The sequence below is a fragment of the Pinus tabuliformis genome, chromosome 5_1 (assembly GCF_031772625.1).
Source record: "Pinus tabuliformis cultivar Carrire ecotype Pingquan chromosome 5_1, CPIR1, whole genome shotgun sequence".
Classification (NCBI taxonomy): domain Eukaryota; kingdom Viridiplantae; phylum Streptophyta; class Pinopsida; order Pinales; family Pinaceae; genus Pinus; species Pinus tabuliformis.
The window spans coordinates 679,554,280-679,626,368 of record NC_142305.1 but is presented as its reverse complement, the minus strand read 5'-3'; positions in this window follow the sequence as shown (position 1 = coordinate 679,626,368).

Sequence of the window (72,089 nt, the reverse complement as noted above, 5' to 3'; positions counted from 1 at the left end):
GAACATTTCATGTATTTATTGGTAGCCTTTCTGCAGTAAGTACTTTTTGATTTTGCAGGATGCTATGAATACAAATTGAAAACCCAGTTCAGATAACAACAGGGAGGAGGACATCCTAAATATTTTTCTATAGGTTATGCTTTTGTTAACTCCTCTGTATTTGACAGCTCCACAAACATTTGTGGTTGAAACAAACGAGCGTCTTTATCAAGGTAAGGTTTTGGCCCATGTTTTCTTATTAAGTAAATTGTCCATTTGTTATTTGCACCAGCTTTTACTAGTTTTCTATAATCTAATCTACTTCAAATATATGGGAAGGATTTATGACTATATTTTTAAATATTTTAATTTTTATTAAATTACAAATAATTCAATATATTATATATTTCTTTAAATCTAAATTAATAACTATTACAAAATAACTCAATGGCAATGTATTCTAAATAAAAGAAATGAATTTATTCAATTATAAATTATAAATAAATTTACATATTTTTTTTAAATTTTTTTAAAAATAAGTAAATTTACAAAAATTAAAGTTATTTTTAAAGTTAGCCTCAAACATAATCGTATTGGCAAAGTTGAATGTGTTGTTTTAATTGCTTAACATAGTTTTGTTTAAATAAAATTTATTAAAAATTACTAAAGTTCCTTTGGATATTTTGATGACATGGTTGTTGAAGACCTCTTCTACCCATGTACTAGGAAGTATTATATACCAATTACTAAGGCAAATTTTGAATAACTCACAATTGTTTATTTTACTTTATGATAATTTGAAATTGAGCTTTTAGGCTTGATTGATAATTTCTATCTCACCATTAGCATGTGGGCGACATGATATCCTCAAGCTATTAATGAATTTATAATCAATAGATTTGTGTAGCACACCAATAGGAGGAAACCAATGCAATTGAGCTTTTAGGCGTTATTAATAATTTTTGTCTCACCATTAACATGTGAGTGGCATGATATGTTCAGGTTACTAATGAATTTATAGTCAATAGATTTGTGTAGCACACCAATAGGAGGAAACTAATGCACATAACACTAGGCACATGGAAAGGATCTATAAATAACATTATATTTATTCATAGTCCACCACTCTTATCTTCTTCTTATTTAGAATTATAAATATTTCATAATACAAATATAAGTGTACAACTTTTAATGTATATTTAGAAAATATACCATTAATGTATGGGTATTTCTTTTACATATTGTTATCACTAAAAAAAAAAAAAAATATTGGACAACTTGTACGGTTTCAAAGTTGTAAGTCAATCTTGGTCAAGTCATTTCTATTGTTTTGTTTAAGGAGTCTAAAACATAGGATAGAGTCTTGTTCCCATTGTTAAATAAGGTCAACAATCTTGTTTTAACTATCATTAGTCCCACATTGGTTCATAGGTGTCATGTGTTAATATTGTTGTAAAGTTCGCATGTGCTACAAAATCAACTAGGAGTTTACGTAGCGCAAACTCATAAAAATACACTATGTGCACTACAAAAACAGGGATTCGTAACTAGGAGATTTCATAGTGCAAAACCCATAATTTTCACTAGTTGCGCTACGAAATCAGGGATTCGTGCCGGATCTTGTCTAGTTGTCTTTTCCATCAAAATCCGTTAATGTTTCATCACGATGTGTCAGTGCTTGAACCATGCCTATCACATGCAACCATTCATTCTCATCATTAGATTCGTTAGATGTCTTGTACACATTCTTTCAAATTTCAAAAAAGTAAGGTGAGGAGAGTTAGTCTTGGTTTTTCCCATGTTCCTTTCATGCATAAGAAGACAATTGGAAAGGTTAAGGACAACACTCATCAGAACTTTTTGAAAGCTCAAGCGAGGCAGTTCTCAGTTTCAAATTCAAGCGAGGCAGTGTTCAAACCAATATAGTGCAGGTTTATCTTCAAATTTACTTGCAGGGATTTCATAGACATGTTTGAAGAAAGGAAAAATCATAGATCAGGCCAATGTCTTAGAGCTGAGCCTGAAGGTTTAGATGCATTCATGAGAAGTAGAGAGGTTGAACATGCATTCAAATAGGTGGGTTGTTGGAGATTCTGAAAAAAACTTCAAGGTGGTGATGTTCAACTAACCAAAGATTTTGCTTTCAATTTCACTAGTTTGAATTCAAGAGTTGGAGTGCTAGAAATTCCAATTTCTCCTGAGGTCATATCTGCAGTCACTGAGATACCGAGAGGCTAGGAAATATGGTTCAAGAATTTTAAATTCGAAATGGCACCCTGCCAAGAATTTTTGAAGCCAGAATTCATAGGCTCGGACTTAACCAAATAAGTGCCCAAAAGCTATGTAAAGGATTGATATGCCAACTTGCTAACATGCATCCAAAGATATTTTACCTGTGAGGGAAGATATCATAAAGTGTACTCTTACAATTTTAAGCTCCTCTTACATTTCACTGGAAAGATATCTCTTGATTTACCTTTTTATCTGTTTTGTAGCTTAGGCAAAATGTCTGATAAGGTTCAATTGAAGAAAGAAGCTTGTGAAACCTCCATATTCCATCATTGGTTGATCAAGTTGATTGTTTTACATGAGCTTTAGAAGATTGGAAGAGAATGGTCTGCTTTCTTGTTTATGATGGACTTTAAAACTGAAACAGGACTTAGCCCTAAGGCTAAGGATATTTCTTCACTAGTAGTAAGTCATCAGGAGGAAACAAGATCAATAAGATTTGTGAAATTGAAAGCCAGAAAGCAGGTGAAGGAGCCTATGACACCACTAGTAGTTCAAGACACACGCCAACAGTCACAAAGAAAGAAGGTTCATATTAATGAGGTGGTACAAGAGCAGTCCGTTGATAAAACTGTCCAAAGAAGAGTAACAAGAAGTAAATTAGCCAAGGAGAATATTTTGATTGCTGATGAAATACTAGCTTCAAAGGGCAGTTTGAACAATCTCCTCCAGGCCATTGACATAGAACAAACTCCCCTGGTCCAAGCAAAGCTACTTGAAGCCAACAAGAACAAAACCAAAAGAGTTAAATCTTCCAAAGAGCTTCAATTTGATGACCAGGTCTCAGAGTTTGTGTTCAAGCGAAGAAGACCTCTGACAAGGCATTCAAGAAGGATACAAGAGGCACAGCCAAAAGCAAGTGAGACAGGGGAGGTAGCAAAATTACATAAAGAACCTATGGTTCTATCAGAAACATCATCACAACTGTACAAAGATGACAGAGGTAAGACAATTATCACTCATAAGGAAGAATGTAGCTTCGAGGAGGTTAAGAAGAAATTGAAGCTTGCCAATCTTGAGATTTCCAAACTTAGACAAAAATCAAGGAAACATGTAGTTAAGGAAGCCAATTTCAACAGAATGGAGGCTCTGTGGGAAGATAAAAATGCTTCAATACCTGAAGTAGTTAGCTGTCATGCTCAATATTTCACTTGGACGGTCCCTGCAATAAAGGAGGCAAGATATATCAAAAAGGTCAATGAAAAATTAAGAACTGGAATCTAAATGATGAAAAGACAGATCAAAGATTTGAAGATTCAACTGAATGAACCAGAAGAATAGCCTCAATATAAATGAAGCAGACAGTAAGTGAAGCAATTTTGAGACAATTTTGATGTGAAGTTTACTTATTGAAGATTAAAGATTATTTTTGGATGGAAAATGTTAGTTTTGGTTGGCTCATTAGCATGTATATAAGCCATCAAAAAATCCCCAAAAATGACAAAAACTGTGTTCTTGAATCACACAGCAGTTTTGTAGCGCACTACGAAACTGTTAAAAATGACATATAATGCACAACAGTTTTGTAGCACGCTATGAAACTGTTGAAGCTTCCAGTTTTGTTTCTTGAATCAATTTTGAAATGAAAGGGGGGAACCATTATGAAAGAATGTTGTTGCAGAAGATACAAAAGGGCCACCTCAAAAGTTTTGAATACTAGGCAAAGGAAAGTTCAAAGAATGAGAGGGATTTAATAACTCCAAACTCTGCGCTACGAAAACAACAGTCATTTTGTAGCTCAGAAAGTTGTCATGCTTCAACCAGCATCTAAGGGGTTTTGTATTAGCACAAGTATATGAGCAGGACCTTTAGTCTAATTCAAGGCATCACATGTTATTAAAAGAAATAAAATGGTTAGCAGAATTCGAGGAACCACTTTGGAGACCAAAGCAAAAAAAACAGGGGCAGTTTTCCTAGTATCCAGGGATAGTTAAAGGACAAGCAATAAAAGGCGAGTGTGAAGTTTAAATTCATCACTCAAGCCAAAGATGAAGAGGGACAGATGTCAAAGAACGAGTTTGTTTTCATAGCTAAGGTTGTTGCCAGCATAGATAAGGAGTTACACTCCTAGTCAAATTAGGTCTCTAAGATTTGAAACTGTTGAAGCTTCCAGTTTTGTTTCTTGAATCAATTTTGAAATGAAAGGGGGGAACCATTATGAAAGAATGTTGTTGCAGAAGATACAAAAGGGCCACCTCAAAAGTTTTGAATACTAGGCAAAGGAAAGTTCAAAGAATGAGAGGGATTTAATAACTCCAAACTCTGCGCTGCGAAAACAACAGTCATTTTGTAGCTCAGAAAGTTGTCATGCTTCAACCAGCATCTAAGGGGTTTTGTATTAGCACAAGTATATGAGCAGGACCTTTAGTCTAATTTGAGGCATCACATGTTATTAAAAGAAATAAAATGGTTAGCAGAATTCGAGGAACCACTTTGGAGACCAAAGCAAAAAAAACAGGGGCAGTTTTCCTAGTATCCAGGGATAGTTAAAGGACAAGCAATAAAAGGCCAGTGTGAAGTTTAAATTCATCACTCAAGCCAAAGATGAAGAGGGGCAGATGTCAAAGAACGAGTTTGTTTTCATAGCTAAGGTTGTTGCCAGCATAGATAAGGAGTTACACTCCTAGTCAAATTAGGTCTCTAAGATTATTAGTTTACAGTCAGTTGTAATTAATAGTTTGTTTAAAGTTCAATAGGTGTTAGGTCTAGAGAAATTCGAATTCCCCTATTGCTAGAGGAAGGAATTCAAGCTTGTAAGGAAACTCTATATATGACAAGAGTTGTAATGGACCAAGGGTTGGAAATTTTCAGAGAAAACATTCATTTTGTGTCATTGTAGAAGATTATGTTTTTATGAATATAGACTTTGGCTTTACTTCTCAGGATTCAGAAAGAGTTCAATGGCAGCTTGTTTTGTGTTTGTCCTCATCTGCTTATTTGCAGTAGTATGAATGTATGATACTTAGAACTCATTGTCTATGCTATAACTTCCTTCATTCATTTGTAGACTATGTTTCCTACATGTTTCTATGTGTTAACTGATATATTGAACTTTTGAAGTCCTAACTTCCATGTTCAGCTGATATCATTGTCATACTAAGCATTTTCTGACTCCATAAGCCCAATGGATGTTTATTGACTATGTTTCAACCATTTACACTCCTTCATTTGTTTCATAGAGTTAGCCATCTAATCCATTACCAAAATCTTTAACCTAGTGAGAGAGCCCTCTCAGGTTGAGGAGGCTAAGCCTCAGCCAAAAGTTGGTTTGAAATGGTTACTCAAGGTTTACCTGATCAACAGCTTGTCAGGGTTAGGTTTTGTGATAACATATACCTAGAATGTTGTTTACTAAGAAAAAAATTCACAGCATCACACATATATAAATTGAAATTTAAAAATCACTTCAATCTTTTCTTTTCCATTTCAAGTTTCAACATTCTCCAATACTAGTACTATCTCCTTCCTTTGGATATCAATATAGCTTTGAGAATCCCTAACTACATCATAGATCATGCTTCCCCGTGCTTCTAATTGTGTTTCTTTCTATTCTTATTGATCTAGATTTAAGGATCCTTAACCACATCCCTAGATCACATTGTTTCACAATCGCACTTTTCCATTTTCATAGATAGAGTCATGATATATCTACTACTTATGATTGAGATATATATTACTATTTGATCATGTCACACCACACAAATGCTAGGAATGTAGCTATATGTTTGCCTCACCCTTCCCAAATTTACTACGATCATGAATGACAAATCATTTCACTCTTACATTAGGATTATGAAAGACATAAATCATGCACAAATCATTTACACATGATTTAGCCTAGAAAAACCTTGTGGGGAAAAAATAATCCAAAAATATCTTTGTTCCCTTTACCAAATCCATCCAAATCAGCTAAGTACTCCTTCATCCATAACCTATAGGCCCATTAAAATGGAGTATCCCAAGACTTTTTAAGAACATCATTAGATCACAATATATGTGTAGAAAAAAATGGCCTACAAAAATAATGGGATTAAATACCACCACTATTGAACTTAACACAATGAGTTATTCATCAAGACAAGGTTAACCTAACATTCACAATTTTAAACTTGATTTGAGATAATTATACAAGTCCTACCCTTGTCAAATTTTATGATTACATCTATCTAGGAATATGACATGCTGCCCCTATCGCCTAGGCTTATGTCTAGACTTTAGCAATAATTCTCCAATGATACACATACCTAACTAGGTCATACAATTGTATACCTATTGACATCTAATTTAGAAAGGTTCAACTTCATAATCTATATCTATATATATATATATATATATATATATATATATATATATATATATATATATAGATATAGATATATAGATATCCTTGAAGACTCCAATAAAATGCACTCACCATGTACATTTTTCTTTTACCAACACTTCTCTGACTATTGATTCATAAATCCTTAGCCTCTTGTCACAAACATATTATATCAATACCCTAAAATCATAACTATCCTTGATACATTATCTCATTGAGGAATTCCATCAAATGCTTTGCATGTATATTTCAAGTTGTTGAAGTTCTCATACATATTGACAATGAAACTCTCCATATTCCTCCAATCCTTAATTGTAACAACCTGGGCATTAAACTTATTATTTATCATCCATATGCAATAGCATATCCATTTCTAGTTCTTAATATATTCCATAACCATAGCTACAATACTAGTTTTTAGGAATAAGTAACAGAACAAAAATAATTAATCAACAATAATAATATGCAAATATCATTCACTTATGATTTACCTTAAAAAATCCTTAAGGGGAAATCAGCTAAAGACATATTTGTTCCCTTGAACATATCTAGCCAAGTCAAGCAAGTCATCCTCCATTACTCACATTTGGGCTTGTTACAATGGTGTATCCCTATCCTAATTAACGACTTCATTCCATCAAACTCCATTAGCTCAATAACATGTTCCTAAAAAATCACCACCACTATTTACCTTAACACAATGACTCACTCAATAACTCAAGGTTAATCTAATAGTCCTTGGTCATTGTCACATTTAAGTATTTTTTTCATCCATGTATTGCCAAGGAAGATTGGTAAACGAGATACAATTGCAAAAAAGTGTTTTATCCAGGTCATATAGTACTTCATCAAAATCTTTATGAAGGTCTAGGTCCAATCCACATTATTAACACTCAACATGAATTTATTATTGAATATTTAATTTATATCTATTACATTTACAAAGTAGTTTTATCTAAAAACATCATCCCTAATTAATATTTTCAACATACCCTAACCATCAAGCAAATGAATGATTATGAGAAGGTATTTTAGTTTTCATTTCCTAGACATCCTAGTTTATAACCCTCGTCCATTATTCCCAACATTGCAAGGAATTTTTCATCTTTCCATCATAAATATAACAATTAAACCATTGAATAATGTGCATTGTAGTCCCTATAATAGTTTAAATCCATCCTTATAATACCAATCTTGTATCCAAATTCTTATTAATAGATTATTATTTTGATTGGAAACCCTACTACTCCTAATTCTCATATAGTTTTACTAAGTAGTCCTTCCTTGATGGGTTATGAGTAGATTTAGTTGGAAACCTTGAATAATACTCAAAGGGGGGTGAATCAGTATTGTTTCCTATGATCAATTTTCACTATTTTTTCCCTTCCTTATCACAAACCCTAATTCATTCATTCATTAGCAGTATACAACATAAGAATATCTATGCATAACCATGAACCATAAGCAGTAGATCTAAGCACATAACCATGAGGAAATCAAATTAGATAAACATAGGAGCAAACAAAAATAAAATCATCACACATAGAGACACCAGATGTAAGGTGGAAAACGAAAGAGAGAAAACCTTCATTGGATGATCTACTTCTCTCTCTTCTACTGTTATAAAAAAAATTATTTTACATATGCACTAGCCACCACCAGTGTGTAAGCCACAAATTTCCAATCATGCGAGTTGTTAATTGCTCTAGGCCACTACATGTATGAACTTTATAGGACACCATCTCCAAGAAGACACCACTCCCTTGACTTTGCATGCCACCATCTACAGGAAGCCACCACTCCCTCGACTTTGCAGGCCACCACCTGTTGGAATCCACCACTCCCAATAAGCCTCACTCAACGACCACTAGACTATCCAACCACCACTGAATAGAAGCCACCGCTCCCAAGTTCTTATGACACTACCTGAAGGATGCCACTACAACCTAAATATCTAAGCCACCACTTTCTCACTAAAATCCCCAACCTTCAAGCTCTCATGCAGACCATGTTTCATAATGTTTCTTACTAGATCCATGATATATTCATACAAACACTTATGAGCCTCATTTTGTCCATTTTCATATTGGGCTCACAATAACAATCTTCTAATACCTCAAACATTGAATACATTCCCTCCAACACAATCTCTGCAATACAAACTCAATCAATATATCAACCTACACAATCAATCTACTCATCAAACTCAAACCTTATAGTATCATACAATAATAATATGAAAAACACACTCATCCATCACTAAAATACTCTAGCATCCATGCAAAATACATCCAATGAAGGTAAAACAATAAAATATCCAAAGGAACCCCTACAACACAAACATATCAACAATTTGATCTATGATTTACTGTTGCAACAACTACATTAATACTTTGTTCTCCATATCAACAAAAGTTGGCATCAATACAATATGAAACAAAAGGATGTTAAACATATAGATCCATAACAACTCCATCATCCTCTAACATATGCTCCAAATCTACTCTCCTAATATGCTCTTTATTTCTAAATTCGTGTAGCTTATTCTCTCATACTCTCTAACCCCTTCTACTTCAAACTACATCATTTTATCAATGAAGAAAGATGCAATCAATACAAAGCACTAATACTCATTATCTTTGACTTGATCAACTTCTAAAGTATGGAGGGATCTTCCCTGAACTATTTGACCATTTACCATATGCAGAAACCCATAGAAAATACCCCTCGAATTAACTGAGTTTGTGCACAATTCAAAAAAATCACTTAACTATTTATAACGCAACCTCGACACCTAAAAACTATATTATAATGCACCTTAGAGTCTAATACCTGTGTTATGGTTGTAACGCACCCCCTACACATAGAAATTGCATTTTAGTGCACTTTATGCCTAAGTACCTACATTATAATACACATTAGAGGCTCATACCTATGTTACCTTAATTCATATGATGTTTGTAGCCTTCTTCCATTTGATATGCAACTTAGCTCTTCCAGAACATGTCCAACATCTCCAAAACTTGTCCAAGCATATCCAACACCTATAGATACTCTAAAAATATAAAAAACACCTTAACAACATGTCATCAAACCTTTGATCATCATGGAAACACCTCGAAGCTTGTTGACATCAATGCCAACAACAATCGACTCAACAGTTGACTCCTTAGGTAGACATTGTAGCTTGACATCAATGCCAACACCACGAGATAACATGCCCAACACATTTTTCACTATAATTATCAAATAAAAAATTCTTTGTGTAATGATTGATTTTATGATTAAAGAATAATAATAAATAAAGTGAAAGGTGGTAACAAATAGAATATTTGTTAATAAACAATAGTAAAGATAAGTAAATATAATTTATGGGGAGATAATTAAAGGTGAATCCAAAAATGGTTAAGATAATACATGATGACCAGTGGATCATGTGCGTGGATATTCTTCTTTTTATTTTTAAACAATGAAATGCAATTTAATATAGGAGGATAAGGATGTGGGGCATATTTTTCCTGTTAGATTTACAACGAAGTATTGGACTACAAAGGCTTTTAATTAGGTTTCAATGGTAGCCATGTGTAGAGAAAAATATTACAGCTAAGACTATAGCTATATTAATAGGTGTTTCTCACACATTTGTTGCAATTAATAGTATACATATTATTATAAAATAAATAATAGTAATAAATAAATAAATTATCATAATAACATAATATTGTATTAATGAAATAAAAAGAGTAAAATAAATAATTCTAACTTATGGGAAATCTAATTAGAGCCAACTTAAGAAAGACTATGATAATATGTGATGAAAAATTCATCATGTGCATGGAAATTCTCTATTCTATTTTTGGAAAAAATATTGTTATTTAATGGAGGCAGGGAATGATGTGAGGCACCTTTCCTATCGGGTAATTATGGGGAAGAAAATATTATACACTACATATAAGTATTTTATTAAGGGCTTGGGGTCACTAACCATAGAGAAAAATAATGTACTTGAGCCTATGGTTGGATGGAGAGTCATCTCTCACACATTAGATGTGGTCAATAAGATTAGAGATTGGATCTAAATGGCTCCATGTTCACAATAGCTTAAGTATATTTCTTCATCTACTAGGTAAGCTTATCACAAATCATTACCCCTTTGGATTATGTATTTCCTCATGAAATTTTCTATATTGTTATCCATTAAAGGATATTAATTTTGTTGTTTAATTTTTGTTGACATGTGTATGTTATACTTTTTAGCTCATGTAGCCCTCAGGGTTAGCTCAATTGATCGAGTACCCATTGTTAAAACACCTTTGCTATTGAGAGGTCACAAGTTCAATTCCCTTGACACTCTTTTTGTTAGGCTCTGCGGTAACAAACAGGAAGTGATCTGTTCGAGTAGATGTACTTGACACAAATATTACATGGATGTAGTGTTCATGGATCTCTAAAATATGTAAATCACTTATATATATATATATATATATATATATATATTTCATGCATGAAAACTTTTTCCCAACTTATCATAAATGATGGTGATTAAAAAATCTTCACTAATAATCCATCATCTTTAAATTAAGCATTTCCACGCATTCCATCATCCACCTTGTTAACTTGCTTTAATTCATAGCAATTAGGCACATTTTCATTACCAAATATTGTATGATCATATTTTCCATCAATGAGTTTTATGTTATGGATTGCAATATAGCTCTCCTGGATAACATTGATACCATCCTCAAACTCTAATACCAACATACTCATCACACTATCCATGATGGTTAAGGTAACAAACAGGGAGTGATCTATTCGAGTAGATGTACTTGACACAAATATTACATGGATGTAGTGTTCATGGATCTCTAAAATATGTAAATCACTTATTGATATATATATATATATATATATATATATATATATATATATATATATATATATATATATATATATATCATGCATGAAAACTTTTTCCCAACTTATCATAAATGATGGTGATTAAAAAATCTTCACTAATAATCCATCATCTTTAAATTAAGCATTTCCACACATTCCATCATCCACCTTGTTAACTTGCTTTAATTCATAGCAATTAGGCACATTTTCATTACCAAATATTGTATGATCATATTTTCCATCAATGAGTTTTATGTTATGGATTGCAATATAGCTCTCCTGGATAACATTGATACCATCCTCAAACTCCAATACCAACATACTCATCACATTATCCATGATGGTTAACGTAATATCCACAAAGTTTAGCAAAATGGAAAATTTTATATATCCACTTTGATTATTCCATCCCTTAGTCCAGATTTCGTTCTATGAGGACCCTTTCACTCTCATCTCCTAAATAAAATATATATTTATTAATAAGGGGATATTCAATAAGTATTTAAATATATGTGTGGTATACCAACTAAAAGTTGAGAATCTAATGAACTCCTCCCACCTGGCATCGAGGCCACGATGAATACCTACATCATTTTATTTGAGAAACATGTGAAGGATTACTCAATAATTTTCCTCTAAAATATTGTATTTACCTTATTCTTTGTACATCTATTTCCAATTATTTATCATATCATCTTCTCATAATAAATAATGTTTATCTTTAAGAACAACTCCAAACATTTTGTAAGGGATGTTATATTCTATGTATCAATGATCATTTTAATTAACTTAAAGATATTTGGTATTTTATAAATAAGTTTAATAGTTAAGAGTGTGTATTTCGTTCAAATTCAAAATCAAAAAATAAAATATATATGCCTTTATAAATTTAACAATCAAATCTATACAAAAATAAATCATTTATCTCACAAACAAAAAAATCTCATACATTAATTTAATATCTCCTTTAACCATAACACTAAAATTAAATATTAATAATAATAATTAAAGAAAATACCCTACTTCTGAATTTCATTAGTCACACATGCATAGTTAAATCCATGTTCGCTTTATACGATTAATTACCATTTCCCTTCCAAATCACCAACGACCATATGACCATTACGCATCTCATCATCGCCATCTTACTCACTTCATTTTTTATGGTAGCATCATTTAATATGTATGCTTTCCAATTTGGATTTACCACAAAGTCTCGTTGATCGAAGAAGCCTACGCGTTTTCATCAATGCAAGTTTGGTGTCTAAAATGCACATCTTTCAAAAATTATTAAAATAATAAACACGCATTCCACATCACACCAAGTATATGGCATGCCACACTAAACTAAAGGTGTTACCTAGTAAACGTTAATCTATATTATCTCATTAACCCTAATTGTCAAAATGATTACGCTAATAAATAGATAAGAGGTTAGAATTAAAATATTAATTCAAAGTTTAAATAAATGTGCACACACTACGAGTGCCAAACATTAATTTTTTTTTGTTTTAGTGCCAAATATTTTTTATTTTTTTTTATCTTATTAAAACCATCTATAGTTGATTATGAAATATACCAAGGTGTTTTTCTTTAAGTATTCATAAGAAATTAATTTACTTACAAATTAAACTAAAATTATAATTAGGTAATGCAACTATAATAGTGTTCTTAAAAAGAATGTCAACTATAATAATTATAATTTATATAAAAATTAGTATTTTTTTATATACTTTTATATTAAAATATTGATTTTTTTGGGTAAAGTTTAAAAGTTTTTATGTTTTAACACTTTTTAACATGTTCTAATTCTATGTAATATAATAATTTTCCATTATTTAAATTTAATTTTTGAATGTATAAATAGATTTAGTTTATTGAAAAACCCTTAGGGCACTAAGATTTTTATAAACTTAACATCTCAAATCTACAATTTCAACAAATTTTGGTCACACTTTTAGTAAATTTGATCAATAAATATATATATATAGGGATGATATATATATATATATATATATATATATATATATATATATATATATATATATATATATATATATATATATATATATATATAGATATAGATATAGATATAGATATAGATATAGATATAGATATAGATATAGATATAGATATAGATATAGATATAGATATAGATATAGATATAGATATAGATATAGATATAGATATATATATATATATATATATATATATATAGGGATGACATGAGGATGCCTTGTCTTGGATAGACCATTGGAGGGTAATGGAGGAGATATTTTCTTGAAATTTTGATAATATTAAAAAATATTGTTATTTGAAAGTCTATGGAGAAATTATGCAGTGATAAAGATTTAGAGGGAAAAAGGAAACTAAGATATTATAAGGCATTGACAAACCTCATTCTTGAAAATCAAAAACATTTATCTTTATAGACTAAGTTTAAAAGATATTGAAGACTCCTAAAATAGGAATAAATTCTTATGAGCTTCATAGTGAAAATGGGCATTGGTCATTTTCTGAAATGCCATAGGATGAAAGATTCTATCAAATTTGTGACACTAAGACAATTGAAGTTGGAAAGAACATTCATTAGATTGATTATCTAATACTCACATTCAATATAGTTTTGCAAATATTTGTCACGCTACAAACTTTCTTGAACTTTTAAGTCAACAAAACTATGGTGATCTTTTTTCTTTCTATAAATTAAAAATTCTATCAATTAATAAGAATAGAACAAAACCATAGTCTTGTACTTTCTCTACTCTACTACGAGGGAAATCAAACTAGTTGAAAAAATTTAAGTTCTTAGGTAAGCATACATGATAATTCCAAAACACAACAAACAATATTATTTTTTCATCCATAAACCTACAATATCAAGCCTATTAGTAGACATATGCATATAAACAAAAAATACATAGGTAGAACTATAAGAATAACACAAGTTGATGATAATGGAGTTGAGTTACAGGGGATCATTTCAATGGGTGCTTTGTTGTTTCATGGAGTATTTCTTAGCTTAGTAGTGAGATTGAGCTTGTCTTCAATTCTTGGGAGACATCAATCCAGGGACTTCATAGCCACTTGAATCTCATGCATCAAAAGGATAATTTCCACCTTTTCTTTATTCTAATTTAGTAAAACTTTCCCCAACAACATCTTCATTTGCTAGTATAGGTCAACTATTTTTCTACATTGGTTGTGTTGACCCTAGGTATAAAAAGTGTGATGGACCTAGGTAACAATTTTCACTACAATCTTGGCGTTAGATAGATAACCGCATTCCCCATCAATATCTCCTTTCACTTCCACAAGTTTAGCTTGAATATTAGGTGGCATTTGGGAGTGGTATAGGATGCCCAAGGAATCAACCAACTTGTGAGCCTAGGAGTGCCCTTGATAATCATAATAGGTAGCTCGTATGTGTCATTTGGCCTTTCTTCATGTCATGTGGAAACATAGACATAAGAGTGGGAGTAGAGCGGTAATAAAAGATTGGGAAATGATGACAAAAGTTAATGGAGTAAGAGTGGCACCTCAAGCCTATGACCAAAAAATATGGAGCACTCATGAATGAGGGAGGAGAGAAAAGAAAATTGTGTCAATCAAGAGGGGATACTCTACAATTATAAATTATGCAAGGGAAAAGCCCATATTGATGCAAAGGGAAACATTTGGTTGAAATAATAACCCAAAAAATGGATACTGGAGGTCATACTATTGAGGTTTACCATTCAAACAATCAAAACATGATAGAATATAATAAAATCAGATAAAAAAGGTTGAGATAAATCATGAAAGCAAGTAGTTTCAATGTAGGAGTTAAAACCATATCATGCCAATTGAATAGCAGGATTAGAGGTAGAAAACAAAAATAATGGTGTTTGTTGACCATTTTATGACCACTTAATGGCATCAAATTATGATGGGAGGAGTGGCCTAACATTTCCCCTAGCGTTAGTGTTGGGAGGGTTGGCCAACATGTTGCCTCTCATATGCCATATCCCCCTTGATCACATATGGGGAAAAACCATGGTGAACTTAAAATTCTTCTCTTAATTCTCTTATAGAATAGAAAAAATATGCTAAGGAATTGAGTAATATCTTACCTTCTTGGGGTTCAATATACCATATCGATCCTATTGGACATTAAACATCACACATGCACACAAGTGTGTGTGTATTATAAAATATTGACATTTTCAAATTTGATATAGATTTATCACTTTATTAATCACATCAAGAAGGCTATTGTTGTATTTCACACTTTTTGTTAATTATATCATTCCATGTAATTGTGGATCCATTAAATTTTAGTAGGGAATATATTGGGCTTTATGGAAAAGATAAAAAATTTCATAGAGGAAAAAAAATTAAGTACATGTCTAATGGAAATCTAATGTAGAAAATTTAGCCAAAAAATACTGAAATTATGATTTATTACATTTAAAATTACATACAATATAATATACATAAATATATTTATAGCAAGTTAATTATATCACCTCAGAAAATAGATTACATCACTAATTACCAAAATGGATTGGCCTCACTCTGCCAGAAAGGAAACCAAAGTTATTGGGAAGTCTATGAAAACTTAGACTATCTACTAGAAACAAGAACAACATTGATAACATAAAGCCGAAAGAAAACCACTACGAGACAACTAGAACATTGTAACCAATTCAGGTGTCTAATGACATTAAAGGCGAAAGATACTTTGCACTTGAACCAGCTAATGCTACAGGTTTAAAATCATTAGATATGGCTTTCTATGTGAGATAAGAGAGCTTGAATTATATCAAGGAAGCTTGCAATTTCCACTATTTGATAAAATTGTGGCGATGCAATTTTTGTAAGGAGGAGAAAATATTCCAACTTTGTAGGCTTTTGGAAAACTCCATAAAATTGATCAATTTTTGATAAGTATGAAAATTGCCCAGTTTTATTAAGGAAAATATTTTTTTCCCTAATTTTTCTATTTGATGGATGCATAGATCTACATATAAATTGAATTTTTAGGTTTGGACTCATTTGATCAATCAATCCAGTTTTAGTCTTTCTCAAATTCTTTTGCATCCCCTTATTTCCATTGCCTTAGGTCAAAAATATCAATGTTCTCCTTGCATATTGTCTCTTCCTTTTATGGCTATGAAATATCTTTCCCTATTAAATCTTAACCTAATATAGTTTCTTTGCCTTGTTCCATCACTGGGAGGCCTAGGTAGATTAGGATGGGGTGTTAATAGCATGTTGTTGTATATATCACCTAAAAATATACCAAGTTCAGGGTCACCTTACCCATCAGGAAGAACCCAATTAACAAAAGGATATTATTTTAATATTTTTGATGTGGCTTCATCCATATTATATGGAAATATAGTGTATATAGTGGTACTCAGGGCATATATTTTCTTTTTATTTCCTCCACTTCACTTCCGAGAATAGAACCAAGGGTTTTAACATAGGTGTCAATAATTTATTCCTGTATTTGCCTAGGATCCTTAGGAAGATATAGAGTAATTAGATAACATCTATAGCCTCATAACTCCATCCATGATTTGCAACACACTATCAGATGATACCAAGGTGGACATAGCTGCCAAAGAACAAAACCAATCAGGGAAAATTTTAGGGGCTAATATTCGTACATAGGCTCATTTTCCATGCTCTTTCCAAAACAAAGATTTTCTAATCCTTATTTTTATCTAAAAATGATTCACCCAAATTTTATAAGATAGAATTGTTTTACCTTAAAAATCACCAAAATTTTATAGAAGACTATATAAAATCATTAGAAGTTTGAATATTTTTACAAAAATATCACCAAACATTTTATATTTTGGATATTCAAGGCTAGTAAGATTTGCCAAGGTTTCTAAATTTTAATATGAATTCCCATCGCTAAAATTTTCCCTGGAACTAATGCATTGAGTAATGCTCACATGATGAGTAATATTATTAGATCCTAAAGTTCTACCCATAAAATTAATTATGAAGAATATGGGAGTTTCGTGATTAAGTTGTAAGTAAGCATTGACGGGACCATAGTGAGTGTCGTCAGGAGAAGCTCCCTCCTCCAAATCTTAAATTTGAAGATACCTATGCATGAAAGAAAAATTTGAGGCCAACATTATAGGAAGCATACCATTGAGACTCTTCTATGTTCTCTAAGGTTTGCTCAACCTTTGCCTCAACAAATGAAAATCTGGGAAAGCAAGCTGAGAGATTCGACTTTTGAAACACCTCAAATATTTAACCTATCATGCACTAGAACTCCTTTCTACTTTGGTGCCTAATACCAAGAATCTCATCGATACATTCTTTTTGGTGATAAGATCAATGAAATATCCACAAAATTCGAGCAGTGAATGAGATCCATTCTTTTTGGTAAAAATATTAAGTAAATCTCCATGGTTTTCGCACACTTTTCTAGGTATTTTTGAACTCTTCATTACCAAAAATAATTTAATTGTGAGACATGGTATATAATTAGATTATATACTCATTAATAAAGGAGTATATAAATAAATTTGAATCTTGTAAAAATAAGGGGTTTCATTAAGCACCATAAAGAAGGGAAATTAAAATTCACATATGTTGTAACATCATAGTAATTTTTACTTTGAGGGGGGGAAATTAAAGTCTCAATTAATGTAATTGAAGTAATAATACTTCAGAGAGGACAAGAGAATATTTTAAAAGGCCAAATGTTGAAAGCTTTAAAAGTGAAATTGTAATCAACTTATTGAAGAATTAATTACAGTCAAGTGCAAAGCTCAATTAATTTATTTTTCTTAAGTAGCTATATGAGGGTCAAGTCTAAGCCTCGATAGTCCTTTTTTATGCAATGTGTGGTGTGTTAATATTATCTTCCTTGCATGGTAATTTTCTTGATTTCTCACACAACATTCACAATGTCAAATATTCTTAATTTATTTTCAGATACTAAAATGCTTGAAGGTTCAAAGAACTATAAAACATTGAAAGAACTCTAATTTATAATGAGTTATGGGGAGACATATGTAGTGGTGATGTAAAACCTGATAAACCCACCGATGCTCATTCTCCAGCTAAGCAGTGACTTAAGGATGAAAAATAATTGGAAGTAATAAAATCACTTGTAAATAAGGAAATGTATGTTCATATAGAGAATGCATCATATGCTTGGAATGCTTAGAAAACGTTCAGAGATAATTTTTATACACAGCCTGAAACAAAGCATGTGGGTCGTTAAGTAAATTTGCTTCAACAAAAAATTTCAAAAGGAGAATGTTTAATTGAATACATTTCAAGGACGAAAACTTAAGACAAGAAATTAGTAATTAAGGATTCACTCCTATACAAGAAACGTTGGTGGCAATGATCTGAATTGCAGGATTTCCATCCTATTATAAGAATTTTTAGAGACATTAAAATTGATAGGAATGTTGGACAAGAAATCATTTGAAAAATTGTGTGACATGTTAGATTAGGATGATAAAATATTTGGAAAGATGAAACAAGTAGGTATAGATGTCTTCTTTACAGGTGCAGCCTCAAGTAAGTCATCAACTCAAAATTCAAGAGGAATAGGAACTCGAGTGAATAACAGAGGACAAGGAACTCAAATTCAATCATATTATAGAGGTTGAGGAAGAGGTTGAACTCAAGGAAGATAAAGTAATAATGGAAGAGAAAAAAGTCACTAAAGACAAAATAATCATTGAAGAGGACATAATAAAGGAAGAGTAAAAGGAAGAAGTAATTTTCAACATGGATCAAATAATTTCATAAGAAGTCAATTCGAGAGGCCTCCTAATCATAATTGAAAATATGGATGAGGTCAAGAATTAAGTCAATTTGTATGTTGAAATTGCAATAGAGTTGGTCATTATGTAGAAAATTGTCTAACTCCAACTGATAAGATATCAAAACTCAAGCAACCTTAAACTTGAGCACAATATGTAAATGATCAAGAGGATGATAACTCTAAATATGTGTTCACTACTATTCAAGATACAAAATTAAATTCTTTAGTCCCCAATTTATCTTTGAGGATTCATTATGAAGATGCATGGATATTCAATACAGGGGCCACTCAATAGACAACATTCAGAAAGGACTCGTTTTGGACATTTCAAGAATGTAGGCTCAACTCAATCTTTTAAAATGATCCAGAAAATACACCTCATGGAAAGTGTACTATGAAAATTTTTATTCCAGGAATTATAGATATAAGTTTCAAATGTTTGGTATGTACCAACATTCAATAATAACTTTTTGTCCTTAGTATTGATTCACCAAATACCACATCAAATTATCATGGAAATGGACTAGTGAAAACCAACTCCATCATATAAAATTTTAAAAAGATCATGATAGATTATGAAGATGAAAGGATTCTAATTTTCAAAGGAAAATTCATTGCTTGAAAGAAATATTTTGCAAGAGCTATAAGTTCATATATTTCAACCATTACATTATAATGGCATGTACATTGTGGGAAGTTAAACTTTGACATACTTTATCAAATGAAAAAAAAAGAGTATGGTCAAAACATTAACTACTTTTAAAAAAGGATAATGCAAAGTGTGAACCATGTATATATGGGAAACATAAGAGATTGACATATTTTATAGGAGAATGGGGAGAAAAGAAGTGTTTGCAACTGGTTCACAATGACATGTTTAGACCTCTAGAAATTTCTCTTCGAGCATGCAAACATTTTTTAGTTTTATTGATGATTTTAGTTGAATGACTTGAGTATATCTTTTGAAAGAAAAGTAAGAAAAATTGAAAATTTTAAGTCTTTTCATTTTTTTGTAGAAAAATAAACAAGATAAAAGATAGGAACATTGAGCATAGATAATGTGGGGAATTCACTTCAAATGAATTTCAAAAATATTTCAGAGGTAAGGGGATTAGAATGAAATTATCAAATGTTTATATTCCACAACAAAATGGAGTAACAAAAAGGATGAATAGAAATTTGTTAGGAATGACGAGATCAATGTTAAAATTCAAAGATTTAAGTGCCTCATACTAGGTTGAAGTAGAACATACTACAATTTATTTAAGAAATCAATCTCCCACTATTTATTTGGATGGCATCACCCCATTTGAAGCATAGTCTCATTTCAAATCAAAAGTTAAAAGTCCTCGATTTTTTGGTTCAATCTTCTATGCTTTGGTTTTTTAGGAAAATAGAACCGAGTTAGAATCAAGAAGTATGAAGTGCATGATGATTGGATATTTAAATAAGAAGAAATGATATTTCCTTTTATCCAATGTAAAAATTATTGCAAGTCAAGATGTCATCTTCGATGAAATAGAAAGAAGAAGTGATACAAAAATTGAAATCCTTCTTAAAAAATGGAAAAAAAAAAATAAGGAGAAAAATGTGATAAAAAAAGAACGTTGATTTGAAATTGATTTGAATTTATGACCAAAAAATTATGATTCTTCATAAAAAAATTCCTCTAAATATTCATCAGAAAGTTATTTTGATTCTTAAGTTAATGAAAGTTAAAAACATTCTAGTGGAGAAAATTCAAATACTCTAGAAGAAAGCAAAGTTTCCATTCATATAAATCCTCTTTTTCACAATGGTAATGGTTCAAATCCCCAATCTATTCAACATCAATTGCCAAAGTGGGCCCAACAACTTATGAAATATGTTCATCCAGATGAAATGAACAAAATAAGAAGATGGAGTGGTATGAGGAAGGAAGAAATTTTTTCCTTATTATCAAATGATTTTACTGAACCCTCAACTTTGAAATATGCAATAACACAAAGAATGGAAAACTTAAAATGATTGATGAATACAATTCAATGATTGAAAATGGTACTTGGAAACTTGTTGATTGTCCTCCAAATGTCAAACCCATCAGATCCAAATGGGTTTACAGAATCAATTATAAACCAGATGGAATTATTGAAAAATATAAGGAAATACTCATGGCTAAGGTTTTTAAACAACATGAAGGATTGAATATGAAGAAACATTTGCACCTACAACTAAATGGAACACAATTAGAATGATCATTGCTTTGGTAGCTTAGAAAGGATGGAAATCACATCAGATGGATGTTAAAATTTTATTTCTCAATAGAAACTTATAGGAAGAAGTCTATATGGATCAACCTCATGGTTTTAAACTTGATGGTCAAGAACATAAAGTGTGTAAATTAATTAAGGATTTATCTGGATTGAAACAAGCTCCTAGAGCTTGGTATTGGATGATCATCTTTGCAAGTTTGGATTTCAATGAAGTGAATCATATGATATTTTGTATGTGAATCAACATGGTGAAAATATGGTGATATTAGTAATGTATGAAGATGACATGATCATTTCTTGGTATAATGAAGGTCATATTTTATACGTTAAACAAGAATTACTGGTTGGATTCAAGATGATAGATCTAGGATTACTTCACTACTATCTTGGAGTTGAAGTATTCCAAAATTCAAATAACATTTTCATTAGTTAATGCAAATATTCAATTCGAATATTGAAAATATTTGGCATGACAGAATACAAGTTTGTTCTCACCCCAATGGAGAAAAATTTAAAACTTCAAAATTTGAAAGGGGAATTGGTAAACAACACTTTTTACAAGAAATTGATTGGCAGTTTGTTTATTTGACAACCACTAGTCCAAATTTATCATATGAAATCACTATTATCTCAATATTTAAGCAATAACCAAGGGAAAACCATTAGAATTTCGCAAAATCAGTTATTAAAATAGCCAAGGTATGCAAGATTATGGCCTGCTATACAAAAGGAATAAAAGTTTTGTACATGATGGATATTCATGTGCATATTTTACCAGAAATGTTGATGATAAGGCATAAACATTATTATATTTCATGGATATGGTATCATAAACATTTTATTTTTTTTGAGGGCAGGAGGTGGAGTGGGGTGGAAGAATTGCCATGTTCCAAATAGTCAATCGTATTGGCCCTTAAAGTAACTCTCTATTGTGTTTCTTTCTTTCCAAAAAACATAGTTTGAAACATTCTTTTTGTACAATGAATTTGCAATAAAACAACTCGCCATGTTAATACACTAGAATCTAAAATATGCAAACAAAAAATACATTTGCATTGAACGGGGAAAATATGAAAGAAATTTATTTGATGCTTTCTAGCTTCAATCCATTTCAGTTGCAACATTTCCACTACTATCTAGGTGATTGTTTATTTGATTCACTTTTTGTTCTTTTACACTTTTGATATAGCTTAGTAGAAATATGAGTAGGCATAGTTAACCACTTTCGATATTTCTTACATTGTGAAGATGATTCGACTATTTATTCAATGCAAAATGAACTAGTTGCTAGCTATTTAAAAAACCTTCACACTGTTGATAACATCAAAGCATATTTGAAAGGACTGCCTACTCCTTCTTCCATTTCACAAGGTTCATTTGAAATTATCTTATGGTGAGATGTTTTTTCATAAAATGGTTCTCCAAGTGGTTGGCAATCCTTGTGAACCTTTGGTTATACACAACTAGAAAATAATACCTACGTTTTAATGGCATCTCTAGTTAGGAATAAAATATATTGTTTCACAACCAAAATACTACATGTGGCCACTTTGAACCACTGTTATCATATGATTAAAAAAGTATTACAACAATGATTCCCAGACCAATTGCTACATGCCAATGTTCATATCATTGTTTATCTAGAGAATTGACATGTTGTCCATTCAACAATTGTTATTTGAGCAAGGGTTTTTAGTTAATAACACAATTACCAATACCAATTATTTACATGATTCCTTGGTTGAATCCATTTGTAAATTTACAACATGGTTGGGCACATGTTCTATGAGAAAGATAATTGCACAAACTATTTATATTTTCTATGTTTCCAATGGAAATAGAGAAATAAGATATTTAAAAATGTATTTAGATATTGAATTCATTCAAATAGAACGTGGCATCAACAATAGGAAAACTTGTTAGAATCATGATTACCATTACACCAAAAAATGTAGGTGCTAGTAAACGGATGCATTGCCAGAGCTAACGAATCCTCGAGAGGTGGTTAGGCACATGCCATGAAACACACATGGAGCACTGGATTATCCAATGCATAACAATCCCCTCCTAGTGCAAGCGAGGTGTAATTCAAACTCAAGACCATTGGCTCTGATACCACTTGTTGGAATCACTATTTCCATTACACCAAAACCTGCAAGTGTTGGTAAAGAGATGCACCACGAGGGTTAGTGGGTCCTCAAAAGGCGGTTAAGAACATGTCATGAAACACAAGGGGAGTGCTAGATTATCCAATAACAAACAAAAATTACATAATTAATTTAGTAATGCCATACACAAATGGGCATGTAGAAGGAAATTATTTTTCAATCCAATGGTTGTCCAAAATGCTTGACATCAATATATGAATTGGGACTACTGAAACAAGGAACATATATAAAGTATTTCATCCATCAAGTGATACAAACAACGTGTTATACATAATTAACCTTCCCTTAACTTCATCACATGGAAATTACCGATTGATTTCACAAATTGAAAATATGGACAACAAGACATGTTCTCATCATATTTCTACAACTCTTGCACATAGACAAGATATGTAAAGCTATAATAAGACTCATGTCACTTGCAATCACAAGATAATAAACAATAAGCATGGTCATATTGCACCTTGTTTTTGTTCCATGCCTTCAACCATCCAAAAACCTTAAAATGTGAAAAAGAAAGCTCTTTGAAATACAAAAAACAAATACACCATTAAATCGAAGTACAAGAACTTTATTTTTGACCGAAGTATAGAGGAAACCAATATCACCTACTTCTTACAAAAATTATGGAAAATATTTCTTTTGCCTACAGCGATTCAAAAAAACGCATGCATGGTTTTCTATTGTAGCAACAACAAAAGAAACATGTAGACTCGATCAAAGCAACTAAGGCATATTTGCAATCAATTCAAGACACACCTACATTTGCATGCCATATTTGTGAGAGATTTCACTTTGGAAAATATACATGAGTCATCTATAATAGAACATTATTCATGTTTAGCTCCCATGTACATAGCACATGTTCAAAGGAGATCAATATCAATGATTAAATTTGATTGTATTGTAATAATGGTATTTATAATAAAATAATACATGTTTTCGCATCACTTTTAGATATTTGCGGAAATCAAAGAATCAAATTTGTTGCATGGTTAGCACCTCTGGAAGAAATGTTAGTTTCCTCAAGAATGGATTTTGCACAAATATGCTAGATTGGTTATAAAATATTCCAGATAGGGCTAACTAGCACAATTATGAATGTGTTGGACAATTGGCATTGCCTGGATGGCTAGTGGCCTAGTGAAGGCATTTGCATGTATGTTGGCATTAATGTCAATAATCATGCTGGGGAGATGTGTTGGGTAGTTGGAATTTCTTAACTATTGGCAGGAACATTACCTAACTGTTGGCTAGAGTGTTAGCATTGATGTCAACCAGACTAGCATGGATGCTTGTCCCAGCAGATGTTGGTAGTAATGGCCTAGGAGGAATCTCATGATAGCTACAAGCTTCATGAAGAAAATCATCACAGTAGAAGGATTATTGGAAAATCCATGAAATGATGATTATAGTGATGGATCCGATGGAAGTCCATGGTAGTTGCAGGCTTCATGTAGAGGATCACCTTGGTGGTTATGAGTTCAATTGTCCAGAGAGTTAAGGATATGAACAATGGCAAAGAGTTTGGCACCATCTTAGAGGTAGAAGATGGGCTCAAAGCCTACATTAGACCTTCTCCATTTGAAATTTCTCTGGAAATGCTCTCCAAAGATATGTGGAAGTCCAAAAATGTACTCCTGGATCAAACGTTATGGCTTGTCGATGATGAGGGACTTGAATTCCTAAGAAGGCTAGAATATTAGAGGTCTAGGATATCAGAGATCGACACATTAGCATATCGGCACATCAACGATTGCATAACAAAGGTCCAAAGATATCGGCAATCGCAACATTAGAGCATCACCCATATCGACGATCACAACATTAGAGCATCAACCATATTAGTGATCACATATCAGAGGTCAAAAATACCAGCACATCACAACATTAGAGCATCAAGTATATCAACACATCACGTATCGGAGGTCCAGAGACATTGGAGATCGATGATCACATAATTGAAGCTTGGAGGAGATTAGCACATTAGAGCATCAGACATATCGTTGATCAGAGAATCATAACTTCTAAATGTGAGAACCTTTTAAAAGTTGCGACATGGGTAAAGCATCGATAGTGTTAAAAACTGCTAGGAATGTTGATAAAGGATTAATAAAGGATTTCATCTCAAAACCAAAGGCAAGGATAATTTTAGGGGCGAATGTTCGCTCTTTGGCTAAATTAAGGGGTTTTAAATTTTTAGTGGGCGAATATTTTGTATCATAGTACATTTTTACAAATCACCTCAAATAGCCCACCTTATTTTAAGGGAGAGGGTAAAAAAGGTAAATTTAGCCCTTGAAATTAGGATTTACAACCTTCCATTCGCCCATTTTCAAGAATAGGTTTTATTTAAGTGAATCCATTCGCCCATTTTCAAGAATAGGTTTTATTTAAGTGAATCCTATGGGACAAATACCATATTTATAAAAGAGGTATGGTAAATTAATAAAAATATAAATAAATGAGAGGTATGGTAAATAAATAAAACATTTTTTATATTTACTCCATAAGTCACCTTATATACATGTAAGGGTGTAAACAAATAAAAATATAAGTAAAGTGGAGGTATGGTAAATAAATAAAACGTCTTTTTATACTTACTCAAAAGGTATGGTAAATAAATAAAAATATAAATAAACTAGACGTAATAAATAAAACCTCTTTTTATATTTAGTCCATAACCCTCGTTCTATTTATGAAGGCTCAAGAAAGAGGTTTTATTTAAGTGAATCCTATGGGCCAAATACCATATTTGTAAAAGAGGTATGGTAAATTAATAAAAATATAAATAAACGAGAGGTATGGTAAACAAATAAAACATTTTTTTATATTTACTCCATAAGTCACCTTATATTTACGAACACTCAAAAATGGGTTATATTTAGGTGAAACCTATGGCCAAAATACTATGGGACAAATACCATGGACTAGATTGTTATTAATACCATGCAAAAAACCATTATTAACCCGAATATTAGAATTAATAAAAAGAAAAATGGCACATGGTATTGACCCATGGTATTCACCAAAACAGCACATGGTATTGACCCATGGTATTCACCTGGAATGTAGCCTATTTAAATGGGGGAATTAAACCAGCATGTAGCCTATGCTAAGATTCACTAGGACTTTACAAAGTTTTATTATTTAGTGAAAGACTCGCCAAGATCTTACAAGATTTTATAATTGAGTAAAATATTTGCCATGCCTCGTGAGAGATTCGCCAAAAAATTATATATACATATTATATTATTGATAAAATCGCCTTCCAATTTTCCTATATACCATGGAGATTCGCCCATTTATTATATTTATAAATTTAGGGGGGGTTCTTAAAATTTTCCCTGACCAAAGGTGGCCGAGCCCTTTTCTCTCTCCTCTAGCAAGACACATGGACACATATGATTGGTTCCAATAAAGCTACAGTGGCATCTTACGTCAGCATGATGTGGCAGTACAAAAGTACACATGGCAGGCAGTTTTGGCATTTTGAGGAGGCCTAAGGGGACAAATCTGGGTGACATGTGTCACCACTCATGAGGTTCCATGTGGAGTGATGATGTCATATCAAAGATCAGATATTGTAGGTTGAGGATGTCGACACTTTATAACAGTTAATAATTAGAAACTTCCGATAAGGGGGAATTTGACATTGGGCTGGCACATGGTCAAGAAGAACTTAAAGAACCAACTGTGTTAAGCACTTAACAAGAGAAAAATAGCCCCCAACAAGACCAAAAATTCTCTATCACCTCAAGGCTAAGCGACAGGTCATGGCCCTCAGTGGTATGGTGAGAAATGTGGGAAGGGCTAAGCAGAAGGAGCTCATCACATTGGAGGTCGACAATTAGAACATTAGAATACTACACCACTGTGCAGATTGCGATATGGAATTTTTCCTATAAGCACGGTACAAAGAGTTAAAGGCGTATGGGTCGATAATTGCAAGATTGAATGAGGAACATAGTAGTTTGTCTCAGGAATAATGCAATTGTCAAAGATCATTGGGTCAAGGTAGCAAGGACCATGATCTTGAAGAAAAAGTGTTGGGTTTGCCTTGAGATGAGACACGCCATCACTGTGCTCTGATGCACATCTTCAGTGAGTTAAATGGAAGCATTGGACTCATGAAGCAATGTGCAGGTCATAAGAGAATTAATTTCTCAGTATGGAATTAATTAGGTCATAAGTGATCCTCTAAAAAAAGGGACTCATTATTGCATTTTCTGGCAAAGGTGCATATATTGTAAATGACGTTATAGTGCATTCCACATTAAAATATCAACAACTTAGAATCTTTCTCATAGATGAGGCATCATTAATAGGATCCCATTTGTTATACAACATTCACAAAAGGCTCCGTGAAATCATGCATACACCAATAACACCATTTGGAAATATTAATATTATATATTGTGGTGATCTTTTCCAAGGACATCATGTACGTTATCCACACGTGATTGATGCATATTTGAACAAATCAGTTCTAATACTGCAACACTTGCTTATGATTTTAGGAGAGATATTGTCAAGTGTTTTGATATTCACATAGTCACGCAACAAGAAAACAAAGACTTCATATCAATTCTAAACAAAATTAAAACATGTTCATAGAATAATGATGAAATTGCTTATTTAAATAAACATTGTTACAGACAAACGCTAAATGATTTCATGCTCGCATATGTCTTCTATTTAAACAAAGATGTTGAAGGGCACAATGAGAAAATGTTATCTCTCATCAACTCAGAAACAATCAATTTGAAAGAAATTGGCAAGAAAATAGATTCATAAAAGACAAACAGCTATAGAAACATGAAAATGGATTTTATTTCCACTATTGTCCCCAAAAAAGGAATCTTAATTCAATTAACTACTGGGAAGTATGACATACAAGAGGAACTAGTCAACGGTGTTGAAGGATTTTTTTTTAAAATTCAAAAATGATGAAAATTCCATTGTTTGGATTGAGTTTAGAAATCCTACATTTTGCAAAGTACAACAAAAAAAAAAAAGGTATCATTGTTTCAAAAACAACATACCTCCTACTTAGACACCTATTTCTAGAATATATAGACATATTGAATCAAGAAATATAATTTGTTTTACTCGAGAACAATTCCCTATTCAATTGGCATGTGTTTGAACAATCCACTAATTACAAGTTTTGAAAATGGACAAATTGATATTTGATTCAAAATGATTCAAACAAAATGGACTTTTCTACAAAACACTTTCTTGTGTCAAATATATTAAATGTTTTATCTAATAAACAAATTACATCAAACAAAATTCTCTCTTTCTCAAAGAGTTGCTACTAAAATAAAAGGACTTCAAAACATGACTCCTATCAACTTGAACATAGTTTGCATAGAATGAAAATCTATCACCACTTAACTATATGCTCATTGAACGTGCACTATTGGAAATTACATTTTGAAGATATCAACGATGATTATGATCTAATGAGTATTGATATATTATGTTTCCAAGAGATAAAAACAAATGTAGATCCAACAAGTAACACATTTGCAAATGATTATGACTACATTTCTTTGTTCCATTTGCATGGTGTTATCACATATTACAAAATAACTTTTCAATTGAGAAACCATAAAATTATATAACAATCCACATCAATTTAAAGATTGCTACATTCTGTTCCCTAGAAATTGTCCTGGAAATTGCCAATTCTTCACTGCATCAAAAAGGTCAATTCAAGAAATCATTCATTTCATCAATACCATATTGACAAATGCAAATGAAAAATATCCAATTGTAATATTTGATGAATTCATCATAGAAATTTTGCAAAATGAAAATACATAGAAACAACTCTTTTCATTTATACAAGAAATTGGTTTCAATCTTCATATAGCAAAACCAAAAATTGACTTTGGTTCTATGCTAGATCACTTTTCAACAAATTTGACAATTGCGAAAATTAGATTTTATATCTTTGATGCTTATTATATATACCATCATTCTATCTTTCTTACAGTGCAAATGATATCAACTAGAATAATTACTCATGTTACAAATCTATTCCTTACCACCATTTCTATCTATCTCTTTAATTGCAAAGACTTTAACTATGTAGTTGGTTTCTTAATAATTAGATATCGATTACCTGTAAACTCATCATTAATTGATACAAACTATATGTTGGAAATTAGTCGATGTGGAATCGAACATGTTTTACAATAAATTTTACTGTATATAGGTCTCTTTACCTACATGGCTGAAAAATGTGTAAGCTAAAACATGAAAACTTGAGATACATTAATTCCAACAAATGTCCCAAGGTAACTAGTTCTTGTCTCTTACTTAAGAAATTTTTTTATTATAGTGTTATTCTTATTGTAGTAATGTTCTCATTTCATAAGAGAATATTGAATTGATTTTTTTTTGCGTTAGAAATTTTTCACTTGGTCAAAATAGATCATTAACTCAACTGTATTTTCCATGAAAACAAATTCCAAAATATTGCACAATAGCAATATGGGTAGTTTCAATACATAAAATGCCAGCTCTGAAATTGCATCTCAATAAAAAACATTAGAATAGGACACAATATGGTAATATTGAACATTAAACATAATTTCCTTTGTTTAAACAATGGTTTTATTTCTAGTCACTTGCATTTATTTTAAACAAACAAATTGTGTTTTCAACTATGTAGATATAAGAAAATGAAACCACATCCTTGTTCAATTATCCAAATCTCATCTAGATGTCATACAAACATTTTTGAAGGTGATTTGATTTTAGCATATGGCCCAAGTCATAAAAAAAATCCAAATTCACCTTCAAAAATCCAGTTACTTCATGTTGACCTATCTTACAAAGACAAGCAAATGATAATAACAGTAAACATAAACAATAACTTAATAAAACATTTTGACATTTTTTGAACCAGGAAATAATTTTTTCATCAAGGACTTTGCAATCAGAATGCAAGGAATATATGAAAAGGGGGATGCACAATATTGCATTCTTGTATTGGAAAATAACATAGCCCAAAAAATGCCATAGGTTTTCCAAACCGGTAGTTCAACGTGAGATAGTATGATACTTGAGATCATTATGCCACCTAACAAATATGTAGTTGGTTATGTTATCACTTCGTAATTTCCCTAGGTTGAGGAGAGAAACATAGACGTAACCATAAAACCACTTTTAAAGCTAGGATCTAGCCCTCCTAGCTTCAAAGAGGGATCTCTTTGTTTTATTTAGGTTTCTATTTTTAAGATCTTAGGCTAGTTATTGAAGTTCGAGTTGTGTTTTTTCAAAATTTTGGTTGAAATATGATGGGAAATTCCATTGGCATGGATTCATAATATTTTGAGTAATCAAACATAAAAATAACAGAGTAGCTATAACAGGGCAGAATAAGCAAACTCTTGGATTTTATAGAGTGCTTGTGGTGTCAATATGATGAATATGATTTAGGGTCAATTAAATATAGAGCATACACATATGAATTCTATGTTTAACATCACAAAGAAAACATGCATATTGTTAACAAGCCAAAGCAAAGTACACTTAAGAAAATTCAACCCTTAATCTTCTTACAACAATAAAGAGGGGAAAACATATGGAAACTAAGAAAAAGAAACAATTTTACATAATAAAACACATCACCAATTGCTTGACATGGGAATCCTGGAACAAAACTCTTTGTATTTCTACAAATTGATCACTTTGAGTACAATCCACGACTTACATCAATACACAACCCTTTTCTTCATACATGTTCCAACCCTTAGTAAGTCTTATTACAAAATATTTATAGACTTCCTATTGAACTAACTTTAGATTCCAAAAAAGAATTTATTTTCAAAATAATATCTAACAATTTCTCAATAAAATATGAACGATAAACTAAATCTAAAACCAATCACTGGAAAACTCCAGGAAATCTGGATCTGCTGGAAAATCTTCATCCTTCAAATCTATAAATTGGTTCAGTAATGTTGATCCTTTGGCTTAGAATCTTGAGTGCTTTATGTTCTTTTCACAAAGCTTGTTATATGCCCTTTCAAACATGATTAACACTGCCACCTGTGTCAACTAGCTGTCCCTTTGATTGTTATTTCTGACTAAAAAATCTAAAAATAATTGCACGTATGTTTGTGTTTTTCACTTAGTTGATCAATAAATTATTTGTGTTTTGGAGTTAAACCAAACTTAAGTGTTTAACCTTTTGCCCATAGTCTTTTCATTCATCATCCTTTGAATACTTTATCATTGTCGCAAAATATTTGGGAAGAAAATATTTTGATAAATATCTCCAAATATTTTTCTTAAATCTGTAAATGAGTTTCATAAATAAAACATCAAAATATTTCTTTACATGATTTTATAATCTATCCTCTTGTTTTGAAATCCATGTCTTTTTTTTAAATCATGTCTTCTTTCCATGAATTTATATATTAATGAATAAATGGGATTCATAAACATATTTTATAAAAACCATTCATTGATTTCCTTCCCATGGGTTTTAAAAATCATGTCTTATTTTTCCATGGTTGGTAAAGTATCTTTTACTTTCCCCGTGTACTCCTGTAAAATTTTTGGATAAGTATTTATCCAAATTTCATGTCCCGTGCATTTATCCTTTTTATACCATAGCAAAAACCCATGTCTATCTTCTCTGTAAAATTTAATTTTTACTCAACCTTCTTTTACTTTGACCTGTAAAATCATTTCATAAATATATCACTGTAAAAGTCTCATTTCCTTTATCATAAGCTTTCTTATCTACTTCATAGACCTTCCCACCATATTTCGTAAGATTTAAATTAACATGAATAATGGTTTTCAGGGTGGGGTAGGTTAAAAGTCTAATAGGAAACCCTCCACTGAAATTCATCAATAACCATTGATTAATTATTCACAGATATCGATGCATGAAGTTTAATGTATGAAGTGTGGGGTGGGTAGGTTATAAATTAATTTTGATTTTTCAATTTTGACTTGTGACTGACGTATTTAGCATTAAAGAAAATGTGGTTCCTATAGTTTAGAGATTGGGTTGCTAAGTTATTTTAAAATTAAGTTTAATATTTCAAATAAATAATTTTATAAAAAATACTATTATATATATTTTATAAAATTAAATCTTTTTTAAAATAAAAACTATTAAAAATAACTTTAGAGACATTTCATCTTTTAGAAATGGAAAGGGTTATTTACAACTGACTCATGACACCTCAATGATGACCCCTTAGGGACAATTGTACGAAGACAATTTAGATTATAAGACCTAGTGGATTTATAGGCTAAAATTTACCAATAGATTCCCAAAATAAATAACTGAAATGACAAACTTTGATTATCTACATTATATTACCCTAACAGTGGCTCCAATGGGGATGACATCCTTCCTGTGAGGTGCCAAAAACACCATAGACTAGTAGCCTGATCCATTGTGTTGATCCTAAACCTACAACATTCTCTACCCTGAAATCATTGTAACTAAAACCCAACTGGTAATCTATTCCAATCGTCAAACTGAACCAAATCCATTCTTCAAACTATAATCTGAACTGTACAATGAAGATTGAAAACTCTATTGCAAACTGAAGTTTAAAAGTACAGCTGAAAAAGATGCTCAAAATGTTGAGCTTATTCACACTCTTACCTAGTTTAGGATTCTTATACCCTTGAAAAATTAAGTAATAGAAAAAATTTAAAACAACCAATCAAATAGTTGCATAATTGATGTGATTCCTAGACTGCGTTTGAGTAAAATGGAAACTCGAAATATAAGTGCAATGAAAGTTGATTGTAGACTTTTCTTTCACAATAAAAACATAATTGGAACTCTGTAGTGAACAATTCCTCCATATGAATAGCTATGGGATCAAATAAAACACATTTCATTTGCTGATCATCAAGAAGTTCTATTATTTTTTGGTCAAAATGTGACTTCTCATATGTGTTGTTTAAATCAAGCCCTGATTTCAACTATAAAAGGTCCTCAAAAAACTGTTTTTGATCTTGAAAATTGTAAGACTGAAGTTGAACATTTAACATCGGAATGTCCTTCTCAAGTTTATCAGTAAATTCTTCTAAAAATTTGGCTTTAGCTTCAAACCTACATTTTCATGCCCTCAAATAAAGAAGAAATAAATGGTAGTAATCTTCCTCCATTTGATCATCACCACAAATATCTCAGTATTCTTTGAAACCTTTAATAGAAATAATGTTTGTCACATACCCTGTCATTTAGATTAGGAAATTCAAACTCTGAATTCTTCGGACAGTGGATTTTCCATGAGTGTTTCAGCAATATGGATTCTTAGACAATGGAGTTTCCAAGTGAATGGTTCAACCTTTATATGTGTCTAGCTACTATCCACCATCAATAGTTAAGTTTGAATCTTGATATTCTTTCCCAAGGAAGATGAAACCTTTCATGCCTAGTATGGTCCCTAGAATGTTATCACTCCGTAATTTCCCTAGGCTGAGGAGAGAAACCCAGAGGTAACCACAAAACCACTTTTAAAGCTGTGATCTAGTCCTTCTAACTTCAAATAGGGATCTCTCTATTTGATTTAGATTTCTGATTTTAAGACTTTATGCTAGTTATTTTAGTTCGAGTTGGGTTTTTCGAAAAGTTTGGTTGAAAGATGTTTGGAAAGTCCATTGGGAATGGAGTCATAATATTTTGAGTAATCAATCATAAAAATAATAAAGTAATTGTAACAGGGCATGATAGGAAAACTCTTGGATCTTTTAGAGTGGTTGTGGTGTGAATAGGATGAATATGATTTAGGATCAATTAAATATAGAGCATATATAGATGAATTATATATTTAACATCAGAAAGAAAACATGGACATTGTTAACAAGCCAGAGCAGAGTACACTTAAGAAAATTCAACCCTTAATCTTCTTGCAACAATAAAGAGGGAAAATCATAGTGGAAACTAAGCAAAAGAAACAATTTTACATAAGAAAAAACATCACCAATTCCTTGACACCGGAATGCTACAAGAAAACTCTCTGTGTTTCTATAAATTGATCACATTTAGTACAATCCATGGCTTACATCAATGTATAACTCTTTTCTTCATACATGTTCCAACCTTTAGTAAGTCTTATTACAAAAAATTTATAGACTTCCTATTGAACTAAATTCAAATTCAAAAAAGGATTTGATTTACAAAATAATATCTAACAATTTCTAGAAAAAATATGAACAATAAACTAAAGATAAAAACAATCACTGGAAAACTGCATGAAATCTAGAATTACTGGAAAATATTCAGCCTTCAAATCTAGAAATTGGTTCATTAATGCTGATCCTCTGCCTTGGAATCTGGAGTGGTTGAAGTTGTTTTCATAAAACCTGTTAGCTTCCCTTTCAAACTTGATTAACTCTGCCACCTGTATCAACTAGTTTTCCCTTTGACTACTATTTCTAAGTCAAAAATCTAAAAATAATTGCATGCATGTTTATGTTTTCCACTTAGTTGATCAATAAGTTACTTGTATTTTGGAGTTAAACCAAAAATATGTGTTGCACCTTTTTCCCATAGTCTTTTCCTTCATCATCCTTTGAATACTTTATCATTGTCACAAAATATTTGGGAAGAAAATATTTTGATAAATATTTCCAAATATTTTTCTTAAATATGTAAATGAATTTCATAAATAAAATCTCAAAATATTTATTTAAATTATTTTGTAATCCATCCTCTTGTTTTGAAATCCATGTCTTGTTTCCCTAAATTTATATGTTGATGAATAAATGGAATTCATAAACATATTTTAGAAAAACCATCCACTGATTGTTTTTCCATAGTTGGTAAAGTATCTCTTACTTCCCTCTTTTACTCTTATAAAATATTTGGATAAGTATTTATCCAAATTTCATGTTCTGTGCATTGTCCTCTTTATACCATAGCAAAAAACAACCGAAGTGTGGGTGGGTAGGTTATAAATTAATTTTGACTTGTGACTCACATACTTTTCATAAAAGAAATTTTGGTTCTTATGGTTTAGAGATTGGGTTGCTAAGTTATCTTTAAATTAAGTTTAATATTTCAAATAAATAATTTTAAAAAAATATAATTATATATATTTTATAAAATTAAATCTTATTTAAAATAATATATATATATATATATATATATATATATATATATATATATATATATATATATATATATATATATATATATATATATATATATAGATATATCAAAAAATAACTTTAGAGACATTTCATCTTTTAGAAATTGAAAGGGTTATTGACAACTCACTTATGACACCTCAATGATGACCCCTTAGGGACCATTATACAAAGGCAATTTACACTATAAGACCCAGTGAATCTATCGGCTAAAATTTACCAGCAGATTCCAAAAATTAATAACTGGACCTACATACTTTGACTACCTATATAATAGGACCCTAACAGGTTCTGTGGAACCAATAGTCATGGGCTGCCAAAAAAACAATAAGCTTTGTAAAATTACTATTAGAGACAATGAAACAAGAAATGACATTGCAATTGTAAGTTTGATATTACAATTAAAAAAAAAAAAATCCCTTCCATAGATTAAATAAATAGTTATCCTATTGTCTTCCTTATTTTTCTATTTCTATTCATTTACCAACACACACACACTCTACAATCTTGTTATAGTTATATCTTATTGAGATATACATATAACACATTTTAAAAATACAATACGAGTTACAGTAAAAAATCTCACCACTATACCTTTTCAAGAACATTGTAAGAACTGGTCCAAGCGAAGTCCATATACTATGTATTTTTGTAGAAAGCTTCATTGACACTCTCAATGATTATTTTTGGAAGGCCCATTTACACACGTATGTCCAATAGAAAAGACAAGTATTTTCTCAACATTTTTTCTTTTAACTAGAATTCGTTCATGTTTCTCTACAAAAAATTATATCTTTTCTCTAAATGTTATTTGGACTGATAAATACCATGGACCCATGAAACAAGTAAAATGTACACTAAGGCCAAACATTTTTTCTTCTCCAACATTTCAAAAATTCTATAGCAACTACAAACAACCTATGCTTCTACTTTTATTTGAATGTGAAAATTGTAAAGAAAATACAACATGAAGCCACAAACATGATGTTGAATGCATATTGTACATTGATGATGGAAAAGTAGAATGAAAATTGCAAATTCCATAGTTAGAAGAATATTGTTCATTAATTACTACAGGAATCTTTGAACAATATAAGGACAACATTTCATCAACAATCTTCCACTTACACAAGCTTTGTGTCAAAGGAATATTTACTCTAAGAGTTGACAATAGTATCGATGATATCGAACCATTTTAGTCAACATTGACCTCTAGTAACAATAATACATGTAAGCATTCTATTTTGAATATGCTCATTAGTATAAAAAATAAAAAATAAACCATAAGAATAGTGCACAGTTTTTGCTTCATCGAATATTTTTGAAAAACAAAAAATCTTGATTTATGTCTTGGAGAACAATGTTAATCCACTAATATATCTATATGTTTTTCTCTTGTTGCAGTTTACCCAGAAATCAAAACATGCTTGCAATTAAACTAGTCATTGATTACACAATATTCTCCTTTTCGTTCACATTGTTTTGAATCAAAGCTACTACTACTAGAAAATGTTTCAGAAGGTCCAGCATGAACAAATAAAATATTTTTGGTGGGATTATACATGACTATTGTTGAGATGCATGTCAACAGGATATGACATCTTTGTGATGGATTTTTTCTAAGCTTTTGAGCCTTTTAGAACTGTATATTTTGGCTCCTTTCGCAAGAAAATGTCTTTTTAGAAACTTCGTGCTACTTTAAAGCTTGGATGCCTTCATTTCTTTTGCATGCTTAACTTTGAGAATAGTTAGAGTAACATATTTTTCTTTAGTTTACTATAGATCTATGTGAATAAAGTTGTATCTGATTTGAATATGTTTAAAAGAAATTTCTCTACATTAAACGTATACTGCTTTTTTCTTGCTCATTTTTCTATATGGATTAAATATTTTATGAGGACTTTGATTTTTTTGTATGTTAAAGAGTGCAACTAGGCACTAATTCCCATTCCTAGAAATCGTTTATATATATATATATATAGCAATCATAAATAATGATTAACTAATAATTAGTGTTTAAGAATCATGTCTCTAAGGACATTACCATTCGTTGAAAATAGCTCATACTCACATAAATAACATATTTACCATAATTTTCTACCCACAATAATTTAAGAAAGTAAATAAATATACTTATCAAGAGTTACAACCCACCATTATTTATGGATTGTTCAACACTTTAACAAATATGGGTAAAAATGTAAATATGCAAACTTACTAGAATTTAATTTACAAAGATATGTTATCCAATTAAAAAAGAGACATGTCCCTTAGGGTATCTTGAGTATAAAATTCACTTGAAAATTTCCATTTTAGGCAATTCACTTATCATCTCATATGTTCTTATACTTATTGTTGATGTTCTATCTAAAATTACTGTCAATGATGGTGTAAACTCAATGCTACTGAAGTTTTACTGTGGTTTCTATTTGAATTTAAAGTAATTTTTTCATTGGGATAATAAGACATTGAAGTAATTGTTGCAAACATAGAACATACCATAAAATGTAACATGGCATTAAAGCTACCATTCTCAACAATGACACGATACCTAGTTTTGATGAGCTATTGGCTAGATGCACTCAAGAGGAATTAACGATGATGGAGAGAGATAAGTTTGTTAATGGAAGTGAGCCTACTACTTTCTCTACACATTCTAAAAGGAGAAATAATGTTTTTCCATCAAATTCAAGAAGGGGGGTTTTGGATCTAGAAGGGATTCAAAGGAAAAGTCAAAGGAAGATGCTTCAATTGCAACAAGTTTGGCCTCTACGATAGAGAATGTCTTCACAAGAAGAATCCCCCAAGGGACAAAAACAATAATCAGAGAAACAACATGTCTAACTACAAAGGGAAATGGAATGCTTCTGTTGATCTAGAAAGAAATAATCAACCTCCCAAGAGTACAATAAATGCTAGGTATGATGAAAATAATGTTGTTGAAAAACAAGATGAGTTTTATCTCAATTCTCCTTTATGTACTGCCTCTCCTCTGAACACCTCGAATCAACAGTTAATTGATAGTGGAGCCTCAAGGAATTTCATTGGACATAAGGAGGTTCTCTCAAATTTAGTTGAGAGGAATACTAATCTAAATATTAATCTTGGAGATAATTCCACCTACCTCGTGAAAGGAATCAGAATTGTTACTCTTCACTTGAACTATGGCCAAACCATACATCTTCAAAATGTATTGTATGTGCCTGATTTGAAGAATAATTTGGTATCTATTTCTACAATGGAGGACAAAGGCTTGAATGTAGCTTTCACTAATGGAAAGCTATGTGCATGGAATAATAACTTTAGATATGATTTTACTCTTGGGTTTAGAGTTGATCATCTTTATCAAGTTGGTGGAAGTCGTTTGGGAGCTTTGGAAAATGACACCTCTATTCAATGTGAGTTGTGGAACCTAAAATTTACTCATTTAAATTACAAAGCCTTACCGAGTGTAAGGAAGATGGTCACAATGATGCTAAAATTTCATATGAATCATGAAGCATATTTTCAAGGTTATGAAACAGGAAAAAATACAAAAGGACAATTCCCTTTTACTGAGAGAAAGACAACTAATATTCTTCAATTGATCCATTCTGACCGGGCTGGTCCTTTTCCCGTGACTTCATTGGGAGGATACTTATACTATGTGATATTTGTGGTTGAATTCTCCCACAAAACTTGGATTTATTTCTTGAAGGAGAAGGATGAAGTATTTACATGGTTTCCTCTTTCAAATCATTGGTGGAGAATCATACACGCAAGAAAATCAAAACATTAAGAACTGATAATGGAACCAAATATGAATCTAGTGAATTTAATGACTTTTTCGAGGTAGGTATTAATAGGGAGTTCATCGTTACATACAATCCACAACAAAATGGTGTTTCCAAGAGAAAGAATCATATAATTATGGAAGCCACCCATGCCATGATTCATTATCAAGGCCACTTAAGATTTTATGGGGAGAAGCTGTGAACACTAATGTGTATGTTCAAAATAAAAGTCCTCATCAAAGGTTGGATTTCCAAATACCCAAAGAAATCTTCACTGGTAAGAAGCTTGATGTTGCACATTTTAGAATCTTTGGTGTCCTGTATATTTTCATGTACCAAACAAGAAAAGGAACAAGTTGGAAGCCTCTAGGAAGAAAGGTGTATTTGTTGGATATATTGAAGATTCGAAGGCATATCGAATTTATGTACCTGGTTAGAGAAATGTAGTAGTAAGTAGATATGTTACCTTTGATGAAGACTCTACCCTCGGAAAAGCAATGGATTTTCTAATCACAAGTAAGGATGATGATGTTATTAAACATCACAAAGAACAACTGTTGGATGAACCTATGCTCGATGTTGATGACCCAATGGATCCACTTGATCCACCTCCTTGTGATCTCTCTATCTCAAAGAAAATACCACAAAGACCACTATGGCTTCAAAATACACTTCAATATGTAGAAAATCATGCTTCCAAAAAATTAACTTTAATAGAAAGTAAGAAACCTACCAAGTATCAAGGATAATTGGATACCATGAGTACTATCATTCAAACCAAACCTTGCAATTTCGAAGAAGCTCTGAGGAACTAGGTTTGTAAATATTTTATAGATGAGGAATATGAGTCAATCATGAAGAAAAATGTATGGGTAGTGGTGCCCAGTCCCAAGGACAATTCTGTAGTCACTTCAAAATGGATCTACAAGATTAAACATGGAGCTGATGGAAGTGCTGAGAAATACAAGGAAAGGTTTGTGGCTCGTAGCTTCCCACGAAAGGAAGGAATTGAATATGATGATATTTTTGCTCATCTTCATGATACACCACTATACGATCCATAAGTTCTCTTGCTAAAAATAAAGGGTGGATCATGCTTCAAATAGATGTCAAGATCGCATTCTCACATGGATCACTTAAGGAAGAAGTCTACTCGGAACAACCTCATGGGTTTGAAGAGAAGGATAGAAAAACTCATGTATGTAGGTTGCAGAAACCCCTCTATGCATTAAAATAAGCCCCTAGGGATTGGTATGAGAGGATTGATAGCCATCTCATGAAGTTGAGATTTACAAGGACATATGTTTATCCAAAATTATACCTCAAGGTTAAAAAAGGACATGCCACTTATTTTGGTCTTATATGTTGATGATTTATTTTTTACTAGTGCAAACCCTGTCATTTATCAATGTAAGAGGGAACTAAATTTTGAATTCCAGATGAAGGACCTAGGATTGATGCTTTTCTTCCTAGGCTTGGAGGTCTAGAAAAAGCTAGGTGAGCCTTTCCTTTCTCGAGGAATATATATTGTGTAGTTGTTATAAAAATGTGGCATGGTGGACATCAAGTCTATGACTACACCGATGGAACTGAATTTCAAGAAACTATGTGGAAGTGTTACTAGTCTAGTTTTGGAAAATATTACCAAATATAGATAACTTGTGGGAGAATTGATGTTATTGGTGAACACACGAACAAAAATATGCTTTGTTATTAGTATATTGAGTCAATTAATTGTTGAGCCTCATCATATACATTAGGTTGTTGTAAAGAATCTTCTAATATATCTTCATGGTACTATTAACCATGGACTCATGTACACTGCCGAGCATTTTGGATTACACGAATATAATGATGCTGATTGGACTGATAGTGTGGTGGATAGAAAAATCATATGAATGTTGTTTCTCTTTTGGATCCACTTATGTCTCATGGATGAGGTGAAAACAAAAGTTTTTTTGCATTAACCACTACTGAGGCTGAATATATTGCAGCTAGTATGGCTTGTTATGAAGCCATTTGGTTGACGAAGCTCTTAAGTGAGCTATTTGAGAACATGTTGGATACCACCATCATTTAAAGTGATAATTAAAGTGGTATTTTCCTTTCATAAAATATTGTTTTACATGATTGATCCAAGTATATTGATATTAGGTACCATTTATCCAAAATATGGTACAATGGGGAGCAATAAGACTCCAACACATCATGATCGATGAGTAGGTTGCTAACATCCTCAAAAATTCTTTAAAAATACCAAGTTCTTAAACTTTAAAGAAAGACTTGGAGTTGTGGAAATACACTCCCATTAGGGTCCCGATTGAGTTGGACATTGAGCTCTAGGAGCTCTTGGGGGCCTGGGGTACTTCTTAGAGCTATATGAGCACAGGGTGAGTGGTTCATCTTCCCATGTGGAGTACATACCCCAACATGTTAGCATAGAGTGATTGGTACACCTTCCCTTATGCGGTACACTATATGGAAATAGGGTGATTGGTTCATCTTCCTTGTGGAAACCCCAACATACATCCTACCCTTGTAGTATGGGACTCTTAGGAAGTACCTTCCATTTGGCCAATGAGATGGGAAAAGTGGTTAGGGTTAATTCTTATTATTGACAATCGCATCAGGTACTACTATATTCCTTATGACTAGGATGCATGATGTTCAACAACTTGATCACTAAGGAGCAAACGTGATAGGGATTCTATCCTTGCACATAAGGACTTACCTCTGTCATTTTGGAAAAAATGGAAAAGTCTTGTGACTCGTCGTCTTTCTATCCTTTCTTATTGAACTATGATATCAATGTTTAGTAGAGAAGAGACAAGTTGCAGAGATGGCACATGATGCAAATGATAACATAGCCATGGATGAATGTTGACAGGAAAAATTCGTCCCTAATTGAGAGGGGGTGTTAAAGAGTGCAACTAGGGGCTAATTCACCTTCCTCAAAGATATATATATATATATATATATATATATTAACATTCACAAATAATGAATAATTAACTAATAATTAGTGTTCAAGAGTCGTGTCTCTAAGAACATGACCATTCATTGAAAATAGCTCATACTCATGTAAATAACATATTTATCATAAGTTACTACCCACCATAATTTAAGCAAGTATTTGCATAAAAGATAGGATAAGGAAAAATATGTAAATAAATATACTTATTAGGAGTTATTGCACACCATTATTACAGGTTCTTTAATACTTTAACAAATATGGCTAAAAAAATAAATATGCAAACTTACTAGAATTTAATTTACAAAGATACGTGATCCAATTTACAATGAGACATGTGTCTTGGGTATCTTGTGTATAAAATTCACTTGAAACATTTCATTTTATACAATTCACCTATCATCTCATATCTTCTTCAACTTATTGTTGATGTTCTATCTACAATTACTATCAGTGATGATCTAAAGTGAATGCTACTGAAGTTTTAATGTGATTTCTATTGGAATTTGAAGCAAAGTTGTTAAACTGAGAAGACATTGAAGTGATTGTTGTAAGCATAGAGCATACCATAAAATTTAACAAGTGAAAGTTTCAAATGTATATTTGTGCTCTATCTTTTGTTTACCATATGACTCACACTATGGATTTTTTTGGTATCTAGAGATGACATTCTTTTTTAATTCAATGTTTTCCCACAAGCTAAATAATGTCATCTTTTTGTCTACTTTCTCATACTAATTTTTTTTAAGGCATTCGAAAACACCTAAAAATGAGGTTATGTCCAAAATTCACAAATGTATATTTACGCCTATGTAGAGTGAGATGTGAAGCAGAAAAACTACATTTTTCCTAATTAGAAAGCTAATATTTAATTTTCTGCATAATTTTCTCTTTAATTGTTTGAAATCATGAAAAATCTCAATAGATGCTCATTACATGAGGAGATTAGGCCATCTGAATTTCTGCAAGGGTGCCACATTATTCAAGATAAGTGGTGGAAGCACAGAATCCATCAGGTCAATGGCTCCTGAGTGACTTGGAAAACTAAGTGTTGGATTACTAACCAATGGTCTGAAGGGTTTTTCATCTGCTCACATAATAATCACTGAATGCTTCCTTATCTTGAAATGTAATCTCTGCTTGCCTCGGTAATGCATTCATATTTGTATGATTTATTTTGAAAAATATATATCATAAATTTACATAATGCTTCTCCTTCCAAAAGTAACATTCTTGTTTTTCCAACATCAGAGTAAGGGATTTGTAGTATTAATTATGGGATCCTCTAGAAACATTAGTTTCTAATTTTGTATCAACTTTCTTCCAAGATTTTTGAAGGGACTTAGAGCCCAAATAAGAGAACCATACAAAAATATTCTTTGTACTAATGTTCTGAAGAGCATCTTTTTTATTATATATGCAAGTGTCCATGTTTCACACCATGTTAGATTTGGAATACAACGAGATGAGAATTCTGAGAATAATGAAATAAAATCATATCCCAAATCCCCTACATGAAAAAGACCATGAAAATTCAAGTTAAGAGGATTTGAATGATATCATTTCTTGCTACCTCAACCATCCTTGTTATCCTATTGGTGGAGAAAAGGAACCCATCCCTGGAGTACTGAATTGCAGGAGAAAAACTGCCAGCAGGTGGACTTTGTCTAACTTTAGTCTATCCCTATAGAAACTACTTTCTGCAAAATTTGTACAAACATTTGACCTCTTTCAAAATTTTGAAAGAGTTAACTTATTTTTTATTATGGTCATTCACTTACTTTTTTAGCCTGTTTGATGACTTATAATTTTTCTTCCATCCCCAATTGATCCTAGTTTCTTATACCAATATTTCATGATCCTAGATAGTCTTAAATTCCAATAAACCTAACAAAGATCCCAATTCACAATCTAAAGAGCCAATTGTTTCTTTCAAGTTCCTTAGGTAAGTAAGTCAAGCAAGGGTCGAAATTTTCAACTAAGAACCTACACAATGCCTTTCCTGAGTTTGTATTTATCAAGTGTATTTTTACCGAGCACAGTTGATGTGCCATTTGTACTTGTGAGATCTACACACAATGTTAATATTTTCTAATTTCTCACTTAAAATCGTGAAATTGTTGTAATCTCTCATACTCAAAAAGTCCTAAATAATTAAACAATATGGAGAAATATTTAATAACACTATATTGAAGTTAAAATATTGAAAATTTATGACACAAACTTTTAAGATAATTGTTATATGCAACTATTTTTTTTAAATTTAAAAATATCTATTTTATTTTATAAAATAAAATATATATATAAATTTGTGATAATATAAAGTAAATATAAGTGAAGGATTTTATATTAAACCTTGGAAGTGTTTCACCTAACCTTTTGTGCAATTTCGGGATTTCCATTCCTCTCACATAACGGAAAAAATTTTCAAAAATGCCAAAAATAAGGCTAACAAAAAAAAAAATAGATTTTACCAAACTACCCATATCAAACATCCTCGAGCCCACCTCGTCATAAAAACGGTACTAAGCAAAAGCATCAATCTCGAGAAATAAGGAGATATATCGAGCATCGATGTCGTATCAACGTTTTCCTTTCGTAAGGACATATATCGACTGAGCAAGTTAGAGCATGGGATGGGCTCATTAAATTTATAAATATAATTAAAAAATTATTTTAAAAAATCAAAATCAAATTCAAATTTAACCATTTACTTTACCAAATTCCAATAAAAATTCTAAAACATAACGTATTTAAACTAAGCCATTTACAATAAGTGCAATATTATCTAATTATTTTCCATTCGATTATTGACCATGTACCATGTATTGTATTGACAATGGACAAGAGTCCTCTTGCAAAAAATTGTGTGAATAAATTCGATTTCCTTAAATTTATTAGTTTTTGAAATAAAATGAATATATAATAGTTATTAGTAATATTATTTATATTATATAAATTTTTAATTTTTAATTTTTTAAAATTTTATATATATTTAAGTGTATTTTGATGAGAAATTTTATTTGTTAATATCTATTTTCTATTTGCTTTGTGTTTGGGATTTATTTTTTCTATTGTGCTCTCACTTCTAAATTGAAAAGGGAGGTTATTTTTTTATGAGGCTTTTTATTTTAATCTCGACATCTCTTTCTGCATATGCATAAACATTTGTTCATAACACCTGGTTACAATGCCAAACACCTTGTCTAAAGGCATGAATTCCCCCTATGGGGTCATTCTTCATAGTAAGTTGCTCCTTTCCTAGCCTTGCCTCTCTCTCTCAACATGGTGAGAATTCCTTCATCCCTTGGATAGAAAGATATATAATGTTTTGAGTGATATAAGTTTTATCAAGCAACATATTTCTCTAAGAGGAAAGGAGAGCCCCTACTAACTATGCTACCATGTTGCTCTACCTTTTTTATGCCCTAAGTCACTACATTTATTCTCTGGCACTTTCCACTCCTTGAACTTGTTTTTCCAAATCTCAAATATATGATGTCTCTCACTCCATGACCAACCAATAACCTTAATACTGTAGAATAGGATTCTAACACCCTTCTCCAAATTATTCTATTCCTCACAAGGTATCTATCAAAATAGTTTCTGATAAGAGTCCTATCCCTACTCCTTTTCCCACCCAAAAAGAAAGAAACAATACCTTCTATATGGATATTACCTAATACAACCAACACTCTAACAAGTAATAAGGGGGTCTACTAAATTAATTCATCAGGACAAGTTCCATAACCACTCACATAAAAGAGCCATAATTTCGAATAGGAAATATCTGGAAGGAGCCTAAAAGTGCTAATGGATGCATACCCAAGCCACCCCTATCCTCATCCCTTGTCCAACTTTCCTCTTCTATAGAGTTTTAAGATGAGAATGCACCTAGACCTTCCACCAGCGACCCTCAAAATCCCTTCCACTAGCGACCCTCAAAATGCCTTCCTCCTCTGGACATAAGATCTACTAGCCTTGCATGTTCCCAACAAGAGTTAATACTCCCACTGTGGTTCTTAACCTTCACGAAATAAAAATATGACTATGAATTGTAATTCACCTCGGATTCAATCTACTTTAAGCCCTTAAACTCTACCCGATGCTCAATTGCCCCTATTCCCACTAGCATGCTCCAAGATAGAACATCCCTCAAGCACATAACCATGAAAAATGGAAATATTTATGTTTGGATTATTTTTTATGCCATAACCAACACTAAACTCATCAATCAAACCCTATGTCTTGTGCCACATCAAATAGGTCTCTATCAACAAAGTGAATTTCCTCCTATTAGAGCCTTGAACCTAAATTGTGTCTCCCTTATAGAAAGCCTTATTGAGTCACCTTATACCCTAAAAACGTAGAACATCCATTAGGTGACCTTCTCACATACGAGGACATCGGTTAAAATCAATAAAGAGCATGGAGTTTCAGATGTGGTGATAATGGGCCACTACCCCATTATTGCTTCTTAGTCTAGTGTTAGTCTTGTAGGGTACCCCTCTCTAAGGCATACTAGATTTTGCCGAAACATTTTTTTATCATCACCAAAAGAGTGTTGAAAAAGAAATTTTGGATTATTATTTTCCACCTCTTCCCTATTAATTCTTTTGATTACATCAACCAAGACCTAATACACGAAATTATAATTTCATATTAAATTAAAACTAGTTTATAATTTACTTCAATGATAATTTTATATCAAATTAAAAAAAATTAATAATACAATTTAAATTGAATAAAAAAAAACATTGAACCTACCAAATGTCCAATATTATATGACACAAAAAAAACACTCTAAATCTACAAATAAAACTAAAATTAAAAGTAAATCACTAAATATAAATCTCAAACATTCTTTACAAAAACCAACATTTTCCCTACCCTAATATATACGGTATTATTCTTAATATATACTATATTATTATTATTATTAACTTATCACCTAATGTCAAAGAATTCCCATTACAATAAACTTCATCTACAACTACATTTTTTGTTTTTTTATCTTTCCAACCTGTTTTTTTAAATATCCCAAACACTTCATCTACAACTACATTTTTTGCTTTTTTATCTTTCCAACATGTTTTCTTAAATATCCCAAACATTTTAAAAAAAATGCTAAGCTTTTATTTATATATATATATAACCTCATATATATGAAGGAAAAACATATCAATCACACCCATTCACTTTAAAAAACACAAATTTCCCTACTCTAACATACTTAATATATACTATATTATTATTATTATTATTATTATTATTATTAACTTATCACCTAATGTCAAAGAATTCCCATTACAATAAACTTCATCTACAACTACATTTTTTTGTTTTTTTTATCTTTCCAACCTATTTTTTTAAATATCCCAAACACTTCATCTACAACTACATTTTTTTTTTTTTTTATCTTTCCAACATGTTTTTTTAAATATCCCAAACATTTTAAAAAAAATGCTAAGTTTATATATATATATATATATATATATATATATATATATATATATATATATATATATAACCTCATATATATGAAGGAAAAACATATCAATCACACCCATTCACTTAAAAAAAACACAAATTTCCCTACTCTAACATATACTATATTTGTGAGAGATTTTTCGGCGAAAATCACATGGAATACCATTTGTCGACGCGTTTTGAACCAATGTTGGGGATTTTTCTGATAAAATCCCAAAAACAAACAAACAAACTCCACACAGAGACAGTGCTCTGTTTCTCTCTCCACAGGATCTTTTGTGCACAGGGAAGCTTCAAAAAAATGACTGAGAACAGAGTATTACACCACCATAAAAATATTTCTATTCATTAAAATATAATGCCTGATACATATTCATCCTCTTTCACTGAGAGGGATTTACCAAAAAAAATACATTCAACAAAACTCTGTCTCCACCTGAGAATTTACACTGCTGGGTAAAATTCTCTTTTTCTTTTACTGCTGTAAAACCCTTTTACATTACTGTTGTCAAACTATTTTTACATATGCAGTAAAATTTTCATTACATTCCCAAAAAAAAATTCTTTACTCACACCAAACGATTTTCATGCTTCCTCCTCGTTCGGGCAACCAACCAAATTACATTTCAACCTGGGTTTTGTTGGTTCGCACTGCTGTGCGTTATCTCACATTTCTTCACCACCGGTGAACAAAAATTACAGAACGATATGCTCTCCCCTGCTTTTCTTTATCTTGCACTGCTGTGCAAATAATACATCTTGCTTCATAAAAAATTTCATGCTGCTCCCTGCTCTTTCGCTGCTGCGCGCTTATATCTCTCCCATGTCCAACTGGTTTTTTATGCACTGCTGTGCATTTCAATAACGAGGGACTTTTGTAATTTCAGTTCGCATGAACTGTATGTTTTATACTCTTTTCATTACACATATATAGTCAAACCAAAAAGAAATTGCATGCCCTAACTCTACGCACTGATGTGCACACCATATATATTTTTTACATCCAATACAATACACTTATATCAACAACACGGAACTACATGTCTTGTTTGACTTTTGAATGAAAACTAAACTTACTCCCGTTTTTTTAAAACATTAAAATTAAAACTTGCGCCTAACATCTACGACCAGCATTAAATTTGATTTAACTCTTTTCAGACGGAACAGGCGGTCAACCAGATTTAATTTTTCACTCCACGCAAAGCATTTAATTGCTGGCTCAAATGCAACTTTGGTTGATGGATGGCGGAGGACGATGGAGCAGATCGGACGGCGGTGGAGGATTTCGGGAGCCATTACTTGACTGATCATTACGTCCCGAAAAGTCAGAAATGATGACGTATGTAGAGAGCCACGTGTCAACAGGAGATTGTATCGGGCTCGATTATATGGAAACAACTTGCTGGTCGAAGGCGGTCCAATATGCTGGTGGTTTTTGCTGAGCGGTTTTGTGCTGCCGTCGTTGTCCAACTCTCGGTGTCTGCAACCTGCAGTTGGAATTAATATTCCAACACTCCCCTTTAATTTCAACTGCTGGGCATTCAATCATACCCAAACACTTCCTCACATAGAGGGATTCACCAACATTGTTGTTACAAAGACATCTTCCTCACCTAGAGGGATTCACCAACTGCTTCTGATGCAGTTCCACAAACATCAAAAGAGTCTTCCTCTTAACAGAGGGATTTACCTGAGACTGTGCTAAAGAGCACCTTCCTCATAACAGAGGGATTCACTAGTGTATGCTAAAAAGCATCTTCCTCTTGACAGAGGGATTTACCACACTATGCTGAAAAGCATCTTCCTCTTGACAGAGGGATTTACCACACTATGCTGAAAAGCATCTTCCTCTTAGCAGAGGGATTCACCATGACACTGTGCTGAAAAGCACCTTCCTCTTTAACAAAGGGTTTCACCAAATGACTGTGCTGAAAAGCACCTTCCTCTTTAACAGAGGGATTCACCAAGAACTTCACTTCCTCTCACAGAGGGATTACAACCAGACACTGCTTTAGATGCAGTTCCAAAGCAACCGAAAATATTACTCTGTTTTCTTCCTGAGATTTTACACTGCTCATGTGTAAAAATCTCATTTACATTAACTGTTGTAAAAACAAAGTTTTGCTTATACTGCTGTAATAAAAATATTTACTTACATTTACTGCTATAAATAAAAATCCTCTTGCTTCATTCACCTTTTCACTGCTGTGTAAAAAACACATTTCTTCATTCTCACTTCTCTGGTTTCATTTTCTTTGCACTATTGTGCTTCTCCTTCTTGCCATCACGCTGCTGCCTTTTTCTTATGCATTGTTGTCCATACCTATAACCATAGAGTCTGTCTCCCTTGAGTTTTTATTCGATGTTGCATTGCCTCTGCAATTTTCACTGCTGTGCGTATTTAATTTCATCACACTGTTGTGCCCATACACTAACTCTTTACTCTGCATTACTTGCATATAAAAAGAAATCATCCTCACGCTGCTGCGCTTCATTCTCCACACACAAAAAAAAATTAACACGGGCTGCCCCTGTTCATTTTTACACCCTTGCTTCACACAATCTTTGTCTTCATTTTTTTATTTACACAATGCACTTTGTGCAATTCCTTTCGTTTTTCTGCTGCCACACACATTCTCATTCATCCCATGTGCATTAAAAATATACGCTGCCCCTGTTTTTCTTTTCCGCATTTTTGTGCATATTGCATTGCATATGTGATAAAAAAAATTACATTTTTCAACACTGTTGCGTATTACATTTCAGAGGGATTAACAAAAAGATTTCATTTGCGCTCTGCTACGCTGCAATACATCCTCCACGCAATCTCCATGCCCTGCAGACTTTTCTTCTCTGCTCTTATGGCAGATTTAATTTCATATCTCTCCCCTATAACAAGATCTTCATCAAAGAATGACTGTTAAAACAGTTCAGCAATAATGATAAAAAAAATTACAGGCTCCCCTTAACTGTATGCATCATCTTCTTTCAGCAAAGTTTTCTCAAAAGAAACTTAGATCAGCTAGAGAGCTCAAGGGACTTTCAAACTGTATTTCCTTCTTTCTCCACACTTGTGTAACTTTCTTCTTTTGTGTGGGTCTAGCTTGCATAGGAGCCCATCTTAAGTTACAATCACGTGCCATATGCCCAATGTTATAACACTTGAAACATTCTACATTCTTCGTGAATAAGAATTCATGATTTCTTCTTGTAAAATTATTTCTTGGAGATTGTCGGAGACTACAACATCTATCTCTATGAAATGCTCTACAGTCTTTTGCCATATGACCAAAGTTTGAACAAGAGTAACAATAACCATAAAATGAACTTTGGTACCTGGGAGATGGAGGTTTCCTTGATGTACTTCTGAAGCCTTGCTGCCTTGAGATTCTTTGATGATAACCATTGCATCTTGCCTCTTTGACATCCGCTACATTTCTTCTTGGAGCTAGTTTTCTGCTTAGAGTAGGATTTCTTCTATTGTAGCCTTGATCTTTCTCCTTGCCTTCGCTGGAACTAGGAGCATCACCATTACTTTCTGCCTTCTTCACATCTCCTTTGCTTAAAGCATTTTCATTCTTGTTTGAGGGTTCATCTACATACCCAAGTCCTGATTTATCAGATGGAGATCTGTGATAGCTGAGCATATCATCCAAGGCTTGAGAGCTCTTCATGATTTTGTTCATCCCTTCAACCTTTTTTCTGAGGAGGACAATCTCTTCTTCCAATCTTTCACACTCATTATTTTTCTTTGCAAGTTGTTCCTCAGTTTCTTCTTTGCTACGAGTAGCTTCAGCTGCTGCTATTTTAAAAGAGACGATATCTGTCTTCATTTTGGAGATTTCTACTTGACTGCTCTCCATTTTCTTTTCAGCTTCTTGTGCCTGCTTCCTGGCTTCTTGTAATTCAGACTTAAGGGAGGAGACCTCTACCTTGTACTGTCCAATCTCTTCTACAAGTTTGTTCACTCTCTTGTGCCTTTGTTCAAGCTGACTTGACAATATATCTTCCTGCTTATTTGCTTTATTCAACTGATTTGTCATTGATATGACTTCTTCATGATGCTTCCTCTTGCATTGATCAAGCTCCTTCTTAAGCTTGGCAAGCTCTTCATCCCTTTCTTTTACTTGAAGTTTGATGAGGTCAACCTTCTCACTTTCAGCTTCTATGATGGGTTCAGAATTTTCTTCTTGACTGATGGTCATGGTCAGTGCTCCCTTTGCATGAAGGTCATGAAGTCTTTCCCATATCTCCTTTGCTGATGAATATTTTTCTAGATTCTTCTTCACAGAATCAGGTAGCCCATCCAAGATTATTTTTGCTGCTTGTGCATTACACTCCTTGGATTCTCTATCCATCTTGCTATCATCAATCACTGATTTCCAGATTTCAATTCCTTCAGACTTTAAGAAAGCCCTCATTTTTATTTCCCATATATCAAAGTTCCCATCGAACCTTGGAACCTCAAATAGAATGCTTTCAAATAGATTGTTTTCTATTTTAATAGAGGAGGGAGACATAACCTTAGGAGGATTGGAGGCTTTCTTCTTTGACCTTGCCATTCTTAACTATGTTTAAAATCCCTGACCGTGTTTTTAAAAACACTGACTGTTTCTTCAACATCAACACAAAAATTAATCTGAGAAATACCTGAATCCTTTTGCTGAGTCTTCACACTGCTGGAGAAGCTTTTACTGCTGCAACAAGAGTCTTTCATTCAGCTTCTTTGACACCTTCAAAGAGCCTGAACTTACTCTGATACCACTGTTGGGGATTTTTCTGATAAAATCCCAAAAACAAACAAACAAACTCCACACAGAGACAGTGCTCTATTTCTCTCTCCACAGGGTCTTTTGTGCACAGGGAAGCTTCAAAAAAAATGACTGAGAACAGAGTATTACACCACCATAAAAATATTTCTATTCATTAAAATATAATGCCTGATACATATTCATCCTCTTTTACTGAGAGGGATTTACCAAAAAAAAATACATTCAACAAAACTTTGTCTCCACCTGAGAATTTACACTGCTGGGTAAAATTCTCTTTTTCTTTTACTGCTGTAAAACCCTTTTACATTAATGCTGTCAAACTATTTTTACATATGCAGTAAAATTTTCATTACATTCCCAAAAAAAAATTCTTTACTCACACCAAATGATTTTCATGCTTCCTCCTCGTTTGGGCAACCAACCAAAATTACATTTCAACCTGGGATTTGTTGGTACAGAACGATATGCGCTCCCCTACTTTTCTTTATCTTGCACTGCTGTGCAAATAATACATCTTGCTTCATAAAAAATTTCATGCTGCTCCCTGCTCTTTCGCTGCTGCGCGCTTACATCTCTCCCATGTCCAACTGGTTTTTTATGCACTGCTGTGCATTTCAATAACGAGGGACTTTTGTAATTTCAATTCGCATGAACTGTATGTTTCATACTCTTTTCAATACACATATATAGTCAAACCAAAAAGAAATTGCATGCCCTAACTCTACGCACTGATGTGCACACCATATATATTTTTTACATCCAATACAATACACTTATATCAACAACACGGAACTACATGTCTTGTTTGACTAAACTTACTCCCGTTTTTTTAAAACATTAAAATTAAAACTTGCGCCTAACATCTACGACCAACATTAAATTTGATTTAACTCTTTTCAGACGGAACAGGCAGTCAACCAGATTTAATTTTTCACTCCACGCAAAGCATTTAATTGTTGGCTCGTATGCAGGTTTGAAGCAATCGATGGCAGAGAATGATGGAGCAGATCGGACGGCGGTGGAGGATTTCGGGAGCCATTACTTGACTGATCATTACGTCCCGAAAAGTCAGAAATGATGACGTATGTAGAGAGCCACGCGTCAACAGGAGATTGTATCGGGCTCGATTATACGGAAACAACTTGCTGGTCGAAGGCGGTCCGATATGCTGATGGTTTTTGCTGAGCGGTTTTGTGCTGCCGTCGTTGTCCAACTCTCGGCGTCCGCAACCTGCAGTTGGAATTAATATTCCAACAACCAACTAGTGTGGTTCCGATGAACCACACTAGTTGGTTCGAAACGCGTCGACAAATGATATTCCATGTGATTTTCGTCGAAAAATTTCTCACAAACTTGATATGGATCACAGAAACCTGAACTCTATATACTATATTATTATTATTAACTTATCACGTCGTGTCAAAAAGGTTCCATTACAATAAACTTCAAAATTTACCTCCAACTACATTTTTTTTTGTTTTTTCAATTTTAAACGCTACAATCCTCCCCCCTCGCGGCGAATAATAAACTGCACCATACATGTCGATTTCCGTCGAAAATAGAGTAATGCCGCAGACCCTGATGGATTCCCTCGTATGAAGCAAATGATAGAACGTCAATAGTCCAGCCAAATAAAGCTTAATGTGTCCAAACTTGCACATATTTGCATGCAATACTCTTCTTTTCATTCTCTTCTACCTGCAAATAATCATTGTCATCACTTTCCTCTTCGAAAGCAATCGAAAGAAGAGTGGATCTGGGAGGCGCGGCAGTGTCAATTCTGTAAGTGAAATATACAACACTACCCTTCTTTGGAAGCTCCTGTTCGCTTATCATTTCACAAACTGCTTTGCTCCATGAAGATTGACACGTACCAGCATTGACATGAACTGCAACGGAGAATATAATAGGCCTGAAACAACTTAACACCCTCTCCACCAATGATTCCAGGTCGCAATCCTTAGGATCACATCCCATCGCTTCAAAGCTTGCATAACTGAATCCATCCTCAGGCGTTACATGAATTGTAGATAAAACTGGTCCTTCATTTGAATTCTTGGAGTACCCGCATGGGTCAAATTCATAATCGCAGATCTTCGAATTTGGAAGGATTTTGGATATACCGGATTTAACTGTCATTTCTGCCGCACATTTCAAATTCACATATCGAACTTTCACTGCGAACCCGAGACTTATAAAACACCAGCAAAAAGCTTTAAAGACACGAAAAGAAAATGTTAAAAACCTATTAACGTTTAGAAGCGGTGCCGATTGAATCCTGGGCTGTCTCCATTGGGATTTCCGCGGCGAACTCCATCAGATTTTATGATCGAAACCAATAAACACTAAGAGATGACACCAATAAACCCTTGTGAAAGTAACCGAAAACGGTTAATTTCTCCTCGGATTGAAATGACAGCGAGACGATTCAATACTTCCCAGCGATATGGAGCATGGTCATGGAAACATTGCTATATATAAAGGCCGGAAACAATTGGGCCGCTGGGGAGGAATGCTAGTTTGTGGCTCACAATGAAAAACCACGTGGTATCGCTGGTTGAGCCGTTTATCGCCGGCTGGACTCCGGGGACCTTGATATAAATAGAATTTGATAAACTAAATTTTAATAAGGAAATTACAAATCTATGAAATTGGATACTAAAAATAACAGTTATAAAATTAATACACTATTTAAACTCGATAGTAAAAATAACCACAGTAAGAAAATAAATGTACCTGATATATACGACCGTGATTTGAATTTCATTTTCTTAATTAATTTATTAAAATTTGGTTCAATATACAATATACTTGTTTACCATCTAATCTTTCATTTACTATTTTTCATTATCTTTCATGAAAATTATAATTGAAACATACGACTCCCCTCTCTCTAATCATATTCTTATACTCCAAACACATACATTTGTATAACCACCCTCTCTCTATCATTGGTTAAATCATTGAGATTTATAATTACCAATGAGATTTATAATTGAAACTGACATGCATGTGTAATGTCCCGCCTCTCTCGCAATCAGGCCACCCTTTAAAGCGTAGCAATAGGTTGGAAAATAATGGAAATTTACCCAAGATTACGGGTTATAGCTGTTGAAGAATTTTACAGGGGAAGAGGAGAGGAGAGGAGAGGAATCTAATCTTTAGTTGCTGCAACCCAATTATCCAGCTGCAGCAAATCAGCAAAACAGAGTAAAAACAGAGTAAGAGTTTGGAGAAACACAACACTACTTTGGATTATATTTCTACGGCATGAAATACATATAAATGGAGAAAATAAAGGTTAAAGGGATTTACACTTCACCAGGGGTTGGGGAGTAACAAGAGTAAACTATAATACATATAAATGGAGAAAATAAAGGTTAAAGGGATTTACACTTCACCAGGGGTTGGGGAGTAACAAGAGTAAACTATGTAAGAGCTTGTTTTCATGCACCCACTAATAGATATATATCAAAGATACATAGGGGTTGGGGAGTAACAACAGTAAACTATGTAAGAGCTTGTTTTCATGCACCCACTAATAGATATATATCAAAGATACATTTTTGACACATTAATGCATGAATGAACAAAACATTAAGACAAAGGTTGCATATTGAAAGTAATAGTCATGGAGTGAATGCTTGCCCATACATATTTACAAACTTTGTATTAAATACCCTTTTGAAATTAATTATCTGATGTGTGTTGTAAAATGGAGAACTCATACTCCTACTCAGAACTTCTATCCGTCAGCCTGCAAACAAAATCTGCAACCTACAAGAATCAACTGGGAAAGTATGGTTGTTGTTAGTTTATTAACTGCAGTAGTTGAGATTAATATTTCCAACACTCCCCCCTCAATCACAACTGCCACAATTCCCAAAGTCTCTGAGATAAACAAAATTTTCACATGCCAATGGCTTTGTGAAAATATCAGCAAACTGTTCCTGTGCCCTGCAGTGATGTAACACAATTTCGTCATTGTTAATCAACTCTCTAATAAAATGATATTTAGCATCAATGTGCTTAGTCGTCTTGTGAAAAACATAGTTCTTTGATAATGAAATTGCGGAAGTGTTGTCGAAGAAAATAGTTGTTGTTCGATCTTGGTTGTGGCATAGATCCTTCAACATCCTTCTCATCCAAATTGCTTGACATGCTACTGTTGTTGTGGCGACATATTCAACTTTTGTTGTTGACAATGGCACTTTATTGATTTGAGGCTTATGTGATCTATATTCTATGTGGTGTTATCTTTTGGAGTCATCGCAATCATATTTGTTGTAATCAACGTTTCGAACCAACCTCCGTGGTTCATCATCAGGATTAGATCCATGAGAGAATAAGTCAGAACCTAGTAGGGTAATAAATAGGGCTAGGGTGGGAATGGGAATGAATGAAAAATGACAGCTATGGTAATGTTATAATACAGTTTAACTATAATTTATATATTATATTCTAATTTTATCGTTGTTAGATCCATTGAATGGTAAGCAAGTATATTGTCACCACTAAAATATACTTGTTTATTAGTTGCCACAGGGTATCACAGGGGAAGGTTGAACCTGTCACCCTATACATAGCACACCACCAGGGGAGGGTGAATCGCCCTGTGGTCGTATGTCACTCCAAGAAGTACCCTGCGCCCCCCTAGAGCTCCCAGAGCTCAATGTGTGCATCATACATGACCCTCATAAGAGGGTCTCTGAATGACACCAAGTCATTCTCGGAAAGTCAAGAATTTGACCTTTCCCCGGGGCTTTGACAAAATGTCTGTGACCTGTACATCAGTCTCAATGCGATGGAGCCTCCTCGCTCATCGACTTACCGTAAGGTAGTATCTGATGTCTATCTGCTAGAGCAATCATCGAATACGGGATTCCTCAACAATCGAATCCCCCCCTGGTTGTTATAGAGGATCATGGTGGTATGCATCATATGTACAAACAGCTCACTGAAGAGCTTCCATAACTAGGCAACTTCATACGAGATCATACTTGTAGCTATTTGTTTGATCTCAACAGTGCTTATAGCACTCGACTTCTTTTGCCTGCTCATCCATGATACCGAAGCAGAACCCAAAGAGAACCAGCGCTGATAAGTGCTCTAGTGATCCTCCACACTACCTACCCAGTTAGCATTCGAATAATCATGCAGCTTCATATTTTCGGTAGTGTATCTCAATCCATAAGAGATTGTGCCCCGAAGATATCTCAGAAGATTCTTGGCACCAATCTAGTGAGGCTCAACCAAATATGAGCTCACCATGCTAACTACAAAACATATGTCCAGACGGAAGTTCACCAAGAACATCAATGCAAATGAGTTTATGAAACTCAGAGGCATTTCCCAAATCTGGTCCAGCATCATCACCATATAACTTCTGAAAGTTAAGATCCTTGAGGTAGTCATGGGCTTGCAGTTTACCATTCCACATCTGGAATCCAACTCCCTCTTACTTTCGCAAGTGAGAGGGTCTGCACCTGTTTGAAATAGGTCATCCTTAGAAGGTGCTGGTATGAGAGGTCCATCATCCATAACCTTCAAACAATGGTTTGGATCAGCTTCACTCTTAGTGAATCTTAGCTTCATCTGACAGCTATTAATCCTCTCATACTATGCCCGACGAGTTTTGCATCAAGCCATAGAGGGCTTTCTTCCACATGCATACATGAGATTCCTGGTCATGAGTCTCAAACCTCTTGGTTGTTCAAAACCTTTGGACCTACTACATGAGGCGAATGGTCCCCTTGTAAGATTTTCCTTTGGTACATCTTAGACATGTACTTTCATGCTCCTTTTTAATTCAAGCATCCCTGTCACCATCTCACTCACAAACCTCCAATGTTATGTGTCAATGGACATGGTCCCCAGTGGACTTCCTGCAACTTGATACAACCCTAAACTCAAAAACATCTTTGAAAATTCTATTTTAAAACGCGCACCTTTCCATCGATGAGTGCCACCCTGTAACCTATGACTTCCATTGTCGAAATCAACACTAGGTTCTTCTTGCAATTAGGTACATAAAAGAGATTATGTAAATGAATCGAGTTACCATCATTCAATTGAGGGGTAACATTCCCTACACCCTTTCTGAGATAGGTGGCATTGGCTCCAAGTATAATCCCACGATTGTTTCCATCTCTACCAAATTATAGAGTGCACCCTTCTATCCGATGGAGTGCCTTCAAGCACTGCAATTAATAAGCCAAATTCCCAAAGAATCTGAAGGAGAGGGCCAATACAAGATAGCGCTTCTTTATCTTATCAAAAACAACATTTGATTCTTCATACCTAGTGTTCCTTGCTTTCTTTGAAGAATCAACCATTTCCTTGGTGACCTACATTACCTTTCATTCCTTTGATCATTGAAGATGTCCCTGAAATGATTGTTATCTTCATCAATAGATGTGTCTCTGCCATTCGGACACTCCTTCGCATAATGGCCGAACTTATTGCAACCAAGGCATCTTCCTTTCCTTCCACCCTTAGATCTGGCCTTCCCAATGAAGTGATCTTTAGGTAGGCCATCAAAAACTTCCATTGTGCCATTCTGATAATATTCTCTGCTTCGACTTCACCCTCAGTGAATTTTAAGAGGGATGTGGAATCCACTAATCCTTTTGTCCTTTCCCAACTATCTTCGGTGATTGCTCTTTCACTCTTGCTTGGGCATTGTCTTAACCTCATCTCTGATACCATGTTAATTTTAGGTATGTTCTATGCTTAGAGCAATTTATTTCAGTTTTCACAGTTAGCTCAATATCTTTTCTAGATTAGCAAACACATCAGCGTTAACGTAAATTGTAGATAGAACATAAACATAAATCGTAGAAGACAAGCTAAGAAAAGTAGACACAAGATGTGGCACTAGCCAGAGACAAACCCCAATGTGGGGAAACCCTTGATCAATTCTTCTTATATGTTCTTCAATAGTTCTGCAAAGAGAGAGAGAGAGAGATAGTACGTTTACAACATAATTCAACACTTTGACTTATCCAGATAAGAGCATAGATCATCTCTAAGAAGATGATATATGAGATCAGTTGAAGACATTCTTCTTCAATTGATTCTCCAAGGTGACTCCTTCACCTATCGTTGTGCTACATTTCGTCATCCTGCTGCACCTCACCATGCTGCACCCATCATCACTATGCTGCATCTCATCATGCTTCATTAATCATGACTATACCCATCGTTGTACTGCATTGTGTGCCATTGTTGCACCATGTTCCCATACTGATCTATGTGCTAGCTGCACCTTCCTTGCTTGTTGTCCTTAGAATGCTTGTTGTTGCATTCTAGTTGTACCAATACATGCTTGCTACAATAAGCATCATGTTTCTGTCCTAATATTAGTTTGTTGTCCCTTGCATGCTTGGTGTACTTTCTTCTAAGTACCATACAGTTGTCCTAATGTTAATTAGTTGTCCCTTGCATGCTAATCTACTTCCGGGACAGATACTCTAGATAAAACCCTAGATAAACACTCTAGCAGCTCCTTAGCTCCAATCTGCCCCACGAAAAACCCCAGCATCAGCCTCTAGGGACTGTGTCAGCCTTTTCTGCCCTCTCTGTCAGCTTTCCCGGTAGTTCTAGCAGTTCTAGCTATTCTCGACAGTTCCGAATTCTGCCCTCTGCATCAGCTTTCCTGGCAGTTATGACAATTCCTGGTAGTTATGACAATTCCTGGCAATTCTGGCTATCCTCGACAGTCCCAGATTCTGCCCTCTGTGTCAAATTTCTCAACAATTCCCAACAGTTCCGGATGTTCCCAACAGTTCCAGCTTCTTCCCTCTAGATTAGGGAAGCATTATCCCTTAGGATATCTCCTCCTACTAAAACCCAAAGGCAAGTAGAGATGAAGAGATCCTGAGTGCATTGAAATGACTTGAAGGCCACCTCTATTTATACTAAAACGTTGAGCACAAGTGGGGTTTAATTGGTTGCTAGCTGACCTTGACGAATTGTCCTGTAACACAAATAAATTCATATCTCCATGAATACTTATCAAAATTGGATGATCTTTAGATCAATCCTACACCTCTCGATGAGAGGGATTCAAGAAAAATATCAGTTTCCATTAATAAGATGACCCTCATGGAGTTTGGCCCTAGTTGCAAATTTTAATAGTATTACCTTATATTGGCTATTTATTTGGTATTTGCCACTGTAAATGGGTTGTCGTTATTTGGTTGCTTCATGTTGTTCATGTGTTGTAGGTGTATAATTTCTTTGCTAACAAAATTCAGAGTTGATTTGCCTCCAAACATATTATTGTTTGTGTGTGGATTTTTTGATTTGTTGATCTTATATGTCTTGCCATAATATTACAAGTGTCCACAATTAATTAAACTTTGCGATTCCTTGTTGTGGTTGCACATTCTCTAAGAATGGTCCTATTTGGATCACAGGAAAATAAAGGTTATGGTCTTGAATACCAACATGATTGAGACAATAACAAGATGGCATCTCATTTTCAGCTTTATAGGTTTTACTTAAGTTGTTGATTTCTCCATTTATCTTGGCTTAGAATTTTTTGGACCAAGGACCAATAATTTATGTCTAACAATAGACATTAGACATTAGAAAGGACACACCTCTTTATCACACCTAGAGAGACGATGAATTTATGTGTCTTTGCAAATTTTGAAATAACTATAAGGTGGAAAAAAATTGTATAATTTTACAAGCCCTTAGTGTGGGGGGTGAGAGGCTTATTCACATGCTATCTCATGGCTTGGTTGCTATCAGTAGTCATATTGAGGATCTTCCATTGAAAACTCCAAACCCATAAGCGCATCAAATGTTGAATGGGTGGGCATAAACTAAAACAGTGCCAAATATTGAGTTTGTGATCACCAATCAGAGTGGGAGACTCCCTTTTTAAACCCCAAATTCAACAAGTGTTGAATCCACTGTATTTTGAGCTTGGATTTCACTAGAGGTTGAAAATAGATCTATTTTCCCTTCTACCTTAAATATAAGTCAGTTGAGAAATGTGGCACATTAGTGAGTAATGTCGAAAACATAGTTAAATCACAGTGAGTGGAGGGTTGGGCCTTCTCTTTTAATCTTGATGCATTACCAGGAATTTTGAACTGTCTTAGAGGGTTGAAATGTTACAGATGGAGTATAACCCTTGACTACTTCAGAGTCCAGAATTTATGACATATGGAGAACCACCTGCAAATGAGCTCAACCATTAAAAGAATAAAATAAGCTATAAGCCCATAATCCCTTTCAATGTTTTTCTGCTTGCCAAATATTTTAAAGTTCCTTAAGGCCATACTTGATTTCAGAGAGAATAATGAATTATTCTTTTGGTGCTGATTGTTAATGCCAATATTGGTTGGTCTACTGAAGATATATATGCTAAGCAGAATTGTACTGAGAGAAGGATCCACAAAGAACAGATCTTGGCTTCAAATGGTCCTTCTTGCACCCAATCCTTGCTCTTCTTCAATTAGTTGTCATCAAAAGTTCATCAAAAAGATACAAAGTACAAAATCTCATGAATCAAGCTTCCTAGATGTGAATCAGGCTTGTTCACAACTTCGTTTGTGAACAAGACTACTGCATAACATTGTCTCGGTCAAACGAGTTGTAACATAGCTATCATCATTGGTTCAGGATTTTAACTATATATATTTGACAAGTATCCAAACTTATCTATACATAATTACAAGTATGGTGATAATATAAGAAATTCTAACTAATCAGAGACTAAACCTAACAGTGATGACACCTTCAACAAGGTCTCTGAGTTTCCATACCATCGTGATAATTGATTCACTGAGATGCCAATGTGCTGAAGTACGGATATCAATACTTTAGTTTGGGATTACAATGATGCCACTATCCTGAATAGAAAGCCAGACCAACATATACAGTGACAAAAATATTTAGAAGAAACCAGATAGTGGATATGGAGAATCCATACATCAAATAATGTCAAATGTAGGGATGACAAATCATAGTATCGAAATCACTATTGTAAAGTAGAGAATACCCAAAATGCATGGTAGATATACATTGCAATTATAGATCCTAGGGGTAAGCAAAATAAGTAGTAGATGGCAGTCTGGTCCATAGAGCTTTAGTCTATCATCTACAATGAGAATGATTCCAACAAATCTCTTTGAACTCGATAGAATATCCAATGTGATTTCTGTTGATCCAGAAGACCAATAATACCCACAAAAAGTCATTTCTCATTCAAAAATTGAACACACAGTGAAGGGAATTAGAAAGATGGAACCTAATTGTTTTATAGTGGTCCACTATAAGTAATGTCTTAGAGTATGTTTACAAAATATAATGCCCAAAAATTGATACATAGACACAACACAGCAGTTCATAACGGTGTTTGTATCACCATCAAACCCTAAACCCCATAAGCTGCGTGGTCAAGTAGCGAGATCTTGTTTATGACTACGTTGAGAAAATGTCCTCTTACTAGTTTCAGGATCATTTTGACCTATATCATTGATCATTCTAGACTGCACCTTTTCTAGGCCCCAAAATTGTCCCTCAGCACTGACTTCATGTGGATTTGTTAGAGGTTTGTTGTCTACATTTCCTTTTAAAAATATAGTGCATGAATGATTGTCCACATGTTCATGGAGAAGAGAACATATTTGCATTTGATGTGGTCCAGAGAGAAATTTTTTATTTGGTCAAGCATGTATTCTTCATCAATGATTTTCTTGACATTGTTTTCATTCTTAGCACTATAGTTGTATATGTCATCGAGGGTTTCATTACAGGTTTAATCAATCTTCTGGGGCTGTCCAACTTTATTATTGTCAACAATAGAGCTATCTATAGGTGGAAATGGATTTGTATGACTGAAAGCTTCAATAATTATGTGTTTATAACATACCCTTTGTTTGTCTACCAAGGAATATCCATCACATATGTCAATAACTTTGTCTTCCAAATGAGTATTGATAGTAAAAGGAAGATACTTCCCTATCCCATCTGGCTTGAGGAATAAATTCAGATCGTAGGCATAAAAAATAGCAGGACTGTCGGATTCCATGATATAGGATCTTTTAGGATTGAACTATAAAATTAATTGTTTCTTCACTCATATAATCATAATGGTCACATTATTTCTTTGCTGGCTTTGAAAAATTTTATTGACCTCAAACTCTAGGAAACCATGATTACTTCCATTTATTTCTTACACGATCATGATTAACATCAAAGTGCAACATGGGGGTTACATTACTCCTACTCAAACTCACAATGAAATGTTGAGGTGCCAAGTGTATTACCATGAAAGTGTTGGGTTGTGTTATATTCTTTCCACGACTAGCCCACGTAGTTAACCAGGGGGTTAGAGGGGGGGCGAAGTGCCCCCTTCATTGTGCTGATTGCGTAGCGGGGGGGTCACAGGGGGTTTGAGGGGTGCAAGTAACCCCCTTCTATGGGTCTGGGGCAGCGGCCTAGCAAATTTTGTTTTTTGGACCCTATATTAGGTTGGGCGAACCTACCTATGGTTTTGTGCCTATTTTTCGATCGATGGTTTTGGACGCAATGGTTTTCGATCCATCTTTATTGGGTATAAGGATGGTTTAAAGGGTTATAAGCTTTGGAACCCAGTTACAAGGAAGGTTGTGTACAGCCGAGATGTGGTGTCCAGAGAGGTGAAAGATGTTATTAAACATGAAGTCCAACCAAAGGAACCTGAGAAGATAGAGTTTGAGATTAAGGAGGAAGAATCAGACTCTACAGCAGAGGAGGAATTAGAAGATGAAGATCCATAAACTCAGAGTGTGAGAAGATCAGTTCGAGAAAGAAGGTAGCCTGAAAGATATAGTCCATCTCCTTTCTATTCAAATTTTGCTTTATCTGTTACTCATGATGATCCCAAAACTGTGAAGGAAGCAATAGATTTAGAGGATGGAAAACTCTGGAAAAAGGCCATGGTTGATGAAATAGTATCTTTGAACAAAAATGAGGCTTGGGACCTAGTGGAGTTTTCGGCTGGAAGGAAACCCATTAGCAGCAAATGGGTGTTCAAGAAGAAGACAAATGCAGAATGAAAGGTGGAGAAATACAAATCTTGGCTGGTAGCAAAAGGTTATTCCCAGGTGCCAGGAATTGATTTTGGTGATATTTTTTCTCTTGTTGCCAAGGTAGCTTCTATTAGATTATTTTTATCTGTTACTGTTGCTTTTGATTTTGAGGTAGAACAGATGGATGTGAAGACAACATTTCTTCATGGGGATCTGGAAGAGGAGATCTACATGAAGCAACATGAAGGTTTTGTGGTGAAGGGTAAGAAAGAAATGGTATGCAAGTTAAAGAAGTCTATGTATGGGTTAAAACAGTCATCAAGGATGTGGTATCAGAAATTTGATACATTTATACGGGGACTTGGCTTCACCAGAAGCAAAGTAGATCACTATGTGTATTTTAAATTAATTGTTGACCTTGTTATTTATCTGGTCTTGTATGTGGATGATATGTTGCTGGTTGGAAATGACAAAGAAATTATCCAGGATTTAAAGACCCAATTGTCCTCCAAATTTGACATGAAAGATCTTGGTGCTGCAAACTATATTTTGGGAATGGAAACTACAAGAGACTGGGAAAAGAGGAAGCTCTGGTTAAACTAGAGGAAGTATGTCGAGACAATACTGCAAAGGTTCAATATGTAGGATAGTAAAACGATGAAGGTTCCTATTCCCGTAGGTGTGAGGTTACCTGCTGAATAGTGTCCCAAGACACAAGAAGAGGAAGAGGACATGTCCCATGTTCCATATGAAAGTGAAGTCGGTAGCATGATGTATGAAATGGTCTGTAATAGACCAGACATTGCACATGCAGTGGGAGTAGCACATGCAGTGGGAGAGCATGTTTATGTCAAAACCAGGGAAGGAGAACTAGAAAGAAGTGAAGGAAGCAGTAGATTCAGAGATCAGTGGATCGCGGTAGATCCAAGTACTAAACCAACGGGAGTGTCTGATGAAGAATGGAAGAAGTTGGATCGGAAGGCAAAGAGCACAATACTATTGTGTGTCTCAGATTCAGTATTCCTGAATGTATCAGGGGAAGCTACTATGAAGTCTTTGTGGGACAAGTTAGGGACTTTGTACCAATCTAAGTCTCTGGTGAATAAACTATTCCTATAGAAAAGGTTGTATAACCTAAGGATGAAAGATGTAGACTCAGTGACAGAGCATCTGAACACATTTAATACTGTGGTAAGTCAGATATTATCTGTTGATATTAAAATTTCAAATGAAGATAAGTGCATCAGTTTGTTGTGTTCTATACGAGATTCATGGGATAGTTTGGCTATTGCAATAGGTAGCAATGCAACTACCTTACAGTTTGATGAAATAGTCTCATCCTTGTTGACGGAGGAAATGAGACAGAAAAATATGGAGAGCCAAAATGGAGATTCCTTGTCCATACGAGGACGGTCCCAAAAAAAAAAAAAAAAAATTCATCGAGTGGGAGGTCTAAATCTAGAGAGAGATATAAATCTCCAAGAAAACCTATAAAAGTGGTGTGCTGGAAATGCGGAAAGGAAGGGCACTACAAAAGGGACTGTAAATCTAAAGCTCCTGATAAAGGAAAGGGATCTGATGATTCTCCTTCTACAAAGGCGAAAACCACCTCAGATGAAGGTGGGGATGTGTACTTGGCTTCTTCAAGTACACATGTAGATCATGAGGCATGATTGATTGACTCAGGTGCATCCTTTCACTTCACTCCCCATAGAGAGTGGTTCTGTGAGTATGAGAATATGATGGTGCTGATGTCTTCTTGGGGGATGACAAGAAGGCTAGAATCATTGGCTGCGGAAAAGTAAAGTTAAAGTTGCAAGATGGAAGGGTTAGAACACTTCCGGGTGTTCTGCATATTCCTGCATTAGCCAGAAATATGATTTCTGTAAGAAAGTTGGATGATGCAGGTGTAAAAACAATGTTTGAGAAGGATACCTAAAAAATAGTTCGTGGGGCACTGGTATTGATGCGGGGAGTTTGAATTGGAACTCTGTACAAGCTGTAAAGTAGCACTGTTGTTGACGGGTGCAACAGTTCTGTGGTTCCTGAAAGTGGAGCAAAAAATCTAGTGGTCTCTAGAGAGAAGACAATGATGTGGCATCAAAGGTGCAAACATATTGGAGAGAAGGGCCTTCGAATACTTCATGGTAAAGGTATGGTAGAAGGTATGAGTAATAGCTCTCTGGATTTTGATTTCTGTGAAAATTCTATATATGGGAAGCAGAATCGGGTGAGTTTCCCCTCTGGTAGTAAAAGGGTGAGACATATATTAGAACTTGTGCATAGTGATGTGTTTGGACCTGTGAAGGTTCCATCACTGGGTAAGTCTATGTACTATGTATCATTTATATATGACTTCTCAAGGAATACATGGATGTATTTCCTTAAGAAGAAATATGAATTCTTTGATAGGTTTAAAGAATTTAAGGCTCTAGTGGAAAAACAGACAGAGAAGAAGATAAAGGTGTTGAGGACAGATAACGGTGGACAGTTTTGTAGCAAGGATTTGAAGAATTCTGTAAGAAGTGTGGTATAGCACGACAAAAGACTACTCCATACACATCTGAGCAAAATGGAGTTGCAGAAACAATGAACAAGATTTTGATGGAAAGGGAAATAAGCATGCTTAGTAGTGCTAGGTTAGGACATGAATTCTGGGCAGAGGTGGTGGAGACAGCATGTTACCTGGTCAATAGTTCACCTTCATCAGCGTTGGAGGATAGGACTCCACAAAAGGTATGGACTGGTAAGAAACCCTCTTTTCACATCTAAAGTTATTTCGATGTGATGCATATGTACATGTTCCAAAGGAGAAAAGAACCAAGTTCGATAGTAAATCTAAAAAGTGCATCTTCATTGGGTATAAGGATGGTTTAAAGGGTTATAAGGTTTGGAACCTGGTAACAAGGAAGGTTGTGTACAACTGAGTGTTCAGAGAGGTGAAAGATGTTATTAAACATGAATTCCAACTAGAGGAACCTGAGAAGATAGAGTTTGAGCTTAAGGAGGAAGAATCAGACTCTACAGTAGAGGAGGAATTAGAAGATGAAGAGCTGCAAACTCCAGTTATGAGAAGATCAACTCGAGAAAGAAGGCAATCGGAAAGGTATAGTCCATCTGTTTTCAATTCAAATTTTGCTTTATATGTTACTGATGATGATCCCAGAACTGTGAGGGAAGCAGTAGATTCAGAGGATGGAAAACTCTGGAAAGAGGCCATGGTTGATGAAATGGCATATTTGCACAAAAATGAGGCTTGGGATCTGGTGGAGTTGCTGGCTGGAGGGAAACCCATTGGCAACAAATGGGTGTTCAAGAAGAATACAAATGCAGAAGGAAAGGTGGAGAAATACAAAGCTCGGTTGGTAGCAAAAGGTTATTCCCATGTGCCAGGAATTGATTTTGGTGATATTTTTTCTCTTGTTTCCAACGTAGCTTCTATTAGATTATTTTTATTTGTTGTTGCCGCTTTTGATTTTGAGGTAGAATAGATGGATGTGAAGACAAAATTTCTTCACGGGGATCGGGAAGAGGAGATCTACATGAAGCAACCTGAAGGTTTTGTGGTGAAGGGTAAGAAAGAAATGGTATGCAAGTTAAAGAAGTCTTTGTATGGGTTAATACAATCACCAAGGATGTGGTGTCAGAAATTTGATGCATTTATACGGGGACTTGGCTTCACTAGAGGCAAAGCATATCACTGTGTGTATTTTAAATTAATTGGTGACCATGTTATTTATCTGATCTTGTATGTGGATGATATGTTGCTAGTTGGAAATGACAAAGAAATTATCCAGGATTTGAAGACCCAGTTGTCCTCCAAATTCGACATGAAAGATCTTGGTGCTGCAAACTATATTTTTGGGCATGGAAATTAAAAGGGATCAGGAAAAGAGGAATCTCTTGCTAAATCAGAGGAAGTGTCGAGACAATACTGCAAAGGTTTAATATGCAGGATAGCAAACTGGTGAAGGTTCCTATTCTTGTAGGTGTGAGGTTATATGTTGAACAGTGTCCCAAGACACAAGAAGAAGAAGAGGACATGTCCCATGTTCCATATGCAAGTGCAGTCAGTAACCTGATGTATGTAATGGTCTATACTAGACTGGACATTGCACATGCAATGGGAGTATTGAGTAGGTTTATGTCAAAACCAGGGAAGAAGCAATGGATAGTAGTGAAGCGGGTTTTTAGGTATTTGTGTGGCACTAGTGATTATGGTTTGTGCTACCAAGGAAGACCAGGATTGGAAAGAGTGTTGGTTATTTGTCGTTTTGTTGATGCAAACTGGGCTAGAGATTTGGATCAGAGAAGCTCTACAAGTGGGTATGTGTTCAACCTATTTGGAGGTGCAATCAGTTGGATGAGTAAGAAATAATCTGTAGTAGCACTATCAACTATAGAGGTAGAATACATGGCAGCCACTCATGCAAGCAAGGAAGCAGTTTGGTTGCAGAGATTGTGTTCAAGTATGGGGTTAGTACAGGGAGCTATAAGGATAGACTGTGACAGCCAAAGTGCAATTTTCTTGGCAAAGAACCCCGCATATCATTCAAAGACAAAGCACATTGATGTTCAATATCACTTTGTGACGGATATGATAGAAGACAAAAAGGTGTTGTTGGTAAAGGTGGACACTTTGAAGAATATTGCAGATGCATTGAAAAAATCTGTGAGATCTGAGAAGTTCTCTTGGTGAAGAGAAACAATGGGCATTGCAAGGCTGGATAAATGACTAAGCTCTCTTGTGGCCCCCTGTGGAAAGAAAATAGCAAGTGGGAGAATGTTGGGTTGTGTTATATTCTTTCCATGACTAGTGCACGTAGTTAACTGGGGGGATTAGAGGGGGGGCAAAGCGCCCCCTTCGTTGCGCCGATTGCGTAGCGGGGGGGTCACAGGGGGTTTGAGTGGTGCAGGTAATCCCCTTCTATGGGGTCTATGGCAGTGCCCCAGAAAATTTTGTTTTTTGGACCCTATATTAGGTTTGGCAGACCTACCTATGGTTTTGAGCATGTTTTTCGGTCCATGGTTTTGGATGTGATGGTTTTCAGTCAATGGTATTGGATGCTTCGGCATGTATAAATATGTATCATAACATTGAAAGGAACATAATGAAAATCAAGCTAGTACTCCCAGTTTTGGGATCCAGGGGAAATCTCTGTGTATATGTGTGTTTATGTGGTATGCTCTCACATTGTTTATTTTCTGTGTTCTAGAATCGTATGCAGGTAATTTTTGTACGGGGTTAAAACCTACAAAATGTCTAAAGCTCCCTTACTTTCAGTGTTTGTGAAAATAGGATTAGTTTATTGAACTGTATTTCTATGACCTCAAAAGTGTATTCAGGATTTAAATTATCAGCAAGGAAAGCATGATCTTCATCATACTTTTTATATGGTTTATCTTTTGGGGTAGAAACATGGTTTCTACCTGCCTAGAACTGCATATGGGTTGTATCAATGGTGGAAATATTCAAAAAATCTTCATTTCCTCTATTTATCCATTTGTCATGTAGGAAAATAGAGTACAAGAATATGGGTTAGTCTGCCTCATAACTGTATAGTTGTTGAGTCTCAATTGTGATTATGTGATCTTGGAAGGTTTTGAGAGTATATAAACTCTTCTCAATGTATGTCCTTTCCTTGCAAGACTTGGAGAGGGGGATATAGAGTCTTCTTATTGGAATGCAGAGGTTGTTTGACTTTGTATAGTTGCTTATTATCTAATCATATGAAGAAAAATTAGAGTTACAAGAATACAAGTTTAAATGCCTCACAAATGTACAGTTGTTGAGGCTCAACTACAACTCTGAGAACATGGAATATTTTGTGTGGAGTATATAGACTCTTCTCAATCAATGCCCTTGCATTGCAAGACCTTGATAGGGGTATATAGATTTTATCAATAGGACACATATGGCATGAGAGTCATGTGGTATTATCCTCTGACCATCTTAGTCGCTTTTATGTTAAATGAATGGGAGTATTAAGACTCCTCCATTCATTATTTAAATCATGGAAATGATACTAGTAGATTTGAGTGAGATTCTGGGTGAGGTTCTGTAAATTAGACCTGCTTATCCATCTTATTTTGCTATTATTTATTCTCAAGCACTTGAGATGCGATTCCTAATAGATAGAAACAATACCTTGTGAATTTATTAAAATCAGTCTCCCAGACAAGCCTTCTTCTACTTATGTTTTGGAGAACACATATCATCTGATTATTCTAAACATCAAAACCCAATAGCCAAACTCATTCCTATACCTCTTCGATATTTTTCCTTTCCAAATAGGCTGAATAATCCTAAATTCAGAGGCAAAGTACTAGCCTTCTCCTCATGCAATCTCAAAACAACTTTGAGGGCCAACCCACCTTCATTGGATGAACGGAAAGTATTAGCACATCTATTTAGGGTGCATATTTAAGTGCATTTGTGGCTTCTTCAGCACAAGCATACACCACAGTGATGATTACATTTTGTGCTTGTGTTGAGGTGAGAAATGGCATTTTATGAACAATTCTACTGAGTGTTCCTTGAACAGAGTTTAGATTGTTATAATCCCTATTGGCATGTGAAGGTTTGTCAGACCTTGTATATTCTAATGATGTAGATGTATTGATTAAGTTAGTGAAACTGGCACCTCCCTGTTGACATATTTTCATTACCAAATGTCCAAATGCTATAAAAAAAGGTTGAGCAAGGTTGAAGTGAGTGAACTCCAGCGATTTTCTGAGGCAGAAGTCGTGCTTCTTTGAAGTCAAATTTCTAGTGCTACATTTCTCAGGGTACTTCAGGACTTTTGCTCTCTTTCTTCCTCACTTAATGATGGAAACGATGATTAGGTACCAACTTATATATCATGATGAAAGTGTTATTATAATCATGAGTCTAAATTTAGCTGTTGAACTTCTATGGCAACAACTGGGTCTCTGCATCAGTAAGATAGAAAAATTGGTCATCTTCATTGTCTACTGTACCTTGTGTGAGATTTGAGTGAGATTCTGGGTGAGGTTCTGTAAATTAGACCTACTTATCCATCTGACTATGCTATTATTTATTCTCAAGCACTTGAGATGTGATTCCTAATAAATAGAAATAATACCTTGTGAATTTATTAAAATCAATCTCCCAAACAGACCTTCTTCTACTTATGTTTTGGAGAACACATATCATCTAATTGTTCTAAACTTCAAAACCCAA